The following is a 60,985-nucleotide window of genomic DNA, read 5'->3' as shown; positions in this document are numbered from 1 at the left end:
GAAAACGACGTTAATCGCTGTTCGCAGGTAATATTCAGAGAGAGGAGAGAGATGAGAGAGAGAGAGAGAGAGAGAGAGAGAGAGAGAGAGAGAGAGAGAAGAGAGAGAGAGAGGGGTCATTCTAGCCTGTGTTGTGGTAGGTGAGAAAAGGACATGAGAGAGAGAGAGAGAGAGAGTGAGAGAGAGAGAGGATGAGAGAGAGAGAGAGAGGAGAGAGAGAGAGAGAGAGAGAGATGAGGTAAACAAACACACAAACACACAAAAAGACAATATTCCAATGAGCTTAATAACCTCATAATTCTCTCTCTCCTCTCTCTCTCTCTCTCTCTCTCTCTCTCTCTCTCTCTCCTCTCTCTCTCTCTCTCTCTCTCTCTCTCGCCGTTACCGATCAATATATGTTTCCTTACTGTGACAACTACACACACACACACACACACACACACACACACACACACACACACACACACACACACACACACACACACAGTCAATATTTTTCCGGACAGGTGGTGTGGTACAGGTAAACCTTGTAATTAGTTAAGGGGGGGAGAGAGGGAGAGGTAGAGGGAGAGGGAGGGAGAGGAAAGAGAGAGGGAGGGAGAGCGAAAGAGAGAGGGAGGGAAAGAGGGAAATGAGAGAGGAAAGAAGACTGAAAATTTCCGGCTTAATGTAACGGCAGAGAGAGAGAGAGAGAGAGAGAGAGAGAGAGAGACGAGACGAGAGAGAGAGAGAGAGAGAGAGAGAGTTATCGCACACACACACACACACAATATATATTATAGTTCTCTCTCCTCTTCCTTTCACTTCCTTCTCCCCTTCCCTCTCTCTCTCTCTTCCTCTCCCTCTCCCCCCCCCCCTTTCCTCCCACATATTCCAACGGTGTGCGGATGTTGTACTTCCGGTAGGTGAAAAAAACGTACACCAACACACACACACACACACACACACACACACACACACACACACACACACACACACACACACACACACACACACACACACACACATAGACACATATATGAAACTCTTCAAGTGTACGTGTGAAATTTAATACAGACGCTCTCGCGCGCTCGCACACATCCACACCCACACACACACACACACACACACACACACACACACACACACACACAAGGTACAGGTAATTACACGCTTCCTAACTCTCTCTCTCTCTCTCTCTCTCTCTCTCTCTCTCTCTCTCTCTCTCTCTCTCTCTCTCTCTCTCAAAGATTAGCACGTGGAAATATAACGAATAATAATAATATAATATAATAATAATAATAATAATAATAATAATAATAATAATAATATAAGAAGAAGAAGAAGAAGAAGAAGAAGAAGAAGAAGAAGAAGAAGAAGAAGAGGAGGAGGAGGAGGAGGAGGAGGAGGAGGAGCAGATGTAGTAGAAAGAAGAGGAGAACAAAATAAATAAGAAAAAGAAGAAGAGAAAGAAGACAGAAGAAAACGAAAACACAACAACAACAACAACAAGAACAACAACAACAACAACAACAACAACACTCCCCCTTTAAACTTAAGTAATACAATACATTAAACCTTCTTCCCCTCTCCCCCCCTTCACTGCCTCCCCTTTCCCCCCCTTCACTGCTTCTTCCCCTCTTTTCCCTCTTGAGTAATGCACACCGCCCTCACCTGTGTGTGTGTGTGTGTGTGTGTGTGTGTGTGTGTGTGTGTGTGTGTGTGTGTGTGTGTGTGTGTGTGTATGCAAGGCAAGAAAATATGATATGATTGTTGTTGGCGGTGGTGATGGTGGTGGTGGTAGTAGTAGTAGTAGTAGTAGTAGTAGTAGTAGTAGTAGTAGTAGTAGTAGTAGTAGTAGTAGTATTTTTATTAACATTATCATAACCATAATTTCTATTGATGTATTTTTTTTATAATGATTTAGTCACGAAATCTAACACACACACACACACACACACACACACACACACACACACACACACACACACACATTATACTTGCTAATTGATGGAAGGTAATGTGCTCACCACCTTGTTCTCTGTACGCCCACAACACTCATCAATACTGAACCAACACGTACATATCCTTGTCAACACACACACACACACATACACACACACACACACACACACACACACACACGTAGTAAGTCATATGCCAAAGTGAATTAACGAAGAATATTAAATGATGATGATAATGACGATAATAAAAACGGGAATAATAATAATAATAATAATAATAATAATAATAATAATAATAAATAGTAGTAGTAGTAGTAGTAGTAAACATCAAACATTATTAATTACACAAATACTGTCATTAGTAATATTACCGCACAACTGTATCATAAACATTACTACTACTACTACTACTACTAATAATAATAATAATAATAATAATGCTGATAATAATAATAATAATGATAATAATAATAATAAAAATAATAACCAAAAAAATAAATAACAATAATCATAACAGCACTCAATAACAAACAAGAAAACCACACAATTTACAACACACATCCTTGACACCACCACACACCAGCCACCACCACAATCACCACCACAGTCACCACCACACATCACAGCACCAGTAGTGAGGTGGCCATGTTTAAATGTCCCATCAAAATATTTCTTAACGTATCACACACAAACGACTTACTTGGCGGTTGTGGCGGCACTGGCGTTGCTAGGGCGAGGTCGCAACCCTGGGCCGCCTCTTACAACCGGTCCCGTGACACATGGCTACCCTGACATGACCTCCGCCATCACCTGACCCCACTGTTAGCAACGTGACACTCCTCGGCGGCAGACACCCTCCTCGTCACGCTGCTGCCTCCACACTGCCGCCGTCAGCCAAGCGTGTCGTACCTCACCAGCCGTCGCATCCTGTCATGACACTGTTTACCTTCCCTCACGGACACGTATTCTGTCCTCCCACGGTGTGTACTCGTCAAGAATCACTCATACTGGGATGGGTTGTCTAGTGAAGGGCTGAAATATCCGTGGAGTTATTGATTTTGTCCCCCGCAGCATCCAGCGAGACGAGATGGATGAGTCATTTTGCGTCTGGCACCGAGCGGAGTATTGCCAAATGGTCGACGGCGCCAAACATTTGCGCACTTGTGATCCTGCGAATACCTGCCGTTTTTTCCCTTTTTATCACTCCCACACTCATCGGGGAACTTCCTCTAGGGCCTCTCCCATGAGAAAATAGATCAGAAAGAGAGAGAGAGAGAGAGAGAGAGAGAGAGAGAGAGAGAGAGAGAGAGAGAGAGAGAGAGAGAGAGAGCAGTATTTATCTCATCCTCAAGCCTGGAGTAGCGTTTTGCAGCCTATTTTCCCTCACTCATCTCCCTCTCACTGTGCACTGTTTCAGACTCTCACAACACCGCCATGAGAGCATAAGGAGAGTAATGGCCTCTTCCGCACCCTCACACGGCAGCCTCATTAAACACAACACTCAGATTTGCTCCCCCTATAATCATTAGCGTGTTCTGAGCGATATTCTCATCCCCATCGCCCCTCCCGCCTGGCATGACGAAAAGCAGAGACACAGCAACGTTGTATTATGGGAAATGAAGGAATGGATCTACTATAGGGGGGAAAAAGACAGTTTCTTTGCTCATGTTTGTTTTTGTTTTGGTATTCATCGTACATGATTCGACATTGTTGTACATGCAAACGTTGTGTTGATGGCAGTACTAGTGGTAATTCTCTCTCTCTCTCTCTCTCTCTCTCTCTCTCTCTCTCTCTCTCTCTCTGATGGTGATGATGACAATGTTGTCGGTGCAATAATGGAAACACAATATAATTATATAGTACTACTACTACTACCGCTACATACTACATATCCTCCCTCCACCTGCCGCGTTCTCGACCTTGGAAGGGACACGAGACGTCGAGAAGGAAACAGATGACTTGGCGCCTATTGATGTGAAAGGGAGGACGAGGAATGCTGTGTGCGCCATGGAATGCTGAGCGCCCCAAGGAATGCTGTGTGCGCTGTGCTTGCAAGAAAAAAGTAATTAAAAACGAGAGGAAATGCAGTCCAACAAAATACTGTCTGTTCCTGTCCTTTCCAGTGTTCCTGTCCTCTCCTGTGTTCCTGTCCATTCCTGAGAACCTATTCTAAAACACTGAGCCAAACCACAACTGCTTCAAAAAGGCTGTAGTTGAAGTGACACTGGTTTTTAAGTGTGTTTTTACGGTTGTAGTGACAAATTAACAAGATTTCTATATTATTAACAGGAGAAACACTCTTGAGAACCCAGTTAATCATCTCTGTGGCCTTGGAAAATAGTCGTGGTGAGAAAGCAAAGCGTTTCTGAAATACGGACCAGAGCGTTTCAGAGTACAGACGCCCTCTGTGAGTGGCACGCAAGTAACACAGGGCAGGGCAAGACCCGAGGCTGAGTTAGATTTCCTGTCACTCCTGATCTGATGCAGGAAGTGGAGGGCGTCCTGCCACACCGCCTCGAGCACCTCGCCACCTCACCCTCACCCTGTCCTACCGACCCCTCGCCCTGCACGTGCCGGGCGAAAGGTGAGGGACCAGCGGGACTCAGGGGCGCTGCTCTCCGCTGGCTGAGGTGGTGGTAGTCAATATGGTCACCACGTCATCCCGCAGCAGTGAGGCCTGTGTGCTGAAACACTTATGTGCCGCACCTCCACAACTCTCAATAGGCTCTACTTAAAGTGATACAGATTCTGAAGGGTGTTTCTGTGATTCTTTGGGCATATTAACATTTCTACATTACTGATAGGAGAAACATTCGTGAGAGCCTGGCTAGTCATCTCTGTGGCCTTTGGAAATGTTAGTGGTAAGACAGCAAAAGCGTTTCTGAATATTGGCCCGCCAGCCATTCCACGCAGGCTGGTGACGCGCTGCTGGTGACTGTCAGTGCTGGTGAGGCGACACGAGCGGCACTCAGCAGGCAGCAGCAGGCAGCAGCAGCCAGCGGGACTGATGGCTTGGCTGCTTCATCATGTCGCCGAGTGACAGACAGACAGGCAAGGCTGCGGCAGGCCCTGGGCGCCAGCCCGGAAGTCACCAGTCAACTTGAGTCAACTTGTGGCTGGTGCGGTGTTGCAGCGTCACAACAAACCCGCAGCAACACCACAGCACACCTGCGGCCAATGCTTCGCCCCGCCACTGGCCCGCCACCACCTACAGCAGGTGCCGCCACTCAGCACAGCACAACGACCTTCCCGCAGCAGGGGGTGGAGGCCGCCGCGCCCCGAGGCCATGACGTACCCAGAAAGTGCCCGGGGCCACGTCACCAGTTCACTGTTGCCACACAGCATTCCAGCCACACTGAGGGCACCCTGAATCCCGCCGCCCCTACACCACTGTCGCCTGACGAGGGGAGTGCTGAGGCGGAGCGGCGGCGTGGAATCGTGCTGTTCTGCAGGTAAAGACAGCGGCAGCAACTCTCCAGTCTCATCCAGCGCTGCGGCTTTGTGACCACCGGCCATTGTGGTGCAGGGGAGAGATTCAAGGGAGGTTATTGATGTGGTGGTGTGGTGCAGGCAGGCGGGGCACCAGTCACCACCAGCCTGCCTCCCACATCACGCTGTTTCAAGCCTCCACACACACACACACACACACACACACACACACACACATGAATCGCATCTTAGCACCATATACCTAAACACTTCTACGCCGCACCTCCACCACATTTCAAAGACTCACTGAAGCTAAAGTGACACGGATTTTTAAGGACTGCTTTCACGCTTTTAGTAACAGATTAACAAGATTTCTACACTGCTAAGAGGAGAAACACCCTTGAGAACCTGGCTAATCATCTCTGCGACCTTTGAAGACAGTTGTGGTGAGGAAGCAGTGCTCCTAAATCTTGTCTTACCGTGAGCATCACCAATTAAGCTGTTAACACACTTTTAACACTCCTGTGACTTCCTGGCAGGCGCAGGGTCCGGGGAGGGGAACATGCAAGGACGAGGACAAGGGGTCGGGGGCGTCGGGCTGTCCCATTGCTGCTGTCGCATCGGAGTGACGGCAAGGTACAGGGTGCAGCTGGCGAAGTAGATAACTGCTGAGGTGATGAAGACATTGCGCCACGCTCCGAGGGTTTGCTGTGGGGGGAGAACGTGATGAAGGAACATAAGAGCATAAGGAAGTAACGAAAGCTGCAGGAATCCATCTATGTCAATATTCAGAAACAGTTCGGCCTGCATTTTCACTGCATCGAAAAAGCTCTAGTTGAAACTACATAGGTTTTTAAGGTTTTTTTTTTTATGGTACTAGTGACAGATTAACAAGACTTCTAGATTATTAACAGGAGAAACACTCTTGAGAGCCCGGCTAATCATCTCTGGCCTTTGAAAATAGTCGTGGTGAGAGAACGAAGTGTCTCTGAAAATAGCCTTCCATGTGGCAGTCCCTATTTGAAGTTACACGAATTTTAAGCGTGTTTTTAATGGTACTAGTGAAAGATTAACGAGATTTTTTCCATTATTAACGGGAGAAACACTCTTGAGAACCCGGCTGATCATCTCTGTGGCCTTGGAAAATAGTCGTGGTGAGAAAGCAAAATGTCTCTGAACACTCGCCCTGTATACACGTGGCAGTCCCTGTATAAAACATGCCTACCTATTTCCACCTATCATCCCCATCCATAAATCTGACTAATCATCTTTTAAGGCTCCGTAATGAAGGAAGATTTGACAGAGTGATGGATTTATGCAGGAGGAAACGAAGGGACACAAATGATCACAATGGAAGAACAAGTAAAGTAGTTTGTAATTCTTTTGTTATACTTTGCTCTATGTAATCAGAAGTGAGAGAGGCAGGAAGGTAAACGTGTAAGACGAGGAGGAAGAGGAGGATGAGCAAGATGTAACGGAAGAGGAAGGAGAGAGAGAGAAAAAAAAAAAGGGAAAACGACAAGGAGGAGGAAATGGGGAAAAAAAAAAAAAACGTAAAAATGAGAAGTTAAAAGAGGAAAAATAGAGAGACAATGTTTAGCTTGCAGGAAAAGGGAGAAAAAAGTGAAATCGAATAACAGTATCTAAGTATCAAGAGGAGGAGGAGGAGGAGGAGGAGAAAGGAAGGAGGGTGAGGTTAAAAGAGGAAGAATAAGAAGGAGAACACGTTTAACTCATGTAAAAAAAAAAAAAAAAAGAAAGAAAATAAGAAAATCATTAAATATAACATCTGAATACATATTTCCCACGTATTTACCTTCCTTCTTTGACTTTCACACGCCCCCCCCCCCCCTTCCCCCTCCCCCACACACACATAATACAAGCTTGATACCAATCTTACACACAGTTTTTTTTTTTTCTTTTTTTTATGTAAGAGAGACACTGGCTTCGGGCAACAGAGAAGAACAAAAACAACAACAACAAAGGCTCATGGAAGTGCAAGTCTCAACAGAAAGATCAAAAAGATGATCAAGATAGGAGGATATTGAAACCCTTCTCCAGAAAGAGTTCAAGTCACAGGAAGGATGCAATTCAGACGCAGGCAGGGAGTTTCAGAGTTTACCAGAGAAAAGGATAGATGATTGAGAGTACTGGTTAACTCTTCCATTAGAGAGATGGATAGAATAGGGGTGAGAGAAAGTAGAAAATTTTGTGCAGCGAGGCCACTGGAAGAGCGGGGGGGAGGGCATGCAGTCATAGTAACATCAGAAGATTTAGCGTCAAAATAGCGGTAGAAGATAGCAAGAGATGCAACATTGCAGTGATGAGAGAGAGAGAGAGAGAGAGAGAGAGAGAGAGAGAGAGAGAGAGAGAGAGAGAGAGAGAGAGAGAGAGAGAGAGAGAGAGAGAGAGAGAGAGGCTGAAGACAGTCAGTTAGAGGAGAGGAGTTAACTCTTGCATTAGAGAGGTGGACAGAATAGAGAGAGGGGGCGTTACCCAGTTAGAGAAGAGGAGTTGATGAGGGGGAAGAGAAAGAGAGGCTGAAGACAGTCAGTTAGAAGAGAGAAGTTGATGAGGGGAAGAGAGAAAGAGAGGCTGAAGACAGTCAGTTAGAGAAGAGGAGTTGATGAGGGGAAGAGAGAAAGAGAAGCTGAAGACAGTCAGTTAGAAGAGAGAAGTTGATGAGGGGGAAGAGAGAAAGAGAAGCTGAAGACAGTCAGTTGAAGGAGAGGAGTCGATAAGGGGAAGAGAGAAAGAGAAGTTGAAGACAGTCAGTTAGAGGAGATGAGTTGATGAGGGGAAGAGAGAAAGAGAAGCTGAAGACAGCCAGAGGAGATGAGTTGATAAGGGGGAAGAGAAAAAGAGGTTGAAGACAGAGGAGATGAGTTGATAAGACGGAAAGCTCTTGATTCCACCCAGTCTAGAAGAACGTCAACATGCAAATAGTGATAGAAGACAAGAGACAAATACAGCCACAACCGCTACATACCGAGTCATTTATCATCAGTCCAGTCACCACGGGGCCGACCATGCCAGTAATCGAGGAGAACATCCCGGTGAAGCCCATGAAGGTGGCGCAGAAGGTTGGGGACAAATCTTGGTAGGTAGTGAAAATTCCGGCGAAATTGCAGGAGTTAGCACACACAGACAGGATGAGCAGCACCACCACCACGTCCTTGCTGCACCCCGCCAGGCAGATTCCTACCATACACAGGGTCGGCACGTAGAACCCTGTGGAGGTGGTGGTGGTGGTGGTGGTGGTGGTGGTAATGGGATGTTGTTAGGGTTTGTGATTTGTTTGTTTGTTTGTTTGTCTGGCTTTTATGTGTGTGTGTGTGTGTGTGTGTGTGTGTGTGTGTGTGTGTGTGTGTGTGTGTGTGTGTGTGTGTGTGTAATGATGTTGGTGTTGTTGGTGTTGTTGTTGTTATTGTTATTGCTATTACTACTACTATCATAATTCGTATTTCATTATCATCTATTACCACTACTACTACTACTACTACTATTACTACTACTACCACTTCTTATACACCCACCCACACACACCCAAATACCCCCCTCCCCCCTCCCCCCCACATACCCACAACTGTCGATAGCTGTTTGATGCGTCGCTTGGTGAGGACGCGAGAGGCAGTGAGGTACCCCACCAGCAGGCCCCAGCACACACTCACGGGGCAGGACAGCAGGTAGGGCAGGGCCGCCACTATTCCGGCCTAGGGGGGGTGGGGGTGGGCATGTGTTAAAGGAAAGTCAGTACGCGTGCTCTGAATGCATGCTGTATTGCTAGTTGTTGCTGCTACTGCTGCTGCTGCTGCTACTACTACAATTACCACAGCTATAACTACTACTACTACTACTACTAATAATAATAATAATAATAATAATACTCTGCTGCTGCTGCTACTACTACTACTTATATTACCACTACTACTACTACTCTACTACTACTACTACTACTACTACTACTATTACTACTACTACTACTACTACTACTACTGCTGCTATTGGTGGTACTGTTGCTACTACTACCAATACTACTACTACTACTACTACTACTGCTACTACTGCTACTGCTACTGCTACTACTACTACTACTACTACTACTACTACTACTACTACTGCTGCTGTTGCTACTGCTGCTGCTGCTACTACTACTACTACTACTACTACTACTACTACTACTACTACTACTACTACTACTACTACTGCTGTTGTTGCTATTGCCACTGCAACAACAACAAGAAGAACAACAACAACAGCAACAACAACAACAACTACTACTACTACTACTACTACTACTACTACTACTACTACTACGATAACAACTACCAACACTACCACCATCACTACTACTACTACTACTACTACGATAACAACTACCAACACTACCACCATCACTACTACTACTACTACAACTACTACTACTCTCAATCACTCACCCAGTCAGGCATTCACTCACATTTCTGAGGTCAAAGTGCTGAATATTAGTGAGGTAGGTGGGCACCATAGTGAGGATGATGTACAGGCTGAACACGTCCCCCATACAAGTGGCCGTTTGCACCCACACTAGCGGGGAGCGGAGGAACTTCGCCCATGGGAACTTCCTCTTCTGCGCACTCCACCAGCGCCAGCAGGAGTGGAAGAAAAATGAGGAATGGATGAGACAGTGAACCGTATTCTAAACCACTCCTGCGCCGCACCTCCTCATGGCTCCAGTTGAAGTTACACGGGTTTTTAAGGGTGTTTTTACGGTTGTGGTGGAAGATTAACAGGATTTTTACGTTATTGTCAGGAGAAACACTCTTGATAATCTGGCTAATCATCTCTGTGGCCTTTGAAAATAGTCGTGGTGAGAGAGCAAAGCGTGTCTGAATGCGGGACTTGCTTTCATCTTGTGTTACTGTGGGAATAAGTGTGAGAGAGAGAGAGAGAGAGAGAGAGAGAGAGAGAGAGAGAGAGACGCATACATACAGAACAGATGATAGACTTATATAAAGACAGACAGATAAACAGATACGAAAAAAAATAGCACACACACACACACACACACACACACACACACACACACACACACACACACACATATCACAAACTTAGCAAAATAACTAGAAACAAAAAAAAATGCAAAAAAAAAAAAGTTCTCTTAAAATACAATAAAATAAAATAAACAAATAAATAAACAAATAAAAAAATGTTCACAAAGAACCTCAAGAAAAAAAAAATCACAATCATTTAGTAACAGAAAACGGAGAAAATGACATGGGTAACTTAAACACACTCACTAGTCAAAGAAAACGAAAAACATTGTAAGGGTAACTTCAACAAAAACACGACCAGAGTAGCCGCTAACACAGACACACACATATGCACAAACCTGGTCTTCTTTGGCCCTCCTCCCGCCTCCTAATATATAAAGCATCTCTTCCTTGGATATCCGCGGGTGTACCTCGGGCGTCTGGTAAATGAGGGCGTGCCACAGGACACTCCACAGCAACCCAGCGGCTCCCACCACGTAGAAGGGCGCCGGCCACCCTCCCAGCCACTCTAATTCGCACAGCCACCCCGCCAATACCATGGACGTTACTGTTCCTACATTCAATCCTGTAGGTGCGAGAGTGTGTGTTTGGGTTTGTGTTAGTACTGGGTAGTAGTGGTGGTGGTGGTGGTGGTGGTGGTGGTGGAGTACAAGAAGAAGAGGAAGAAGAAGAAGAAGAAGAGGAAGAAGAAAAAGAAAAAGAAAAAGAAGAAGAAAAAGAAAAAAAGAAAAAGAAGGAGAAGAAGGAAAGAAGAGGAAATTAAAGAAAAGAGGAGTAAGAAGAGGAGGACGAAGGAAGGAAGGAGTCGGAGGAGAAGGATGAGGGGAGGAGAAGAAGAAGAAGGAGAGAAGAAGAAGAAGAAAGAAAAAAGAAGACGAAGAAGAAGAAAAGGAAGGTAAAGGAAATGAAAGAAAGAAAAAAAAACATTATCATCATCATCATCATCATCATCACCATCATCAAGAAATATAGGCGCTACAAATTGTGACACATCTAGGCAAGTATGCACAATTTAGACTGAGCGTGGGCGAGACTCACCTGTAAGAATTATGGCGAAGAATTTGGCTCTTTCTTCAGGAGGGAACCATGCTACGATGACTGTGTTGAGTGCTGGCAGTACACCCACCTAGAGAGAGAGAAAGAGAGAGAGTCCACCAATCCTCTGTTAGTATTCTCGTATCCAGCGACTCATTTACGTTAGCAAAAATTCTCAAGGTCAGTAATCAGGACAGAACAAGAAATAATGAGTTTAAGCTTGAAAAAAGTTAGATTAAAGAAAGAGATAGAAAGGAATTGGTTCTCAAATGAAATGGTAGATGACGGAAGGGACTCAGTAATCAGGTTGTTAGTGCTGAGTCATTAGGGAGCTTTTAAAAGAAGGTTAGACAAATTTATGGATGGGGGTGATAGGTGGAAAAAGACAGGCGTGTTTAATTCAGGGACTGCCACGTGTAGGCCTGATGGCTTCCTGCATCAACCCTCATTTTCTTATGTTCTTATTAAGTATAAGAGGAAAATGAAAAGAAAAGAATAGGAAACAAAAGAAAAGACAAAGAAGAAGAAGAAGAAGAAGAAGAAGAAGAAAAAGACACTTATTTTCTTATGTTCTTATTAAGTACAAGACGGAAAAAAGAAAAGAATAGGAAACAAAAGAAAAGACAAAGAAGAAGAAGAAGAAGAAGAAGAAAAAGAAGAAAAACTGAAAAAAATCTAGAAAAAAGACAAACAACAACAACAGTAAGCAGCAGCAGCAACAGTAGTAGTAGTAGTAGTAGTAGTAGTAGTAGTAGTAGTAGTAGTAGTAGTAGTAGTAGTAGTAGGAAAAGGAAAGAAAAGAAGAGAAAAGACACGAAAGAGCTCCCCATCTACTCACCACTCACTCACCAGACACACGCCCTGCAGCACCCTGAGGCCGATGAGTACCCAGATGGACATGCGGGCCGCGACGGGGGACAGCAGGGACATCACACTAGCGCAGGCCAGCATCACGCCTAACATTCGCTTCCCACCGTACACCTCCACAATGCGACCATTGGGCAGCGACATGATGGCACACCCAAAGTTCATGGCGCCCTGGAGCAACCCCTGCATCTTCTCGTCCCAGTCAAACTCCCCAGGCTGACGGTGAGGGGCGGAAGGAGTTCATGGGCAGTCAGTTGGTTAGGTTAGATCAATGTTTCTCATACTGAGCGCCACATACAGTGCTTAGGGGTGCCACAGACAGTGTCCAGGGGTGCCACAGACAGTGTCCAGGGGTGCCACAGACAGTGTCCAGGGGTGCCACAGACAGTGTCCATGGCTGCCACAGACAGTGTCCAGGGGTGCCACAGACAGTGTCCAGGGGTGCCACAGACAGTGTCCAGGGGTGCCACAGACAGTGTCCAGGGGTGCCACAGACAGTGTCCAGGGGTGCCACAGACAGTGTCCAGGGGTGCCACAGACAGTGTCCAGGGGTGCCACAGACAGTGTCCAGGGGTGCCACATACAATGTCCAGTTCAGGGATACCACAATATTATTATGAATTTAGTCTTCGCTACATTGTTTTAAAATACACTTATAAAAGAGCGTGTGCATAAGTTAACCTATAATTAATTATCATTGTAAGAAGCACAAGCCACACTTCCTGAGTCGTCTCCCTTGCCCTTAGCCGCCTTACGCCTTACCTCCATGACCTCAGTGGTGTTCTGGCCGTCGGGGAGGGGACACGCATCCTCCGTCTCCTGCTGACTCACACCGCGCCGCCCCACCATGGCCACGATCGTCACTGACAGTATCGTCTGCATCATGAAGTCCAGAATGACACAACACAGTGCCAGGAAGGCCACGCTGTGTCTGGCACCCCAACATTTTCTTCTCAGTGCGCGTGGATCTGCTTTCTTCTCTTCTTATGAGAGAGAGAGAGAGAGAGAGAGAGAGAGAGAGAGAGAGAGAGAGAGAGAGAGAGAGAGAGAGAGAGAGAGAGAGAGAAGGTTCAGTACAGGGTGCAACATGAGTTTCTGCGGATACTGCCAGAGGTGAGAGCACAGGCTCTCCTAAGTGGGAAAATATTCTAAGCACACATGCATTTAGAGGCATTGATTAGCAGTGGTATGAAATTCAAGTGTGGCCAGGTGACAGATACAACGGCCGGGCACCTCTATTTGCATTCAAAGGGCGATCCCTTGAGGCAGGGGTTGTTGCCTGGAGGTCCACGGGTCCCCCAGGGTTGCGCAGGTGTGTCTCAGTGACCGTGAAGGTCAGCTGGCAAATTAACATTTATATTCACAAAATTTTTGTATGAAGTTGTTATATTTTGTTAATATATAACGTTATGTAATGTTTTGTATTTTGGTTATTGAGGAAAAGCAATAAATCTGCAGGGCGGCGCGGGATGCCGCTGTGGTAAAAGAAAGTTGTCATCGTCGCCAGTTTTGACTTCTGGAGTGCTTCCCCACTGGAGGAAATGAAAGGCAACACATCCTGCCGCTCTGCCGCCGCCGCCTGCAAGCGTCGCTGCAGTACAGCCGACATCGTGTGCCACCCCACGCTGTGCTCACCCCTTCCCTCTCTACATCTACGGCGCATCACTGATCAGGAATATTTCCATATACTTGCCGACAAAGACTGCCTCGGTGATAAAGACCTTACCAAAGATGACCTCAAAGAAAATGTTATGAAATGAATGAAACTCGAAGAGCCGTGAAGAAATGTGGTGAAGAAATGTGGCGTCGTGCGTTGACACGCCTGGCCTCGCGTGGTGAAGCGTGATGGTGGTGCTGTGGCAATGTGTGCTGGCGGTGTTGTGGCAATGTGTGCTGGTGCACGCCTTGGTGAGTCCGGGAATTTCCATCAAAGCGAAGAGTCAGTTGTGAGCGGTGTGCAGGATGGCGCGCGTGTCGCCTCGTCAAAAGCCACGACCCAATTTATTTTTTTATGAAATCCGAACAACTTTCTCATTGAAATAAACTTGTTAGCATTTTTTTTTATACAAGACGATTGTAATTAATTTTGACATGGAATGAACACAAATCTGTACATGAAAAAAAGTGAGGATTTTCTTGGTGTACTTTATCCATACGTGCATTTCTGACGCTGCATGAGTCATTATTCTTTTAATAAAATAAAGAACATTCATTGCATGCAACGTTGTGTGCACTCCTTGGGAGTGCAGGCCTGGTGACTTCTTGCAGCTTGCCTTATGTCTCCACCACTGTGTTCATAACTTCCATCAGATTCTCAAAGCGGTCCGTGGGGTGAAGAACTACATTAAGAGCCTCATTTGGTGTATCTCCACGATCCTGACATTAATGGCTGTCTGCACACACCCCTCATCCCTCACTCCTCACGCCAGAGCTGGGATGCCTGCTGCGGGATGCCAGTATCTAAGTGATCGAGGCCACAAGTCACTAAATCCGCCACTCTCGCTTCCTCTGTGCCTCGTGCCTCCCCGTCATCACGAGTCCTCTGTTGGAGTGATGACGTCTTCTCCCGAACCTCACAACAGGTGGACTCTCAGCACATCACACGCAATGTTTAAGGAGATTTAACAGTGGGTGTAATAACCGAAAAAAAGAGGAAAATAAATAAACTGGTGGACTCTCAGGACATAAGACGCAATATTTAAGGAGGATATTTGACAGTGGATATAATAACAGAAAAGAAAAGGAAAAATAAATAAACATGGTGAAGGTGAAGGTACCAATTTCAATGTTTTTTTTTTTTCTTTCTTTTTTTCCTTAGACAATCTCAGCTGTGTGCAATGTCCTTATTTTGGTACCACAAGCCACACAAGTTCAAGGTCCCATCACAAAAATAAATAGAAATAAACAAATAAATAAATAAATAAATGAGAACTACCATTTCCAGAGGTCACAGAGGCAACTGATTCGGTTCGGTTGTTTTTCCCAACTGGTAATACAGAATACTAGTTAATCTATCATCAGAACCATGGAAACACCTTGAAAACCCTCTGTAACTTCCATTACAGCTTGGCAAAACTGCTTGAGACAAGACGCCAAAAGTGTTTCAGAAGAGTACCATTTTAAAACGATATTCTAAAACGCTCCTGCTCTCTAGCTGAAGCTGCAGTGGTTTTCAAAGGCTTTTTTGCAGTTTTAGTGAGAGATTAATAAGATTTCCACAGTATGAACAGGAGAAACACTCGTGAGAACCTGGCTAATCATCTCTTTGGCCTTTGAAAATACTCGTGGTGAGGGAGCCATTATGTATTCTGAAACACTTCTGTGCCGCACCTCCACCACTTCTCAAAACCTAACCAAACCTAACCTAACCTAACCAAACCTAACCTAATCTAACCTAACCAAACCTAACCTATCCTAACCTAACCTAACCTAACCAAACCTAACCTAACCTAACCAAACCTAACCTAACCTAACATAACCAAACCTAACCTAACCTAACATAACCAAACCTAACCTAACCTAACATAACCAAACCTAACCTAACCAAACCAAACCAAACCTAACCTAACCAAACCTAAGAAGAAGTTACACAGGATTTTAAGAGTGTTTTTTTATGGTTCTAGTAACAGATAGTAATAGAAGCCTTGTTGACTTCTACACTATAAACAGGAGAAACAGCCCTGAGAACCCTGCTGATCATATCTGTGGCCTTTGAAAATAGTCGTGGTGAGAGAGCAAAGCGTTCACTAACACCATTGCCTTGACTAAGAACTTCCTGCAACAACAACAACAACAGGGGCAATCCACCAGAATACGGGCCTTTTTAATAATAAATTCAAGAGAACCTGGTGGTGGACTTACCCGGCGGCTGCTTGTGGTTGACGTCCGGGGTGAGGAGAGAGGCAGGGAGTGTAGCAGGGACTGAGACTGTGTTATCCGCGACTATCATCAGGGCGTCACAAGCAGACACTGGAGAGAGAGGCAAGATTCAAGTTTAATAGGGAACTGCTTTTGCATTTTTTTAGTTTCTACGTCCGTTTTCCTTTGTTTTATTATGGCCAGAACGGTGCCAACTAACGAAAGACTGAATGGACGCCCTTCCTCCACATCGGACCGTGGGCACAAAGGATTCGAACCCGTGCGCATGAAGACCCCTCGATCCCCAAAGTAAGCGCCGTTCCAGTGCACCACGGCGGCACTTCATAACGAGGACAATAAGTGCTCATGTCATCCTTCTCTTCCTTCTCCTCCTCCTCCTGCTGCTCTCTAGTTCAAGTTGCAGTGGTTTTCAGAGGTGTTTTTACGGTTCTAGTGACAGATTAATAAGATTTCTACAATATGAACAGGAGAAACACACGTGAGAACCTGGCTGATCATCTCTGTGGGCGCATCTCCACTACTAAGAGCGTTTTTTTTTTTATGGTTCTAGTTGGACAGTTGGACTTCTACACTATAGACAGCTACACTAAAAACACTGCCTCCCTTCCCACAATCTCATCATATTTCCCCCAACAGAGTAAATCAGAGGCAGTTTGGTCAGAGCATTAGTAGGGAGAGCAACACAGCACCGGTAGTTCACGTATTCAGACACGCTTCTCTCTCACCACGACTGTTTACAAAGGCCGCGGAGATGATTAAAGTGTTTCTCCTCTCGATAGTGTAGAAATCCTGTTAATTTACCACTAGAACCATAAAAAAAATACCTTAAAAATTAGTGTAACTTCTACTAAAGCCTCTGGAAGCAGTGGAGGCGCAGCGCAGGTGTTTCAGAATGCGGTTGTGTCAAAGTTTCGACATCTGCAGGGTTGGACAGATCGAAGTGATGAAATGCGGAAGGAAGAGGAGGAGGAGGAGGAGGAGGAGGAGGAGGAGGAGGAGAAGAAGAGGAAGAGGAAGAAGGAGAAGAAGAAGAAGAAGAAGAAGAAGAAGAAGAAGAAGAAGAAGAAGAAGAAGAAGAAGAAGAAGAAGAAGAAGACAACAACAACAACAACAACAACAACAATAACAACAACAAAAAGGAGGAGGAGGAGGAGGATACGAAGACGAGGAAGACGGATAAAAAAAAAAAAGAAAAGTATAATTCAACTAACTTTCTTCCTTCTCGTTTCAATAATTTCTCACACCAGACTTTTTATTTATTTATTCATGTATTTATTTATTGATTTACTTATTTATTTATATTACGGTTAATTTAAGTTTCGTAGCCACACAGAAGGTTCCGAGGCACGAGACACACTAGGCTAGTCTGTAATATGCTGTAACCTCATTGACCCTCTAAAATACAGAACTTAAGCAGAAATTCATCTTTTTAATACATTTTCTCCATTGCGTCCTCTCATTATCTGGAATGTTACGTTATGTATCACTGTAATCATGTGTGTGTGTGTGTGTGTGTGTGTGTTTGTGTGTGTGTGTCTAAGCAAGTCGTACCATCATTATATTTGCAGTCATCTTTATATTTTTTCTTTCCTTTTCTTTTTTTTTTACATCTAATAAAAAAGGTGTTCTAATATTTACTCCTACCATTAATCTTATCAATCTCCATCTTCCATTTTATTTCTTCCGCTTTTCATTTCTTTTCCTCTTAATTTCTTATCGCGTTTTCTTTCACGCTCTTCTTCTTTTTTCGCTTGTAGTTTTGTCAGCCTCCTTTTCACCTCTGTTACCATCTGTGTAGCATTTAGCCAGTAATACAGTTTTTTTATGAAGTATTTTAAATCTTTCTACTTTTCTTTTTCATCTACCTTCCTGCTAATTTCTACACACGTAAGTAGGCATCATATTTTACTAGTCACTAAAATTCCTTGTAAACTAATGCGTGATTTAATTTTTCACTCATAACTACAGTGCAATCCTTTAAGAGTTTTTTTTTTTTTTTTTTAGTTATCTTGCTACCTTGTCTCCTGTTGTTCTTCCGTTTTTACCTGATAATGAGTGAGTGAGTGAGGGCGTCAGTGAGTGAATGAGTGTGTGAGTGAGTCAGAGTGAATGAACAAGTAGGTGAGTGCGTGAATGAGGGAATGAGTGAGTCAGTGAGTCGGTGAATAAAAGTAAGGTTCATTGTATTAATCCATTTCATTATATAACAAGATGCAAAACACACACACACACACACACACACACACACACACACACACACACACACACACACACACACACACACACACACACACACACACACACACACACACACACACACACCATCAAGACACAACCTTTACGGAATAAACATTTCTCTCACATTTTATCAAGTCAATCTTTCTAAAAGCAAAATTCAGTTTTTTTACATAGTCTAATACAAATTACAAGTGTTTTCAGGTGCATTTACATGATTCAGTGATAGTTTACACTGGATTCTTTCCATAGTGGGTGAGGAAAACATTTGTGGTAGAGTAATATCTCAGTGGCTTTTAAAAACATTCCTTGTGAGAGAGACTACTAGCCTCTAAAAATACTGGTCCATATTTCACGGCGCTGCAAAAATTAATCCCGCGACGCTCAAGTCTGCCCACCAAGGAAAAGTTACTGAGAGGTGGAGAGTTATGACGGACTGTTTAGAATGTTAACTTTATGTAGCAGTTCGGGAAGTTTAGGTCGGTTAAGAAGAGACATATTTGTTAAGAAGAGATATTTGTGGTTTTCAAGGTATTTCTAGTATCCAAGGTATTTCTAGTTTATATATATATATATATATATATATATATATATATATATATATATATATATATATATATATATATATATATATATATATATATATATATATATATATATATATATATATATATATATATATATATATATATATATATATATATATATATATATATATATATATATATATATATATATATATATATATATATATATATATATATATATATATATATATATATATATATATATATATATATATATATACGAGTATATATATATATATATATATATATATATATATATATATATATATATATATATATATATATATACAGTATTAAATATATAGGTATTAAAGGAATAGGTTTTGCAATTTCTAGCCGGTTTATTAAAGATTGGCGGTGGCTGTAGAACAAGTAAAGGTGTCTCAGAGTGATTAGTTATTAAGGAAAGGCGTACCAAATAGCAGTCAAACGGTTAAGAAAGAAAGGAGAAAGAATAATAAAGGGAAGTGAGGAATAAGAAGGAAAAGGAAAATAATGACGATGAGGAAGCAAGAGAAAAGGAGAAGGCTATTAAAGTGATATGTTACCCGAGTATTAACCTTGATCATGACTGTGAGTTTTGCCTACAGTAAGCAAACACAAGCTTCTCCTTTCCTGCAACACAAACGGAAACGGTGACAGAAAACGCGAAACCTTGAGTGAGGTAAGAGGAGATTTAACTTATTTATTTATTGATTTTTTTTTATTTATTCCTTTGCTTATCAACGAAATGACGTGTTTTACTTCCTGGTGTATAATTTAAAACGCTTCTCCCATCACACACACATTTTAACTCGAGAAGCCACACAGCTATTTAGGGTGAAATGTATAATTATTAAAACCATCAAGTAAGAAATGTTGATTGGTGGGAACACTACAAATGATCGAAAGTGTATATTTTTTTTCCTTGCTCCCTTCCTTCTTTCCTTCTTCTCAACTTGGGCAGAAGAAAAAATAAATCAATAAAACTAAAAGCGAGTCTTAGCTAACTGTGTAACTATTGATTAAGAGGAAGACTTTCACTGCAGCTGCTCTATCGAAACGTGTCCGTAATTATCAACCTCATAATTTTGACCGGTGAAAGCAACTGTAAATAATTTTATCGTGATTCATATATATATTTTTTTTTTTCCTTCCTTCTATCCGTTCTTCCTAACTTGATTTCTTTCACCTTCTCAACTCCGATAAGAATATTTTTGTGCACGTTTTCTTTTATCGAGCATGTGATGAAGTGTGGTGATAGTGTAGCGAAGGTGAGGTGATGATGATGGTGATAGTGATGGTGATGATAGTGGTGATAGTGGTGATAATGATGATGATAGTGGTGATAGTGGTGATAGTAGTCATGTGTGGTCATTGTGGCGATAGTGGTGATGAAGGAGATGGTGGTAACACTGGTGATAGTGATGATGTGCAGTAATAGTGGTGAGAGTGATGATGATGGTAATGTGTGGTGATAGTGATGATGATGGTGACGGAGTGGTGTTCGTGGTGATAATGGTGATATGTGATGACAGTGGTGATAGTGATGATGACGGTGACGGAGCGATGTTCGTAGTGATAATGGTGATAGTGGTGATAGTGAAGATGGAGTGTTGATAGTGGTGATGTGTGGTGATGCGTAGAATAGCGATGGAGTGGTGTTCGTGGTGATGATGTTGATAGTGGTGATGGTGGTGATGCGTGGTGATAGAGGTGATGTGTGATGGTGCGTGGAGATGGAGGTGATAGCGGTGATGTGTGACGTGGTGATAGTGACGATGGGTGGTGATAAGTGACGGACAATGTGTGATAAAGACACTATTGAATCACAGTAAGAAGAGTGTAAGAGTGTAAGAGTGTAAGAGAGTCACCCACAACAAAGGCATCACAAGACAAGTAACAGTCACTAACACCCGCGGCTGTCCCCACTCACCCACCAAGACAACTAACAGGCGGCAGTGGTCAAAACGAGGCGGTGTAGTGATGCTAGGTGGGCAGCTAGAGTGAGCTAAGTGGGGGTTGCTGGCTGTCCCCACTCACCCACCAAGACAACTAACAGGCGGCAGTGGTCAAAACGAGGCGGTGCAGTGATGCTAGGTGGGCAGCTAGTGTGAGCTAAGTGGGGGTTGCTGGGTGTGTTCAGTGTGCTAACTCTTGTGTGGGGGTATGACGTAACTGTGATCACGTGCAGGGTCTGGCAAGGCAAGTGTTCGTATTCCCAAATGTTTCGACGTTTTTATTTTGACTGCTTTGAACAGCTGTAGTGGAAATTATTAGGATTTTCTCGAGGTTGAGTTCATGGTTCAGGTAAAAGATCACCACGAATTTTACACCAACATTAAAGTAAAAACTAACTGTCTATGCGTTCTTGGAAAATTCTCCTTATGAAAGCTCTACACGTTTCAAAATGTATGTCAAGGAACACTCACTCCCGCCACGCCCACTCCAAGGAGAAATTTCGACAACTGCCAACAAGATCATTTACCCTCATAAAAAAAAAAAAAAAAAAAAAAAAAAAAAAAAAAAAAAAAAAACTAGTTCAAACTGACTTTCCCTGGACTAGCAACTTCAGCGGGCTTTCTCTCTTTCATGCCTTTTGAGTGGAGCCCCCCATACATGTGAAGCATAAGAACATAAGAACATAAGAAAATAAAGGCTGGTGCAGGAAGCCATCAGGACTACACGTGGCAGTCCCTGTCTGAAACATATCTATCTATTTCCACCTATTATCCTCATCCATATATTTGTCTAACCTTTTAAAGCTCCCTAATGACTCACCACTAGCAACCTGATTACTGAGTCCATTCCATTCATCCATCACTATTTGAGAACCAATTTCTTCCTATCTCGTTTTTCAGCCTATATTTTTCAAGCTTGAACCCGTTTATTCTAATTATTAATGCTAAAAATTTGCTTACGCCCCCTTGTTATAACCCCTATACTACCTAAAGACTTCTATCAGGTCCCCTCTTAACCTACGTCTCTCTAATAAGTGTAAATTTAAATAACTTCAGTCTCGTTGAATTTACATTCCTTAGAGACACGTATGTTGAGAGAGGACCTGATAGAAGCCTTTAAGTGGTATAGCGGTTATAAAGCATACTTCATACAAGGACAGATAAGGTCCCTGTACAGAAGTAGCAGTTAGGACGGGGTGAGAAAAACTGGTGGAGAACGCTTAACTTCATGAAAGCTGTTTTAGCTATTGATGAGATGTGAAGTATCCAGTTTAGATTATAAGTAAAGGACAGACCGAGGATGTTCAGCGTAGAAGAAGGGGACAGTTGAATGCCATTGAAGAAGAGGGAAAAGTTATCTGGAAGGTTGTGTCGAGGTAACAGATGGAGGAACTGAGTTTTTGAGGCACTGAACAATACTAAGTTTGTTTTGCCCTAATCATAAATTTTTAGAGAGATCAGACGTCTGTGGCTTCCCTGCATGAGCTGTTTACTTCCTGAAGGGATGGACGTCTATTGAAATAACACTGTAAACTTTAGAATGCTATCATCAACGTAGGAGTGGATAGGAAAAAAAGTTTGGTTTAGAAGATCAGTAATGTGTATTAAGAAGAGAGTGGGTGACAGGACAAAACCCTGAGGAACACCAGTGTGCATGTGTGGTCATCTCTTATCTCTTGCGTGTCTTGATCTCTTTACAACACAGAAAAAAAGAAAAAAATCCACGTTTCCTACAATCAACACAATCAAGATAATGACTTTGCAGAGTGGAAGATTATGAGCCTGGACATGCGTGGGGCTGCCGGCTCATCACGCATTCATAAAGGTTCTGGTTAAAGTGCTACAGGTTTATAAGGGTGTTCTTATGATTTCAATGGCAAATAAACAAGGCTTCTTCATTATCAACAGAAGAAATACTCTTGAGAATCTAACTAATTATCTCTGCGGCCTTGGAAGATTGTCGTGGTGAGAGCAGAGCGTTTCTGAATGCGTACCATGCTCCCGTGCCGCACCGTCCTAAATCATGTTTCTGTGAACCAGCACACTAACTATAACAACAACAATGACCTGGTTTTTATAGCAGGAAACTTATACTTGTGTGCACTAGTACCACTGCTATCATAACATAAGCACACACACACACACACACACACAGTCACACGCACGCACGCAAGCAGGGGCTCCCGTCATCTCCTCTCTCTACAACCATGAAGCACATAAGCAAAGGAAGAGAACCAGTTGCATTCACACATGGAAACTAAAACTCACGGTTACCCTTCAGAGTACAGTGTTTGAATATGAATGACAGAAAGCACCACCTCCACCACCACCACCACCACCACCACCACAACAACAATAATATCAGTAACAACAAGGTTCTTACTGCACTAAACAGGATCTCTTGAAATCTTATGAGTCTCTCTGGCAAAATTAGGAGCATGCCAGAGTATCAGAGAGCACTTGTGTATTGCAATGAACCTTCTCTATGCTTTACTCGAACCATAAAATTCATATCAGCCAATCAATCTATCAATAAGTTGTTCCTTGGTTTCTCATCTTACTTTTCGTGTTTTCATTCTACTCACCGTTTCGCTCATCCATGTCCCTCCTCTAACGATTCTTATAAGTTCTTTGTCTTTCACCAGTACGTGACCCTTCATCTCATGTTGTTCTTTTATTTTTTCCATATATTTATTACAGTATTCATTTTATTTTTTCTCTGTTGCTATCCGTTGTCCGCTTGTGGTCGACTATTCTTGTTTTCATCGGTTTTGGCTCCCGGACCGTGATTCACCAAACATACTGAACCGGCTATACACTATTACGACCTGCGGGCTGCCTGGGTCGTGTTTCAGAATGCTTTGGGTCACCATCAGCGCTGTTATCAAAGCATACAAAGATTATTATGTGCATGGGTTTTCGTGTTTCGTTTTTTTTTTTTTTTTTCATTGATAACGTAGAATCTTTGATAAACTGTTATGACATCCATGAAAACAAAATGAACGAAAAAAAATGCTTTGGGTTAAAATCAGCGCTATTATTAGAATACGTAGTTTCTCTTTTTTTTTTTTATCTCTCTCGATGTTGATTATTTCAGTGATAACCCAGAGTTCTAGATAAACTTACGACACACATGAAAAAAATAAAAATAAAATGTCTTTTTTTTCAGTGATAACGCAGAATGCTTGATAAACTTGACATACATGAAAACAAAAAAGTAAGTCATGTTTTTTTTCAGTGATAACGAAGAATGCTTGATAAACTTATGACATACATGAAAACAAAAAAAGTAAGTCATGTTTTTTTTAGTGATAACGCAGAATGCTTGATAAATTTGCCACTCAAAACAACAAAACAAACAAACAAACAAACAAACAAAACAAAAAACAAAATAAACGAAAAAAAAGACATAAAAGTCCACTGAGGTGCCACTCCCTAAAGAAAGGTCAAAAGGATGATAAAAAAAAATAAAATAAAATAAAATAAATAAATAAAACTGAGGTTAAACTATATTGAAAACTACAATATCTTCCACTAGATCCTGTGTAAACATGAAAAGCGGCTGGGATGAGACGCCGAAACGATTCAGAATGTATAGAATTTCCTACCCGCCAGTCCGTAACTTCAAAGCGCACCACGAAAAAAAAAAAAAAAAAAGAATAAATAAATAAATAAATAAATAAATAAATAATAATAAATAAATAAATAAATAAATAAATAAATAATTAAACACTTGAAGCAATTAGCATACCTTCATTGGCCTTCCATTTCCCCCCCGCATTCTAAAACGTTTCAAAGCAGATGGGAAAATAAAAACACTCACTCCACAAATTCGTGTCTAAATGCTGCAGTTTATCACACAACCTGACTCTCTAGGAAATTACTCGTTCCAGACCCTTACGACCTTACAGCACCCAAATTCCACTACATTCAAAAGGCTCTAGTTAAAGTGACACGAGTCTTTAAGGACATTTTTACGGTTCTAGTGGCAGATTAACAATATTTCTACATTACAAGCGGGAGAAACAGTTTGGTAAATAGTCTTGGCGAGAGAACAAAGCCTTTCTGAATACGGGCCTGAAGTTTCCTTGGTTCACACTTACTGGTGACGGGAGCAGTTTGCGGTGAGGAATGTTGATCAGTTGTAGCGACTTGCCATGACGCGACCCCCTGCAAGACAGATACAAGACCACTGACTGAGCAACAACAAGGGAAGCAATCTGATAACACGTTAGACCATTAGTTGCTTATCACAAATGACCAGAAAGGAAGGCAAAAGAAACATAGATGAATACAAGCCAAGATAAAAACAAATGAACAGAAAGGAAGGCAAAAAAAAAAAAAAAAAACTCAAAAGGAGACAGGAAAAACAGCTTTATATATATATATATATAGAGAGAGAGAGAGAGAGAGAGAGAGAGAGAGAGAGAGAGAGAGAGAGAGAGAGAGAGAGAGAGAGAGAGAGAGAGAGAGAATTGTTGGGATGATGATAAAGAAAAAAAAAATAATAATAATAAAAACAATAATAATAATAATAATAATAATAATAATAATAATAATAATAATAACAATAAATATAATAACAATAATAGATAATAACGATAATAATGATAAAACCTAACGAATTATTTTCTTTTATTCATAAATGTGGTTTAATTTCTCTCTCTCTCTCTCTCTCTCTCTCTCTCTCTCTCTCTCTCTCTCTCTCTCTCTCTCTCTCTCTCTCTCTCTCTCTCTCTCTCTCTTCTTCCAGCATGTGCTATCTGCCCTGCAACACTTGGTGCGTGTGTTGCAGGACAACAACAGGTTTGTGTGAATTTCTTTTAAGATAAAACACTAAACGTACTTCTGCAGGTTGTTTGCAGTGACATAAATGTCTCCTCTTGATTTTTTTTTTTTTTTAGGGCGTTACATGTCATTCCTTTTGCTTCCTGCAACGCCCGTACAGATTTTCCCTGGTTTGTTTGTTTGTCTTTTTATCTGTTTGTATGCTACAGTAACTATACCCAAAAACTCCTTCATTAATAGAAAGCGTCAAAATCTTTCAAGATCTAACTCCCCTCGTGACTTCTGGCATCTAGCCAAAAACATCTTTTCCTCCTTTATTTCAACCTGATGGCACCACTGCCATCTCATCTATTTCTAAAGCTGAACTCTTCGCTCAAACCTTTGCTAAAACCTCTAACTTGGATGATTCAGGACTTGTTCCTCCCTCTCCTCCACCCTCTTACTACTTCATGCTACCCATTAAAATCCTTCACAGTGATGTTTTCCATGCCCTCGCTGGCCTAAACCCTCGTAAGGCTTATGGACCTGATGGGGTCCCACCTATTGTTCTCCGAAACTGTGCCTCCGTGCTCCCACCTTGCCTCCTTCAACTCTGTCTATTAACATCTACCTTTCCTGTTAGGTCTAGTTGCTATTATTATTATTATTATTATTATTATTATTATTATTATTATTATTATTATTATTACTATTGTTATCATTATTATTAGTATTATTATTACTATTATTGTATTAGATTTTTCCTTTTTCTCTTTGCCTGGCCTGTGCCCGCTGTCAGGTGGATGTGGATGCTAGGTAAGTTTATTTGATATTCATATCTGGAGGATGTAGAGGAGGATATATGAATAGGAGAAATTGTACGTATTTTTTTTTTTTTTTTCATTATCCATGTATTATTATCATTACTTTTATTGTAGCCTTTCTTCTAAAAAAATAAACTTGTTATTTGATAACATGTCAATTTTAGCTGCCCGCGGTGCCAGTGGCAGTGGGTGCTGGCAAAAGGGTGTTGTACGTGGCTTGCCCGTGATTGGCCGGGAGGCAGCCTTGCTTTTGTGTGTAAATCTTGTAAATACATAGAAACTCGAGTGACCTGGTGTTTCCACATCCCTGCTAATTCTTAATGAACTAAGCAATTTCTAAACAGAACCAGAGAGAGAGAGAGATTGCCACACCGATTCACCATAACATTCCCTCTTGCTGGTTTGCCTACATTCAGCCTGTTACTGAAAAGAGTGACCGTTCTAATCCCTTAAACTACCATCCTATTGCTTTAATTTCCAGCCTATCTAAAGTTTTTGAATCTATCCTCAACAAGAAGATTCTTAAACTTCTATCACTTCACAACCTTCAATCTGATAACTAGTATGGGTTCCGTCAAGGCTACTCTACTGGTGATCTGGCTTTCCTTACTAAGTCTTGGTCATCCTCTTTTAGGGATTTTGGTGAAACTTTTGCTGTTGCCTTGGACATATCAAAAGCTTTTGATAGAGTCTGGCACAAAGCTTTCATTTCCAAACTACCCTCATACGGCTTCTATCCTTCTCTCTGTAAATTCATCTCAAGTTTTCTTTCTGACCGTTCTATTGCTGATATGGTAGATGGTCACTGTTCTCCTAAATCTATTAACAGTGGTGTTCCTCAGGGTTCTGTCCTGTCACCCACTTTCTTTCTATAATTCATCAATAATCTTCTAAACCAAACTTCTTGTCCTATCCACTCCTACTCCTGCACTTTTCCACGTCTTTTCCTAGACGTCCAACCCTTCAGGAAGTAAACAATTCATGCATGTAAGCCACAGAACGCCTGACTTCTTATCTTTTCAAAATTTTTGATTGGGGCAGACTGGTGGGGCGGAGAATGATCCTTTTTGGGGTAGCGTACACACACACACACACACACACACACACACACACACACACACACACACACACACACACACACACACATTTATTCACCAGTCATGCAACCACTTGATGAACAAACGTAACATTTAAATATTTAATTTCCTTACGCTGCGCACTGGAAACAAAATGATGATCTTTATAGCATGCATGTAGATCCTGTTCCATTTGGAGTGGGTGGGACGGTCACGAAAAAGCGAGACAAAAAAAAAAAAAAAGCCAGACATTTTTCTTCATATAAGTTAGAGAAGCATTAAAAAAAAAAAAAAAAAAAAAAAGCGAGACTCGCATTACATATGGTGCTAAAATTTGGCAGTAGATATTAAAAGGCACTAAAACTCTGGATGACACTGCACTTCCACTCGCTTCACTGTCCTGTGTGTGTGTGTGTGTGTGTGTGTGTGTGTGTGTGTAACTGCCCTGTGCGAGTGCATGTGTGACTGTCTGCGGCTCACTACTCCAAGACACGTCACCTTACCCCCTTCCCTCCCTGCCAGACTGTTTGAGATGCCAACTGGTTCCAAAGACGACTTTGCGTATTGGAAGAAAACAAAGTTGTAAATATTACTCATTGATTACAGCAAAGCCTACGACAGAGTGCCCAGTGATGAGCTATATAGTTCAGGTGCTATGGGATATCTATTGATCTAGGCGTGCTCCGCTACGCCACCATCAAGGCCACTGCGAGTGTGCACCAAGAGGGACCGCCTAGCCGCTTGTACGCATTATATGGACAATGCAATGATGATGTTGGAAAGGAATGTCGGTGCTGAGTGGCTTTTAGGGCATTTACATGTATTGCTACTGGCCACGTCCAAAGAAACTGTCTGGTGTTAAACGAGAAGAAAACCAAGTTCCTATATAACTTTTTTATAATGATCCATGGAGAGGCAGAGGTCACTGGTGCTAGTTCGTATAATAATAACTGTCTGTACCTGAGGGTGTGGTTCAGCGACGACGCAACAATGAATACTGTACCGAGATTATATGAACCATCTAACGAATCTCAATACTGCCAAGGACACTGGGGTGGCTGCCCCGTGTGGCCTGTACGCGTTGCCAAGTGTACCGGAAGATATGCAGTGTCGTTGTTTCATCATCAAAGTGAAAGGCATTAGGAAAAAAAAAAAAAGAAAAAAAAAAAAAGACAGCTGACTCCCTTTCTCTGCCCAGGTTACCCTAGTTCATTATTTGAAGCAAAGTCTAACAGTTACTAAGGCACCATTTCTATTTACCTCCTCACCTAGTATCCCTATATGGTCATTCGTATCTCCCATGACAGTCACCAGTTCTTGTCATTTGGTATTGTCCTCCTATCAAGAGTCGCGACTTAGGAAGATGAATAAAACTGGCTATGTAGCTATACCCCCCCAAAAAAAAAAATAAATAAATAAATAAATAAATAAATAAATAAATAATAAATAAATAAATAAATAAATAAAAATAAAAATAAATGTTAAATGAATAAATAAATAAATAAATAAATAAATAATAAAATAAATAGATAAACAACGTAAAAGACGGAACATGCTAATACATACATACACACATAAACACACACACACACACACACACACGGCAACAGACAGTTTGCACTACCCACAGTACACTCATTTTGGCGAGTCGTATTCTCATCACTTACGAACCCATATTCTTGTCATAGAGCGTAATTGTATCCTTGTCCTAAACGTACCCAGAATCCTTACTCCATGTCCACTACCCACTTCTCACACGTGCCATCAAATACGTAGTCATGTTGCTAAGTTAGTAGTTTCTAGCTTATCGAGCATTAGTAATATGATAACTGCTATACCAATGCCATATATTGATGACCACATAAGAACTACAGTATAAGAAGACCATCTTTACCATTCTGCCGCTACTGTTGTGCTGGTATGCGTTGCCGGCAGCCTTGATTTACCTCGCGCATCATCACTCGGCGGGAAAATCCATCCGTTCGGACTCTAGTTTCGACTTCGGATTATAATTAAACAACAACTATGCTATGTGCACGTCAATCTTATATTAAATTGGTGTTAGTTAAATGTCTGTTGCCTTAATTTGCATCAGCATGAATATTTTTTAACACTAATATTTTTCTTTACCAGTATGTTACCATTTTTTTTTTACCCCACTGCTTTTCGTAATAATAATAATAGCGGCAATTAAATATTTATGCCTCTGAATTTGAAGCAACTACTAACAATTAAAATTTCCCCAACAATACTGTGGTCAGGGTGGAAGGAGTGGGGAGGAAAGGGTGGAAGGAGTGGAGGTATGGAAGAGTGCTAAGGATGAGTGGGAAGGGCAAGGATGATGTGGAAAAGTGCTGGGGAGGGCAGGGAGAGAAGGATGGAAGGGGTGGATGAGCGGATGAGTGGTAGGAAGGGCAGGGTGGCAGAAGTAGGGATGTGTCTACAATTGTAAGTGTTGCTCGAATGTGATCTAAAGCAATACGTATATATAGTCATTGTATCTAAACCATCTCTTTGTTGACACTATACTCGTAGCAAGAGAGGGAGAGAGAGAGAGAGAGAGAGAGAATGTGACAACCACTCTCTCTCTCGTAAACAGTCACTAACTCCGTCGGAAAGGAAATGAAAAAAAATATTCTTTATATGTTTATTCTTCTACTCATCACAATCCATTCACTGTCATTCATCTATTCACTCACCACAATCTCATCAATGCACTGCTAACTGGTTCATCCACACCCACTCCTTCACAAATAAATACAAAGCCTCACAATTGGTAAATAAACTTAAACTGGCACAAAATAATAGGAATTACGAAGGAATTGGTTCTGAAATAGAGTGGCAGATGAATGGAATGGACTCAATAATCAGGTTGTTGGTGCTGAGTCACTAGGGAGCTTTAAAGGAAGATTAGACAAATTTATGGATGGGGATGACAGGTGGAAATAGGTAGACATGTTTCTTTCAGGGACTGCCACGTATGGGCCTGATGGCTTCCTGCACCAACCCTTATTTTCTTGTGTAATAATAATAATAATAATAATAATAATAATAATAATAATAATAATAATAATAATAATAATAATAATAATAATAATAATCTATCTATATACCTGGCCAACACCCATCTTCACAGGATAATTGGGCCAAGGTGAACACATCACTGCTTCATCATAGGAATAAAGGCATTGATCAAGGAGGAGGTTCCTGTTCCCCTCACTTCCTGCCTCTTGGTCGTCTCTCATGAACACACTGGGAGTACAATGGCAGTGTTCTCCCAACCTGGCCAGGGAATGCTTGGCCAAGCTGTCCCCCACCCAAGGCATGATAATGATGATGATAATAATGGTGAGCAGCACACAATTTGCCCTCAACATATACTAGGTGGTTACCAAGACAGAAGCATAACTAGAAATTAAGAAAATGAGATGAAAATATAAAAGAGGTTTTCTTATTCTTGGTTGTATGAGGAAGATAGATATAGTGGTAGCTCTCTCTCTCTCTCTCTCTCTCTCTCTCTCTCTCTCTCTCTCTCTCTCTCTCTTCCTGTTACTTTCGGTTGTCTTTCACACCACACATAAAAGACTGAATGACAAATAATAATAATAATAATAATAATAATAATAATAATAATAATAATAATAATAATAATAATAATAATAATAATAATAATAATAATAATAATGGAGGAGGTGAGAACAAACAGAGGTGTTGGGAGGTGAGTTCATAACTGAATAATCTTGTGTGAAGCTAGTCCAGAATAAACACACCTCCCAACACTTGTGTTTCTTCTCACCTCCTCCTCCAACTTGTATGAATGACTGAATAATAACAACAACAAAAATAATAATAATAATAATAATGATAATAATAATAATAATAATAATAATAATAATAATAATAATAATAATAATAATAATAATAATAATAATAATGTGTGAAATACATAACTATTTTCTTTGTAGGTATCTGAAGGCTTAGTTTTATGTGTATATATGAGTTGTACATGATCTTAAACTAGCCCTTGCTGATCTGTCTCACTTCAGGTTGTAAATCCAAATCAAACCTGAATTCACTGCCTTGTTTCTTTGAGTCTTTCACTTTGGTGCTTCTTCCAGCCATGGCAAAGACCAAAGGCATCAAGACCATCAAGCCAGGCTCTTTGAAGACCAAGGAGACCTCTCCTCTGCAAGCCAATAAGATCACCACTCACAGGACCAAAAAAGCTGCTTCACCTGCTGCTAAAAGGACCACTGCCGCAAAGTTCCTTGCCCTTCAGAGGACTGGTGATGGAGAGTTCTGTGAGAGGACACTGCAGAAGACACAAGCCCTCAAGCAGAGCACTAAAGACGATGACATGAGAGCCGTCATTGTGCAGTCCAATATTCCCCACGGCTCGTTCAAGGGACAGATCAGCCATTACTTCAGGCAGTTTGGAGTACTGGAGAATGTCAAGCCTGGATGCAGCAAGAGGACTGGCCAGAGCTATGGGTATGCATACATGGTGTTCCAACACTACGAGGTGGCAAAGATCATGGCTGAGGATATGAATGGATACCTCACCTTTGCCAAGATCGTGAAATGCAGCCATTCTTCCTAACATGGTGATCTGTTCAAAGGCAAGAATATCTGGCCACACAATTGCCCCGAATTGAACAAGTGGAAAGGAGCCGTTAAGAAACTGAACAACCAATGCACAGAGAAGTAAATCAAGAGGAGGGAATTCAGACTGAAGTTGACCTACACCAAGGGGATCAAGAAGCTGAAGGAGCCAGGTGTTGATGTCCCCCAGCAGGCTCTTCTTACCACTCTTTCCAAAGTAAATTTCAAACTGGATAATAATGTATGCTTTTTAACAACCAAGTGTATCTTGTAATAATAATAATAATAATAATAATAATAATAATAATAATAATAATAATAATAATAATAATAATAATAATAATAAAAATAAAAATAAAAATAAAAATAAAAATAATAATAATAATAATAATAATCAATAGAGTACAATATTCATACAGTTCTCGACAGCCATGCCTCACCACATCATGCTACCCTTTACACTCACCCACACTACAGGAACAATAAATACTGAAATCAACACATCTATATGCATGTACACACTGATATCACACTTCTATAATGTATATACGTGGTCAATAATCTGTACGCACACCACTCATAGGTATACAGTATAATGAATCTATACATATACATAAATGGTGACACACAAGTTTTATATATGCACAGGAGAGGTACTTGTCCTTCACTTCACTCTGTGTATCTGCAGGATTTTCAAGTATTCTTACCTTCATTTGGCCTAAGTAAATTCCATCTCTTTATTCCGCTGAGTAAAGTTTTCACCAATCACTTCACAGATACATGTGTGTGTGTGTGTGTGTGTGTGTGTGTGTGTGTGTGTGTGTGTGTGTGTGTGTGTGTGTGTGTGTGTGTGTGTGTGTGTGTGTGTGTGTGTGTGTGTGTGTGTGTGTGTGTGTGTGTGTGTGTGTGTAATAAGTTTCACTGCCCTCCAGCACACATTTAATGCTTTCAAAACACACTTGTCAGCATTACTATCTGCTTGCTTTACATTTATCAATCAAACTCTTTCACCACCTCTACACCACCACCACTACCACCACCACTACTCCTCACCTTCCTACCTACTACAATTTGCTTTTATTTATTTCACCATCACACACTCTTACCATCAGTGCACCACCATCACCACAACCACACCATCACCACCATTACCACCAGCACATTTCAGGTGGCTGACACATCACCTCACTCAGCTCTCCTGCACATTACAACCTGCACCACACCAGTACACAATATACACAGGCACTCTATAAGTTAACATCTATATACACGTGGATTCAAACACCACACATCACCAGGTTAACTTTGTACAATCTTCAACAAACCGGGTGTGTAATCTTGATGCAATCACCTCCACACTCACATGATTAACTTACACACAGCAAAATCAATATAGAATCAATCATATGTTGCTACAGTAACAGAGTAAATACATCACAAGACTTTCTATTCACTCTCCTACTCTCTCATTCCTATTCTGTCCTCTTCACCAATGCAAGAGTTAAGTTAGCCAGCGTCTTTAGCCTTTCATTCCTTTCATTGGTAAATTGGTACACTCTATGATAATGGAGCAAATACATCACAAGACTTTCTATTCACTCTCATTCTTATTCTATCCACTTCACCAATGCAAGAGTTAACCAGTGGCTTTACTCTTTCACTCCTTTCATTAATAACCTCTAGAATAAAACAACTCAAGTCTTTCTACCCACTCTCATTCCTATTCTGTCCACCTCACCAGTGCAAGAGTTAAAGCAGCACGTTCACTCTTTCACTCCTTACAATGGTACACTGTGAAATGCTGCCCAAGTCTGTTTCTCTCCCCTGCCTCTCACTTCACACCATTTCAAGAGGAGTATAAAGACGCATTTGGAAGTATCAGACAACATCAGTACAACCATTTTCTTTTACTCAATTTTTTTTAGATCAGTAATTGAGTAAACTTTTTTTCCTATTAATTTATGCCTTTGTTTTTACCATAATTAAGCAGATCTTTCTTTTTTAACTGGTAATTAAGCAGGTCTTTCTTTTTTTACCAGTAAGTATGTAGGCCTATTTTTTACAATTAAGCAGGCTTTTTTTTTTACTAATATTTAGCTTTTTTCTATCAGTAATTAACAAGGTCTTTTTTTACACCAGTAACTAATTAAGCAGACCTTTTTGATAAGTAATTAAACAGACCTTTTTCAAGTTATTTGGCAGGTCTTTAACCAACAATTGAGGCCTTTTTACCAGCAATTTAGTAGGCTTTTTTTTTTTACCAATAATTAAGGCCTTTTACTAGTAATTAAATCAGCCATTTTTCCAACAGTAATTAAGGCATTTTTTAGACCATTTATTAATCAGGCCCTTTTGTTAAGTTATTTACAGCCTTTGTCAAGCTTCCTTTGCACACAAAAAACTTCAACACAGTTTACCTACTAGGTCCTAAACTTATCACTAATCCGACTAAGTTCACACATTTCCAGGTCACCTCACTCACACTCACCTCACTCACACTCACCACATGGGTTTAAATGCCTCAAGTTTGTGTCAGTCAAGTTCATAATACTATGGGAGTAAATGCCATACAGCTTAATCAAAACTTACAACCTCACATCCCTCACACAATCAGCTTGGTAAACTTTATTATTTGACACTTTACCTGCAAACACAATTATCTCCCCCAAAACACCCCAGAACCACAATGATTCCTCCCAAAAATACCACAGAACCACAATTATTCCTCCCAAAACACCCCAGAACCACAATGTTTCCTCCCAAAATATCCCAGAACCACAATTATCTCTCCCAAAACACCCCAGAACCAATTATTCTCCCTACAACACCCCAGAACCACAATTTTTCTCCCCGCAGCATCCCATAACCCCAATCTGGTATGGTGTTTCCTAATTGATAACCATTTTGAGGTTTTTTCCTTGCTTCACAGTCACCTCTGAAAATTATACTAGCTAAAAATTGTTAAATCTATTGCTTTAATTCCTTTTTTTTTCTTCTTCTTCTTTTTTTCTCAATGATTATCAAGTTTTTTGTTGCTTCTATTGGTGTGAGGTGTTGCATGTGGCAGTGAGGCAGTTAATTTTGCACATCTCTCAAACTATGCCTAATAATGCTTTGAAACTTTGCTTATTCAGTTTCATAATATTATTCTTAATTATTTAGTCTTTAACCTCCCTCAAAATGTATCTTCTTAAGTCCACAACATTCTTTTACCTCTCTGTGCCTTCAAACTTATTTAATTTTATAATATTATTCTCTCATTTCCCCTGAACATTCCTTCTTCAGCACCGAAGTGGAGTAATATTACACTTTAAGCTTCCTGAAATTGTACCTACTTGACTCCACATTCTTTTACCTCTTGGTGCCTTCAAACTTATTTAATTTTATAATATTATTCTCTCACTTCCCCTTAACATTCCTTCTTCAACACCAAAATAGGGTAATAATATATTCACTTTAACCTCCCTCAAAAGTATACCTGCTTGATTCCACAACATTCTCTTATCTCTTAATGCATTCAAACTTTGCTTATTTAATTTCACAACATTATTCTCTCACTTTGCCTAAACATTCCTTCTTCAGCACCAAAACAGACTATTATTATTCTCTTCATTCCCTCTAACTTTCCTTCAATAACAAAAATATAGTAATACTCTCATTTTTTTTCAAACACTCCTTATTCAACATCAAAACAGTTAATATTATTCTCTCCTTTTCCTCATACCCTTGTTATTTGGCCTTAAAATAGACTTCAATCCCTTTAACACACTTTACATTACTTCACCATCACAGAAAACCTGAACACTACATTATAAGAACCAAAACTAACCTAATACTCACACAAGAATGCCCTAAAACTCTTATTAAACCTTCAATTATAGCTACAAGGTCAAATCACCCCCTATGTATAAGTCCCTGCTTCAAAAAACACTTGTATCATTCACTTCCACTACAAGAACAAGTGATGATAACAATAATAATATCAATGAGGAGTACCTGTGACTCAGCCCTCTTCAAACGGCCAGTCTGTGTGTACTTATCTATATGTAACTTGCTTCATCAAAGACTACCATACCTCATTCATCTCTCCACATAAACACACACATACACACACACACACATGAAAATAAACACTGAAAGGTAAATTGAAGAAGCAATAAATAATTTTTTTCACTACACAACCTAAGCTACACATTTGAAGAATTTACACCACCATCTACCAGAATCAGACTTAAATCACTTCTGTCTCTCTCCACACACACACACACACACACACACACACACACACACACACACAAATAAGCTACAAGCCTCATAAATAACTAGGCAACTTCATCACTATACAAACTCTATCCCTTCAAACTTGTAGTCCCCAACTTTGGTCTCCGGCAGCAGCACCTTCCCGTCCATACTGAAGGCCATGATGTAGGTGGACACTTTCCCCTTCACCTCCTCCGACTTGAGCGCCACCACCAGGTTCTCCTTTGTGCCGGGGATGAACTTGAAGCTGGAGAAGCCGTGAGTGGGCAGCCTCTCCCCGATGTGTTTCACCTTCAGGAGAGACAGAGAGGTGTTAGTAAGGAAATCCAGTGTTAAGTACAGAATGGTATTTTAATAAGTGAAGAGATGAGGATAGGTAGAAATGTAATTAGGGTAGACAGAGGAATAAATTAAATAAGAGAAGAGATAATGATAGGATGAGGAAAAATTCAAAGCTAACCAGACACATCAAGAAATTAAACAAGACAAGAGGAGATAAATGAAAAACAGAAATACAGTTCAAGTAAACAGATGGAGAAACTAAAGAAGAGGAGATAAAATAAAGGATAAACAGAAATACAGTTAAAATAGGCAAAAGGAAGACAAAATCCAACACACACCACATACTCCCATTCTCCTTCTCTCTCCTCAAGAAAAAGACCAAAACCAAAACCCACAAGACTCCACACACACACACACACACACACACACACACACACACACACACACACACACACACACACCACACACACACACACACACACACACACACACACACACACACAAAGATACAGACCTTCACTTCTTCAAAGCCCTCAGAGGCCGTGAGCATGAGATTAGTCCCCTTGTGTTCATCATCCACCTCATTGTAGCGGGCTGTGGAGGCACGACGAGGCAGGAACACCCAACTTTTGATTGTCTCGGCCCAAACACAAGACTCGTGGATCATGTACCCTGTGTGGAGATAAGATGGATGTGGTTAGTGGTGAAGAAAAAGTAGATATTTGAGAAGGACGTGTAGAGGCAGGAGCAGAGGTGTGGAGGAGATAAGAAGGGGTGTGGTTACTGGTGGAGGAAAGTAGATATTTACGTAGTGAGGGATGTGCAGTGGAGACTATACAAGCAACCAGACACACCCAACATGTCACCAGGAAAGTGTACTCGTATGCTGACAGCCTCCTGCAGCTTCTCATAGTTCTCTTGTATAAAAGATAGATAAATAAAAAAAACCTGATAACTAATACACACACAAATAATACAAGTAACCAGACACACCCAGCACATCTCACCAGGAAAGTGTATGCCAACAGCCTCCCTCAGCTTCTCATAGTTTTTGGTCCAGTCAAAGTGCTCAACATTCCCTCTGGTGGTGACTGTCTTGACCCACTGTGGATTGTGGTTCACCAGCTCCCCTGTACTAGTGGTCCATTCCTTGCCTAGGCCGCCCACAATCAGTGTTTCGTCCTTTACTGTAGCCCACTCACTCTTGAAACCTGAAGGAGAATGAAAATGAAAGAATGTCTGTCTAATATTCATTCATCTTTACTGTGGTCTTGCTCTTGAAACTTGGAGAATGGGAGATAGTGTGAGGTCATATGAAGGTCTGTCCTATTCACTTCTTGCCCAGGCCACTCACAAACAGTCTCACCTTTAACTGTGGCCCATTTTATCTTGAACCTGGAGGAGATATGGTGAAGATGGAGATCTGTACTATTTGTTCCTTTATCTTACTTTACTTACTTACTTATTTACTTTTAAGTCTGGCATCTCAATTAGTTTATTTTTCCCTCTTGTTGCCCTTAGCTAATGTGAATACATGAATGTCAAGAATAAGTAGAATAAAAACTATGATACTACAATATTTTCTATCCTTCTTATTCCCAACACCTTTTCTTTCTTCACCTTTTATCTTCCTGTCACTAATACTACAATAACATTTTCTACCCAACCTAACCTAGCCTAACCTTTCCTCTTCCTATTGTTAAAACTACAATAACATTTCCTACCCAACCTAACTTAACCTTTCCTCACCTTTCCTCTCCCTGTCACTAATACTACAAAAACATTTCCTACCCAACCTAACCTAACCTTTCCTCACCTTTCTTCTCCCTGCCACTTCCATCAGTCAGGATAACCCATGGAATGACGCGGCTGCCCTGCAAGTCCACCTCATAGAATCACCCCTGTCCGGTCATCCACAGCATACAGCCGCCCATTGAACACAACCAGCTCTGATAACTCCATGCCACGCCCGCCATACGCCATGCCAGATGTAAGGGTGACCACATCCTTGTCCCACTCCACGCTGACCTCCTGACTCTCCACATTGACGGTTGAGGTGACCCTGTGGTGGAAGAGGTCAGGGAGGTCATGAGGGTGCGTGTGTTATTTGGAATGTAAAGAGAATGAAGAAAGTGTTATGATATTGTTGGGTTTGTTAGGTATTGAACTACTACTACTACTACTACTACTACTACAACTATTACTACTAATTGGAAGATTTAATTTGGTTTAAAAATCATGGAACTTGAAAAAAAAAAAATTTACTGTTAGGAATGTAAAGGAAAAAAGTATCATGATATTATTGGATCTGTATTAAGTTACCTATAAAACTACTACTACTACTACTACTACTACTACTACTACTACTATTACTCCTTGGCAAGATCTAATTTCATATAAAAATCATGAAATACAAGTTAGTGCTTAAGTTAATGAAATATTAAATTAGGATTTCTTTAATTAAGAACACATTCTATACTCAAAAATAGACTAAATAACTGACTAATTACTACTACAACAATTACCACTAGTATTACAATCACTTCTACTACAGATGATCTAAGTAGGATGAGGAACATACAAAAAACCTTAAACTAACTCACCAATACCACCACCATTTACTGTACACCACATCCTCCTGCTTCTCACACCTCACATGACTTACCTTCTTCAAGTAACTGAGCCAAGTGTTCTTCTCAGTGGGATGTTTGGAGTCTGTGTCAAGATCACTCACAACAGCAATGCGATACTTGATGTAGCCACGATCGCTGTACACTGGGGTGCTCAGGGGGTAGGTACTGAAGAGAGAGAGAGAGAGAGAGAGAGAGAGAGAGAGAGAGAGGAGAGAGAGAGAGGAGAGAGAGAGAGAGAGAGAGAGAGAGGAGAGAGAGAGAGAGAGAGAGAGAGAGAGAGAGAGAGAGAGAGAGAGAGAGAGAGAGAGAGAGAGAGAGAAGAGAGGAGAGAGAGAGAGAGAGAGAGAGAGAGAGAGAGAGAGAGAGAGAGAGAGAGAGAGGAGAGAGAGAGAGAGAGAGAGAGAGAGAGAAGAGAGAGAGAGAGAGAGAGAGAGAGAGAGAGAGAGAGAGAGAGAGAGAGAGAGAGAGAGAGAGAGAGAGAGAGAGAGAAGAGAGAGAGAGAGAGGAGAGAGAGAGAGAGAGAGAGAGAGAGAGAGAGAGAGGAGAGAGTGAGAGAGAGAGAGGGTGATATCAGTGGTTTGTTTGGGTGAGCGTCTTTTTGAGTAGTGACAGTTTTTCCTTCATGTAAATTGATTTTTGGCATTTTGAGTCAGTCTAGTAAGCAAATTCAGGATCATTTCCTCAAGAGTGTTTGTTACCCTTGCCCAGTGCCCCACATACATAAAAAAAGAAATTATAACAAAAATGTAGATTTTAAACTTTTACATAAGTTAATTTTTCAGTTAACTGTTTAAGATCCTTTTTTTTTCTTCTTCTTCTAAAACTGTAGAATGAAAATAAGATTTTTTAATTTTTCCTTTTTTCCCCCCTTCATTTTTGGTTAACCATCTCAGATATTTTCTTCCTGTAAGCACAAATTCTGCATTCACAAAAAAAAAAAAAAAACACTTTTATTTTGAACTTATAAAAAAAAAAAGACAAGCACACATTCACAAACTAATACTCACCAGGACACACACACACACACACACACACACACACACACACACACACTCACACACACACACACACACACACACACACACACACACACACACACACACACACACACACACACAAGTACCAAATATGACAAGTCTAATCGGTAACAGCAATCACTTATACTTGCTCCAGTTATCAGTGTTCCTACTTTCAATGACCAACTGTCTCTTCACCCCCTTCACCTTCAGCCATCAGTCACACTCCAGCTTGTCACTATCAGTTGTGCCTGACATTATCTGCAGCTGCTCCCAATGTGTCACAATGCATACCAGATAAGGCCACAGAAAAGAGGATTATGCACTTCCTGTCTACATCTTTCTATCTTTGCCTCTTTCATTCTTTTTTTTCTTATGCGTTTCCTATCTAAACCTTTCTATCTCCTTTTTCACTCTTTCACTTTTTTTTTCTAATGCATTTTCTCTTTCGCTTTTCTATCTCTTTGTTGTTCACTCTTGTTCTCTTTTCCTTTTATTTTCTCGATTTCCAAACTTTTCCATTTCTTCTTTGTTCACTCTCTTTTTTTTTATATGGTAATTTCCTCCTTTTCCAAACTTTCCATCTCTTTCACTTTTTTTTCTTTTTCTTCTTTCATTTCTTTTGTCTGCTAATTTCCTTCATTCCCTTTCCATGTCCTTTTCTTTCCCTCTTTCACTCTTCTTCTTTCATTTCTTTGATTTGTTATTTTTCCTCCATTCCCAAACTTTTCCATCTCCTCTTTCTTTTTCTTTTTTTTCTTTCCTTTCACTTATCTACCACTTTCCTCCTTTCTCAAACTTTTCCATCACCCCTTTCTCTATTCTTTCATTTTCCTTATTTACTATTCCATCACTATCAATTTCTGTTCCCTTTTTATCACACTCACTTCTATTCAATCATTCTCAAACACTTCCATCTCCTCCAATCTTATTTTTTTCAACTTATCACTCATTTATCTTTTTTTTTTTTTGCATTTACTACCTACTATCCTATACCCAAGAAACTTAATTCCTTTCTGCATCACATCACACATCCATTTTATCCCAATCAAAACTAATATACTTTCCTCTATTTTCTCTTCTTTCATCCACTATCACAGCCCTAACTAGAACATCATCTACTTTCTCTTTCTTTTCCTTTCATTTCTCTTCTCTCAACCACCATCACAACCCCAATCAACCTCCATTCCTCTGTATCAAGTCAACTTTCCCTCTAAACTTACTCTTTTCATCTGCCTTTCACATTACTCACCAATTACAGAACCACTCTTTTGCATTACATTACCTTCTACGCCAACCTTACCCTTTGCATCTCCTGCCTTATCACCTATTATAAAACCACTCCTTTGCATTACATTAACTGCTACAACAACCTTACCCTTTGCATTTACCTTCCCCACACCTCACCTGTTATAGAAGCCTGTGTACCAAGGGCGATGGCGATGGCTGTGGTCCTCGCCGTGGCCCAGAAGGTCACTAGTCAGGTTGCTGGAGCCAAAACGCGAGGCCGGCATCACCAGGAACAGAACAAGCAGGGCAATGAGACCCACAGCAGACACTAGCATCACAAACCTGGTCTGAGGAGAGAATGAGAGAGGTGGTGATTCATCTAGTGTTTGGTTGTGTTTTTGTCTGTGTGGCTTGGAAAGTGTGTGCATGTGTGTATGTGTTTACCTAGTTGTGGTTTATGGAAGGGGAGTAATCTCATAGTATCCCATCTCTATATCTATCCAGTTTGGTCTTAAAAGCATTGACAGTTACGGCATTGACAACGTCTTCACTGAGTTCATTCCATTTGCTCACACTTCTATGAGGAAAACTATACTTCTTGGTGTCTCTTCTACAGTTAACTTTTTTTTTCAGCTTCTTACTGTGTGTGTGTGTGTGTGTGTGTAAGGAGGAATAAGAACAGTAGAGGTAGTGTTTCATTAAAGTTTTTATGCATATGATTATGTTTTTCTTTGCTGATTAGATTGTGAATGTGTATATGTGTGTGTGTGTGTGTGTGTGTGTGTGTGTGTGTGTGTGTGTGTGTGTGTGTGTGTGTGTGTGTGTGTGTGTGTGTGTGTGTGTGTGTGTGTGTGTGTGTGTGTGTGTGTGTGTGTGTGTGTGTGTGTGTGTGTGTGTGTGTGTGTGTGTGTGTGTGTGTGTGTGTGTGTGTGTGTGTGTGTGTGTGTGTGTGTGTGTGTGTGTGTGTGTGTGTGTGTGTATGGTCTGTCAATCAGTTTGTAAAGACTATCAAAAAAAAAGAAAAAAAAGTAAGGGAGAACAAGACAAAAAATAAAAGATATAACTAAGAAACAAGGAAGAAAAACAGGCTGAAAACAAATTGACATACAATAAGAAATGAAGCAGAATAAGATGAAAACATACTGACACACAATAAAAACAAACCAGAACAAGAAACAAACAAGAAAAAACAGCTCAAAACCCACTGAAACAAGTCATAAAGTAAGCAAATAGACGAGAGACACATACCTGTACATGGAGAGTTGAGTTGCCAACCCTATAGGAGAGCGGAGCGCGGCTGAACACTGCCTGCCTCATGTCTAGCACCTTACTGTTCTCGATCATGTTTTCTAGCAGTGGGTCAGACATCAAGCCTAGCGAGTCGTCTCAATGCAGTACACAAGAGGAGATGTGGGAGGTGTCTCAGTGATCTATCCTGGGAAGAAACACAGGAATTTTTAGAAAGATATCTTTAGCCCAAATTTTACCCACATAATATTTTTTTTATTTGTATTTCCACTGCAGCTGATTATAAAAAAAAAACAATATGATACTATAAAAAGAAAACATGTAATTGCACACTGATATCAATATGAGCCTCAGAATAATAAGTATTTATCTGTACATCTTTACTATTCATGCACTGCTCGCCAATGCACAGTGACTTATTATAATAGAAATTAAATCAAGACCTAAGATTGCATGATGAGTCACCACACTCTCTTTGTGGAGGCACTGCTAGGGAAGGCTGTTTGGTTATTATTCATAGTACTTATATTTCTTATACAACACTACATAATTACTGTCACATTCCCTTTTGTGTTTTAATGAGCCACTTAACTGTTTGTACATATTTTCCTAAAAGTTTATATAACAAGAATGGCTGACTCATCAATGTTAATTCCAAGAACGACAACAGATGCTACCATTTCCTAATTAGAGAGGGAGAGCTACAGATCGCACTACCACCACCACCACCACCATCACCACCACCAGTCACCTCACCAGCCCATCACTGCCACTCCACCAAAACTGAATAAAAATCTACAGAATAACCAAACTTATTCTGAAGCAGTGAATACCTGAGATTTGTCATAAACCATGATAATCCCACACACACGTGATCCTCTCTCTATCTCTTTTTTCCTTCATCTTCCTTATCTAATATTCCATTACTATCAAATTCCATTCCTTTCTATCACATTCACTTCTATTCAAACACATTCCAACATTTTCAACTGCTTTAATCCTCTTCTTCACTTTTCATCTCTTTATCTTCCATCCAGAGCAAGTGCCAGTATGCTGCAGGCACAGGTGTTAAGCTTCAAATTTGTGATGATATATATGTACATTTGTTTACATGAAGTTGTTAGACTAGCTCATTTGTTACTAAGATGCTAAAAGAAATTAGAACATTTTTATCTACTTATTTATTTATTTTTATTCTTTTTTTTTTTTTTTTATGTAGGAGGGGCATCAGCCAAGGGCAACAAAAATGTAGAAATAAATAAATAAAGGCCCATTGAGGTGCCAGTCCCCAAAAGGAAGTCAGAGACAATCATTGAATACTGAAGGATAAGTGTCTTGAAAAGATGAGGTAAAGTGCAGGGTGGTATCATCAATGTAGGAGTGGAGAGGACAAGTTTGGTTTAGAAGATCATTGATTAATAATAGGAAGAGTGTAGGTGACAGGACAGAACTCTGAGGAACCCTCTGTTAATAGACTTAGGAGAAGAACAGTGACTGCCTACCACAGCAGCAATAGAATGGTCAGAAAGGAAACTTAAGATGAAATTACAAAGAGAAGGATAGAAGCTGTAGGCAACAGCAGAAGTTTTACCAAAATTCCTAAAAGAGGATGACCAGGACTCAGACTCAGTAAGGAAAGCCAGATCACCAGTAGAGTGGCCTCAACAGAACTCATACTGGAGATCAGATAGGAGGTTGTAAAGTAACAGATGTTTAAGAATATTCCTGTTGAGGAAAAATTCAAAAACTTTAGAGAGGCAGGAAATAAAAGCAATTGGATGGATGTAGTTTGAGGGATTACAGCAATCAAAATTAGGTTTGGGAGCACATATTTTAATTACATTTGCTCCACCAGCCCCACAAAAAATGTGAAGAGTTAGTTTTCCCAAGGATTTTCTTGAAGGCCAAATTTCACTCATTTTTACATCCCTCAACAAAAACCCCAGCTTTCTAACCAGGTCCAAGTTTGTTGGGGCTGGGGAGGGACAAGAAAAGAATATATAAGGTAAGATAATTGGTAAGATTTACTGTAAAGCCACCCCTTGATCAGGTAAGGATAGGTTACATTAGGTTTGGTTTGGTTAGTGTCCTCGGGGAGTTACTTTCACTCAAAGTTACTATTTTCCTTAACCTGGAATCTAATATTCACAAGCACCAATCAAGTCACTGTCAATGCTTCACATCTGCCTTATCCACATTTTTTTTCACATGCATCTGTGAAAACGCAAAACACATCCCTTGCACCAGAATAAGAACACGTACTTAAGATATCAAATGTGAAAATAAAAACTGTCCACAGGTGTTAAGTACCGTAAGTGTGACAGAAGTTAATTGAGACACGTGTACAGCGCAGCCAGCCAGTGGTAAGTCCCCCCCCACCTGACACTTGGGAAGCAGCACTGACCACCACCACTACCACCACTAGCACTTCCTCATACACCAATCGACCTTGACGAGAACTTTTGCTTCCGAGTCTCCCCCCTCCCCCTTTCTCCGTTGCTTGTGTGGCTCACCTTGCCCGGAAGGCGTGGATCATGACCTGATGGGGCTGTAGGGGTGTATGGAGGCTGGAGGAACACAGCTGCACATTGTGACAAGTGTGTAAGTGCGTGGTCACAACAGCGGCGGGGCGGGACGTGGCATGTTTGACACTCTGCCACGGGTTCACTTTTCCGCGCCGCTCCGCAGGAAAGCCCAGCACTTATTGCAACATCCTTATCTAGAAAGTAATGGTGACTTAGTTAACCCATTAATTGCTATTTAACACATTTTTCCTTAATCACTAACCACTCAGGAATATTTTTTTTTTATCGTTCTACAGCTATCTTTAAATATCATACTGGCTAGAAATTGCAAAATATATTCATGTTTATGTGAGAGTTCAATCAATGCGAAAGATGAAGAATACTTCTGCAAAGAAATGGACAGTATACGCTGTGTGGAAACGAAGTGATAACATAACACCAGTGTGATAAGTCCCCGCTAAAAATAAAATAAATGAATTAATAAATAAAAAAAAAATACGCGCTTTGTTAAAGAATTTATAGTATTATTATTTTTCATTCCACCTCTTAACACTTATTTCCTTCAGTTAGTGGTATCATCACAGAGGATTAGATGGAAAATACCAAAAATGTGTGCATTTTTACTTGCATTATCTCCCTGTTACATAATAGATAAGTTTTGCTGACGTCGACAAATCTTTCAACAGTAGTTAGGACAGAACTGCACCGCTGCCAGCCTGCCATGAACACCATCGCTGCCAAGACCCGCGCCATCCCAACACTTGCCTCGCTCATACATTTTATTGTGTATTGAATAGAAAACATTTGCGTTGTAAAATGTAATAAAAATCATAATCAACTTAATACAATTGCACCTTTGATTCAACCCGTCTTTACGAGAACTGTCACGTCTAGGCCTGATGACTTCTTGCAGCTTCCCATATTTTCTTATGGTCTTATCACTTCGGCTTATTTGATGTTATCTGCCATTGCTCCAGTCCTTGGTTATCTCCTACCTACATCACGAGCAAGAACACATGAATAAGTCAGGAATGAGTTATTATTATCATGGATATCAAGGATTTCACTACATGGACACTCAGAAAGAGCTATGACATAACTTTCAAAATCAACGCTTTCTTGCCTTACCTGGATGCACACATCTCGCCACCACGATTACAATGAGTCCATGACCAGCCTAGCACACCACCACCACCACCATTACCATTTCCCTGAGCGAGTCATGTGTGGTCACGAGGTTAAAGAAAAACAAATGTCCAAGGAGTTATGAAATTAAATAAACATACAACGGAAAAAAGAAATCCAAGGAAAATCTAGTAGTAGTAAGTTAATGAATGAACTTGGAAGAATAAAAAGAAAAAAAAATTCTAATGTGTGGACTGGAAGATCTAATAATAATTAATTAATTAATGAACTAGAAAGAATATACAGGAAAGATCTATTAATGTGTGGAATATGAAGTCCTAAATAAGTAAATTCATGAACTGTAAAAGAACTGATATAAAAGACTTATTAATTTGAGAACTGAGACTTAATACTCGGAAAAAAAAAAAAACTGAAATGGGAAAATGCTTCAATGTTTAAAATACTGTAATCTCCCTTTTATACACTGCAAGAGCATGGATGAAGTGGCGACACAGACAAGAAGTGCACATCAACCAAGGGAAAAGTTGTCAGTGTTGCTAAGGCTGTGAATACTATTAGGTAAATGCAGGAAAATGACCAACACACCAGCATAAGTGCCCACCAACCACCCTGATGTTTTTCACTTCCCACACAAGCACTCATAATAAATAAAAAAAAAAAAAAAAAAAAAAAAAAAAAAAAAAAAATGGATAAAGCTCATTGCAAAAAATAAATAAATAAATAAATAAAATAAAGTGTTCTTAGTAAAAACAAAACTTGCAAAACAAGGACTGGAGAGGCATCACAAATATCCACTGAAAAATCTACAAAAAGGTAAAAAAGAAAAAAAAATGCAAAAAAAAAATGAAAATGTACTTCATAAAAACTGTACAGAAAAATCTATTGCATACAACAAAAAAAAAAAGTGACTATAAAGTATAAAATCTCCACATGAAAATGACATAAAACAATAAATAACAGCTTCATATCATCTCCAGTTGGCTTCCTGAGAATATTAAATAATCTGTAAGACACAGAAACCAACAATACTTCTTACATGACACAAATTTTCCTATCAAGTAACATTCTGAGAGTCCTGTGTTGCAATATAACTCAAACTTTCACACTCTTACTTACACACACACACACACACATTACTTTAATTTCACAAGCATGCCAAGAAAAAAAAAATCAGTACACGGGAAATCCAGCACAGTAAGAAGAAAAAAAAGATTACAACAAAGAGAAATCAGTGCCACTATTCCTTGGGAGACATAAGGCTAATAGTGCTGTGGGAGATGATGAGGAGCTGCAGAGTCTAAACAGGGTCAGTATAACCCAGCACCTGTATTACTTCTTGGCTCCTAGTTCCTTCGAGCGTAATGTTGATGCCTCCACTGCTGACATGAGGCTGTTCCTGTGTGGGAGAAGGAACTACATCATTAAACACTGCTGCACTAGGGTCAGGAAGGTGATGTGCAGAATGACTTATCTACAGTATTACTCATTCATACATTAGCCACTGAATCATCTATTTGGCTCTTCATATATAGTTTGTTTCAAGGCTCTCCTGTCTGTTGATGCGATAATGGAAATACTTTGGGAAGTGATGAATGTTTATGGGAAGAAAAGAAGGTAAGGAGAAAAAAAAGTGAAAGAATGTAGAGAATAAAGAGTCTGAGGAATGGGAGTTGGAAGAATACCAAGCTAAATAAAAGAAAACTAAAGAAGATAAAGAGGAGAGAAGTGAGAGAAGGATGAGAGAATACAGAAGGGAGAGCAGAAGCTGAGAATGAGAGCAAGTGAATGTGTTACCAATACTGCAGGAAAAAATACAAGCTAAATAGAACACAAGAACAGACCTGAAAAGAAAAGGTAAAGAGAAGGAAAGGAGAGTGAGAGGTGGATGAGGCAGTACAGAAGGAAGAGCTGAGAATGAAAGCAAGAGAATGTGTTACCAATACTGCTGGAGGAATGCAAGTTAAACAGAAGAGAAGGACAAACCTAAAAAGGAAAGAAGGACAGAAGTGAGAGATGGATGAGACAATACAGAAGGAAGAGAAGGAGCAGAAAACGAGGGCAAGAGAATGTGCTCCCAATTCTGCTGGAGAAGTGTCAAGCTAAACAGAAGAGGACTTACCTAAAGGCATTCTTCTCCAGGGCATGGACGGCAGCAATGGTCGTGCCACCTGGGGAACACACCTCGTCCTTCAACTGGCCAGGGTGCTTGCCTGTCTCCAGCACCATGGTGGCCGCCCCCTTCACCTGCACACCACAACACACCATCACCATCCCAGGTCTTCATATCCCACTACAGCCTTCCTGATACTCCATGATCCTAATACTCATCCTGATATTCTTTTTTTTATATACATATGGGAAAATCCAGTGCTAAGAGAACATGGCATGAAACTTGACTAGAGAAGAGATAGGGATGTGGTGAAATAGTTCTTTAGTGTACCAACCAATAGGTCAGTGGAGGGCACTTTGAGATGAAGTGGTGTGTGCAAACAGTATATATAAATTCAAAGAAAAATATGATGAGATATGATAATCCTGCATCAAAAACAGGACATTATGAATTCAATACACTCCAGTAAATTAAATAAGTAAAACAAACTGTATCACTGCCTGCTTCAAATAAGACTGGACTTCACTCCCATCCTGGCAGTTTCTCAAGATATCATTAAACATAAAATTAAAAGAAAATGTGGTGATCTGATATTAAAAACAGGACATTATGAGCTCAGTACAATCCAGTATATAAAATAAGTAAGACATTGTATTTTTGCCTGCTTTAAATAAGGCTGGACTGCACTCCCACCCTAGCAGTTTATCAAAATACCATTAAACATAAAATTAAAAGAAATATATCTTGATCTGGTATTAAAAACAGGATATTATGAACTTAATGCAATCCAGTAAAAAGAATAAGTATCTTTGCCTGCTTCAAATAAGACTGGACTTCACTCCCACCCTGGCAGTGTGTCAAGATATCACCCTGCTTGTTAATACCCAAACATGTCCACACCCACACACACAGGTAGGCCAAGACTCACCGTCTGGGCCGCCAGTGTCTGTGCCAAGGGTCGGGGGAGGCCCATCTTCACACCACCGTCTGCCAGTGCCTCAATGGCCATGTAAATCTGAAACACAAGCAGTTTATTAATGGTTTTGTGTTACAGGATATTACCAGGAGGAAAAGGTGTAAATGCTACAGAAAGACTTTATAAGAATGAGATGTATAAGATGTGAATTAATTGTGAAACTTACTGAAAAGAAAACTGTCTTCATTTGAAAGACAAAATTTTACATGCCCTGAGCAGAAAATAAAAGCAAAAGCATTGTTATATTGATTCTTACAGCAATAAGAAACAAAAGACATGAATAACTTATGTAAATTAATTGTGAAATGAAAAAAATAACAAAATAAATAAATGCAATAAGTAGGAAAAGTGAAAGCAGTTTTACATTAACCATTTACAGCAACAAAATACAAAAAAACATGAATAGAAAACCTACAAGCAAAAACAAAATCACCTTCATGGACAGCAGAATCATAAATGCCTTAACGAGTAACAGAACAATAACAGCCACTCACATAGGCAGGCCCTGAACCAGCCAGGCCACAGGCAGCATCTATCTGGTACTCCGGGATCTCAGCAGACATTCCCACAGCACTCAGCAGGGAACTGGTGGCCTCAGCGTCTGATGCAGTGGTTTGGGTACCTCTTGCATACACTGCCAGGGAAGGAGAACTGGGTAAACAGGGGTTAACAGTGTCAGATGCAATGGTTTGGTTCCTGCATACACAACCAGGGGAAGATTCAAGTTTGAAAAGTTAGATTTAACTAAGAGAATATGAAGGAATTGGTTCTTAAGTAGAGTGATAGATGAATGGAATGGACTCAGTAATCAGGTTGTCAGTGTTGAGTCATTAGGGAGCTTTAAAAGAAGATTAGACAAATTTATGGATGTGGATGACAGATGAAAATAGGTAGTGTTTCATACAGTGACTGCCATGTGTAGGACTGATGGCTTCTTGCAGCTTTCCTTATGCTCTTATACTGTTATATACTCACAGCAGCACCCCTGCCCCACAGCAGAGGGAGTGTTGGGCATGCAGCGCACCACACGTGGGTTGTCCACCACGCTGCTCAGCATCTGTGGACCAACAGGCTGGATCAGAACAGCTCACCACACCCTACCCAATGATTCTTCTCTACCACATCCACCTTGCATTCCCTACCAATATAAACACACCTTTATTATCTATTTAGTGTTATGTAAGAGGGGCACTAGCCAAGGGCAACAAAATAGTGAAAAAAAAAAAAAAAAAAAAAAACTGAAGTGCCACTCACAAAAGAAAGGTCAAAAGAGTCATCCAGAATTTCAGGATAAGTGTCTTGAAACCTTCCTCTTGAAAGAGTTCAAGTCATAGAAAGGAGGAAATACAGAAGCAGGCAGGAAAGTTCCAAGTTTACCAGAAAGAGATGAATGATTGAAAATTCTGGAGAGGTGGACAGAATAGGGGAGAGAGAAGTAGATAGTCTTGTGCAGTGAGGCCATGGGAGGTATGCAGTTAGCAAGATCGGAAGAGCAGTTGGTGTGAAAATAGCAGTAGAAGATAGCAAGAGGTGCATCACTGCGGTGATGAGAGAAAGGCTGAAGACAATAAGTTAGAGAAAACGAAAAGCTTTTGATTCCACCCTGTTTAAGAGCATGTAAGCACACAGGGACACACCTCCTCCAGGTCAGACAGAGACACGCCCGTCACTACAGAGACAAAGAGAGGGCTGTGGTTGTTCTCGAGGGGCAGGAGGTCAGCCAGCACAGGACTCAGCAGGTGGGGCTTCACACACAAGAACACCAAGTCACTGGTGCGTGCCACCTCATCTGTTGGTGCAGCAAGGGTCAGTACTGCGCTGATGTCTGGCTATTGAAGCATTGCCTATGAATCCTATAAATGTGAATGAGCTATATAAGAAAATAAGCAAGCATGCACCTAACCTTTATCTTGAGTACAATGGCTGCTTTGTATGGACCACTCTCTCCCTTAGTAATCTGCCGCTAGTAATCTGCCGCAATTTTATACTGTTTCTTAGTAAGCCATATTGATTTGTATGTAGAGTACTGTCACAAAAGCAGCTTTAAGGTTATCACCCACCTTAACACTATCTAGGTCACTCCTGTGTATTACTATTATCTCTGGATGGAACAGGCAGCAAGAGTTAGTACTGTAATATCTCTGGTAAACTCTGGCACTCCCTGCCTGCTTATGTATTTCCTCCTTCCTATAACTTGAACTCTTTCAAGAGGGAGGTTTCAAGACACTTACCCTTTAATTTCTTATGACCACTTTTAACTCTATTTAGGGATTGGCACCTCAGTGGGCCTTTTTTTATTATTATTTTGTTGCTCTTGACTGGTGCCCATCCTACATAAAAAAATGAGATGCTGTAATACTAAGCACAGTGAGTACCTTGATAAAATGCCAGTAACTCAACACAAGGCATATGATTCAAGAGATACACCATACACTCAACTGCTGCCTTGCCTCAAACACTGGACTCTACATTTCCAAAGGCGGGGGGAGCGACTCACTGTTGTCATGCGTGGTCCTCACCCCCAGCGCCCGCACCTTGGTCAGGTTACGCTCTGACGGGGCGCTGGCAATGGTAAGGTGAGGGTCAACCAAGCCTGCAAGGTGACAAAATGTGATGAGTTAACCTTATCGCTGCAACAAAATGTGATGAGTTAACCTTATTGCTGCAACAAAATGTGATGAGTTAACCTTATCACTGCAACAAAATGTGATGAGTTAACCTTATTGCTGCAACAAAATGTGATGAGTTAACCTTATTGCTGCAACAAAATGTGATGAGTTAACCTTATCGCTGCAACAAAATGTGATGAGTTAACCTTATTGCTGCAACAAAATGTGATGAGTTAACCTTATTGCTGCAACAAAATGTGATGAGTTAACCTTATCGCTGCAACAAAATGTGATGAGTTAACCTTATTGCTGCAACAAAATGTGATGAGTTAACCTTATTACTGCAACAAAATGTGATGAGTTAACCTTATTGCTGCAACAAAATGTGATGAGTTAACCTTATTGCTGCAACAAAATGAGATGAGTTAACCTTATTACTGCAGCAAAATGTGCAATTTAAATTAAGTGTTTACTATCATCATTATCATTGCTATCACACACCTTTCTTGAGGAAGGCTGACAGCATTGCCTGGGCCATGTTGCCACAGCCAATGAAGCCCAAACTAGCCGGGTTCATCACCTCTGCCACACCACCTGCTCTCCCTCCAGCCTGCAGCCCGGTGTCCATCTCATCCTTCATAGCTGGGGGAACAGACTGCATCAGGTTAAGTTATTCCCTGTTTGTTGACTTTTTTTTTTTTTTTTAAGTATTTCCCTGAAAATGGTGTAGTTCTTAGACTTTTGATGTTTCCCAAATTTGGCAACTCTACCCTAACATCCCGCCTTCCCATCAAGACCCCACGCTGGCTTGTCCTGGAGAGGGGCGGCAGTACAATACATACGAAGCTGCTATTGGTAAGGCTTATCAAGTGAATAACACTGCCTTAACGTTCACCTTCAGGCCACGGTGGGACAGAGTGAGCGAGTGACAGGTGAGTGTGCTGCCATTACCTTACTGTGTTGTCCCCTCCACGGGCTACGGCAGCGGCCTGAGTGCAGCGTTACGAGATTGTTTTGGCCATATTATCGTACTACACAGGTTGAAATTATTGTACTTCTGGTAAAATTATCGTACATATGTAATTATTCCAAATATTATGCAAAACTGCCACTTTCCAAATACAGATTTTAGTTTATATATATATATATACACACACACACACACACACACACATATATATATATATATATATATATATATATATATATATATATATATATATATATATATATATATATAGAGAGAGAGAGAGAGAGAGAGAGAGAGAGAGAGAGAGAGAGAGAGAGAGAGAGAGAGAGAGAGAGAGAGAGAGAGAGAGAGAGAGAGAGTGTGTGTGTGTGTGTGTGTGTGTGCGCACACCCCCTAAACACCTCCCGACACACTCCAACACCCCCTAAACACACCAAATACACTGAAAGCACTGTCACGGAAGACAAATACTACAAAGACAGATAGGGCAGCAGAAAAAATTAACCTAAATATTGTTTTCTTAGCATTTTCCTGTTTTATCACCTCCTCCATTCCTTCTCCCTTCCTCTTCCTCCTCTATTTCTCTTATTTTCTTACTCATTCTACTCTTATCTACACGTCTGAGTTTAGAAACACGTAGAAACAGCAGGAAAACACTGAAAAGTACGATAAATATTACCGAGGAGACAGCGGAGCCGATCAAAGTCCCGTGTCCATGATGGCGGCAGTGCGTCACGGCTATTTTACGTACCGTAACGGATTTCATTTTGAAATTGACCCCTCGAAAAAATGGAGCTAGGCTCGAATGCCTTATATATTCTGACTTGACAAATACTTTAACTAATATTCACAATATTATAACAGCTCCAACCTGAGTAGTATTTAAAAAATATCCAAATGAATTACGGAAAAAATGTTGAAATATTCGGCACCATTTAAATCATTGAAAAGTCCACAACATTTGAATTTTCAGGAACGTAAAAAAATTTAAAAAATCTGAACTATCATCTTACACCATCAAAAGTTACCTGGAACAAGAAGTAAACAAATAAAACCGAAATTGTGTAAAACAAAAGTGATAGAACCTAAACACGATTAAAAACCACTGAAAAGTCCACCATTTTGACTCAACAACAAGATAAAACACTTTAAAACATACGAACTATTTTTTCAAGCAATGAAAAGTTAGTTACAAGCTGAAATAGAGAGACAATAACACAAAAAGTGTTATAATCACGACTTTTAACAGGACCATAAACCATTTTTAAAGTCCACTTATTTCTCTCAACAGGAACGAAAAAACACTTTAAAAATCATAAGCGATTTTTAGAAACACAAAAGAAGTAATTAGAGCGTGAAATAAAAAAACAAGTTTGCCAAAATACTGCCAAAGAAAACACCCCACATTTTCGTAAAGCAACACAAAATTGAAAACAACTAAACACAAGCAATGAAAACACTTCTTAAGCAAATAATTATTTTTATAAACCATAAAAACATGCTATACGAGCAGAATAAAGAAGTTAAGAAAATTACCAAAAAATATTGGAACCAACAGCTTGAAACAGATAGCCAGCCGTCATGGCGGCCCTTAGCAGTGGAGAGAACGGCCGCTATTTTACCTGTTATTCTTCCATCGTAACTAAATGAGGCAATGGCAGATATATCTAGCTAGCGGATATGAAAGCCTAGTCATGTGGCTCCACTTTGTGACGTGTTAGGCTTACAATAAATAAGAGATGAAGCAGATAAAAGCTCATAATAAGGACGCCCTACCTCTATGTTTGTTTACATAGATCTCCCTTCAATATTTAGCTAAATTTTCAGACTCAGATGCGAGGAAACCCTAAATAAATAATAAATAACCTCAAAAACACCCAAATAACGAATAGACTGACAGGAAGTTCGCGGGAGGAGTGTGTTACGGTGAGGGCGGTAAGGCTGACAGGAGGAGGCTGCCAACACTGTACTCACCTTAAGTAGCTGTCTTTCTGGTGCTGCTCTATGGAGGAAGAAGCTGCCGGGAATATGCAAACACTGATCGCTATTAGGAGAGTGTGTGGCAAGACTGGCCAGTGCTGACTAAAACAATGTAACATTGTTCCCTCCTTCCCCAGCGCCCCTGCTAAAACAATGTAATCACTTCACCACCACCGCCAGGAATATGCACTGATCACTATTAGGAGAGTGTGTGGCAAGACTGACCAGTGCCCACCAAAGCAATGTAACACCAATCCCTGCCTCCCCACCGTCACCACCACCACCACCAACGCCCCCTGCCCTCACAGCACTATTCCTTATTTCCTTTGCCCGTGAGTGACCAGCGTTGCCAGATTGTTTTGGCCATGTTTTCGTACTAAACAGGTTGAAATTATTGTACTTCTGGTAAAATTGTCGTACATATGTAATTATTCTAAATATTATGCAAAACTGCCACTTTCCAAATACAGCAGAATTTATTATATATATATATATATATATATATATATATATATATATATATATATATATATATATATATATATATATATATAGAGAGAGAGAGAGAGAGAGAGAGAGAGAGAGAGAGAGAGAGAGAGAGAGAGAGAGAGAGAGAGAGAGAGAGAGAGAGAGAGAGAGAGAGAGAGAGAGAGTATGATGAAAAAAAAAACAATGCCCTTAACAAACAAAACACTTACCTAAATACATATCATTAATAATTGGAATGAACTAGTGCATGTACTCAATGAAGTGTTCACTGACCGAATGCTTTCCGTTGGTCCCTCCGACCCGTCCTCGCGACGAAGCCCGGTCTGGTCCTCGCGACGAAGCGAAGCCTCGTATTAACTCTCCTCAGACTATTCACACCACAGCACAGGACTCCCGCGTGAACCCGCGGCCGGCGGCACAGGGACACGTGCAATTTCTCTTGAAAGAAATCAATTAGTGAGCAATCCCAAGCGAACGCCTCGGAGGATATTTTTCAATTAACAGCCAGCCAGTCGGTGTCGTTGGTAACACAGCCTCTTCTTTTCCTTACAGCCAGTCAACAAGTCGTAGATAGTGAAGATCACCCCTTCCCCCGCAATGAGAAAGAGCGAAATGGTAGTGAGGGTAAGACAAGCAGCGTCTATGCACTGTCAGCTTGTTGGCCTCAGCATGCTCTCCTCTGGCTGACTCACAAAGCTTTCGTGCGTTTGTTTGTTCTTCACCACCAGAAAGAGACTGTTTTTCACTATTATAACACTGTCACTGTTATATGTAACAATTGTTGTTCACTGATTTTAAAAGTACGTACGTGCAACTGCTTGACACCATTTTATAGTGAATCAGTGAGGGAGAGGCAGGCGAGTGTGAAGTTGGCACCGCCGTACTCACAATAAGTAGACCTCTCTCTCTCTCTCTCTCTCTGGTTCTGTTTTGTGGTGGACAGTTCACTAACCAGTTGCGGGGATGTTCAAGCACCAGGTGATAATAAAATTTCTGTGTATTGACAAGACAAATTTATACGGGGAAGTGTACCGCTCTGACTACCATCTCGCGCCTCGAGCGTCTCCCGAGTCTCTGCCGTGCCCGCCGCAGCGGCCGCACCCTCCCCCTGGCGACGGACGAGACAAAGATTGGCACAAGTTAATTCAAAAGGAAATGAAACAATTAGAGTAACAGTAATACTACAAGGATAATGAATAATTTATGTACAATCTCTCCTATAAATATCCCTCTGTATATCCTCCAGATATGAATATTAAATAAACCTATCTGACACCCACAGTACGTAGCCTGACCTCAGCATGGACAACCAGCGCTGAGAGGAAGAAAAGAGAAGAAAATTCTAATACAACAACAGCAACAACAACAACAACAGCAATAATGATGATGATGTTAATAATGATAATAATAATAATAATGATAATAATAATAATAATAATAATAATAATAGTAATAATAATAATAATAATAATAATAATACTTTACCCTAGGAAGACAGTGAAAGGAGGTGAAGGGAGAAGAGGAGAAGGATTTAAAAAAATAAGGAAAAGAGAGAGAAAAAAGATATACACATGCCATGAACAACCTACAATTATATAAGGAAGGAGAATAGATGAGAAAAAGGAAAGGAATAAGATGAAGATAAAGGAGAACAGGAGAATGAGGAGGGAAAGAGAGAAGAATGAGGATAAGGAGATGGTGAAAATAAAGGACTGTGAAAGGAGAATAGGGAAGAAGAGGAGGAGGAGGATTAGAAAATATACCAAAAATAACGACCTATTATATAACGAAGGATAATTAAGGAAAAAGAGGAGGAGGATAAGAAAGATAAAGAAAAGGAGGGAAAAAGAAAAGCCAAACACATGCAATAAATAACCAACAATTAATTACAGATCATGTATCAGACAAAACTCTCACTATACACACACAAAAAAAAAAAAAAGTAAAAATATAATCGTAAGAGTAAAACAATGAAACTATGAAGCCATTTATGTTTATATTATTTGCAAGTAATCACGTGACTTCATCCCTACACTTTTATATTCTCTTCAATTCTTACCTATGAACCATATTGAAAGACACTTCCGCGCCGCATCTCCACTACATTCCAAAGGCTCTACTTGAAGCGACACGGATTTTTAAGGGTGTTTTTATAGTTCCAGTGACAAATCAACAAGTTTCCTACGTTCTTGACAGGGGAAACACTCTTGAAAACTTGGCCAAACATCTCTATAATCTTTCAAAATAGTCGTGGTGAGAAAGCAAAGAGTTTTTATCACTACACCAGCCTGCTCTGTCATGTAACCTGCCGCCCTGAGAAGTGAGGAGACAAATTGGTGTCGCTTCATGTTCGTGCTGAGACTGAAAACTTTCCCTCTTTATTGCACAGTCACTTTTTCTACTCCCCATTCTCCCTGTCTCTCGCTCTCTCACTCCCTCTCTCTCTCTCTCTTTTTTTATATTCATAATTTTATTAACGTACATTTTCTTGCTCTTGGCTAGTACCTTTCTTCCATAAAAAATAAAGTACAACTGGATGAAACCCCGTCTTTTATTTATTTTTTCCTTTGATCTTGCAGGTTACCTCGTGTTGGTGAATGACAAACGTACTCTTTCCTTGGTTCAGTGGCAAGGAAGCTGCATCTCTTCAGGTCAGTGGTAAGGTCACTACTGTAACCTGCCCACCACGCCTACCTGGCTTGACCTTTTAAAAGATGATGTCAGGATAGATTCTAATTCTTCGCTACACAAGGACAGGAAGCTTATAATTGATTTGAATATTTTAGAGGTGGGTTACGATGTTATAATAGCAAATAACATGCCTTTGTCGAATACCTCATGATTTTTATTGTTCTGTTTTATCTGTAGTTGAAGTGACACGGTTTTTTTTTTAAGCGTGTTTTTACAGTTTCAGTGACATATTGACAAGATTTCTATATTATTAACAGGAGAAATACTCTTGAGAACCCAGCTAATCATTTATGTGGCTTTTGAAAATAATGGTGAGAGACCAGAGCGCTCCTGAATTCTGAAACACTTCTGCGCCGCACCTCCACCACTTTCAAAAGGCTCTATGTAGTTGAGGTTACATTTTTTTTTTTTTTTTAGGGTGGTTTTGCTGTTCTAGAGGCAGATTAATAAGATTTCTACATTATTAACAGGAGAAACGGCCTTGAGAATCCTACTAATCATCTGTGTGGCCTTTGAAAACAGTCGTGGTGAGAGACCAAAGCATTTCTAAGTACGGGATCATATTCTGGAACAGCCGCACCGCACGTCCACCACGTTCAAAAGTCTCTAGCTAAAGTTACTCGTGTTTTTAAGGATGGTTTTACGTTTCTAGTGACAGTTTAACAAGATTTCTATAATATTAACAGGAGAAACACTCTTGAGAACCCGGCTAGTCATCTCTGTGGCTTTTGAAAATAGTTGTGGTGAGAGAGCTTAGCGTTTCTAAATACTAGCCATATAACGCACAGGGAAGGAATAAGTTATACGCTAGCCTCTTTCTTCATCAGGCGTCAGAAGGTGGTAACACACACACACACACACACACACACACACACACACACACTTATGTAAGAGGAAGAGAATAATGTCTGTCACTGCGCGGTGAGACATATTATGTTAGATGTTCCGTGTGTGTGTGTGTGTGTGTGTGTGTGTGTGTGTGGACCTGTATTCAGAGACGCTTTTGTTCTCTCACGACGATTACTTTTAAAAGCCACAGAGATGAATAGCCGGGTTTTCAAGAATGTTTCTCCTTTTGATAATACAGAATCTTGTCAATATGTCACTAAAACCGAAAAAAAAAGCTTAAAAAACACGTATCACTTCATCTTTACAGAGCCTTTTGAAAGTAGTGAAGGTGCGGTGCGGAAGTGTTTCAGAAGGTCCTGTGTGTGTGTCTGTCTGTGTGTGTCTGTGTGTGTGTGTGTCTGTCTGTGTGTGTGTGTGTGTGTGTGTGTGTGTGTGTGTGTGTGTGTTCCCTCTCCCGTCTCTCTTACCTGATGCTTTCCCAACATCTGTCGCTTATTTGGCTGCCCATTATCGCCGCCCGCACGCCCACAGTCCGTCACGCCGCCAAGGAGCAAGCGTGTTACCTGAACATCTCATTACCTGCTCCGCCACGCCGCCGCCACACACCTGAGGGAGAAATACCTTACCTGTATACTCGTATGTTATTGTGGTTCACCTTTATCTGTACGTATACTGAATGGGGACACTACTACTACTACTACTACTACTACTACTACTACTACTACTACTTGAATAATTATGACAGTAATAACAGTAGTGTCAATATAGTAGTAGTAGTAGTAGTAGTAGTAGTAGTAGTAGTAGTAGTAGTAGTAGTAGTAGTAGTAGTTGTTGTTGTTGTTGTTGTTGTTGTTGTTGTTGCTGTAGTAGTAGTAGTAGTAATAATAATAGCAGTAATAGTAGTAACAGCGAGAACCCCAATCACCACCACCACCACCACCACCACCACCACGCGCATCACACCTCACCGCCACCAGCTAACCCTGAACGCCATGCTGTACACGACGCTAAACAAAAGACAGGCGGTGCTGGTGCCGGCGTCCCCCCAAGGAAACTTTCACCTCCCTATGACGAAACAGTTTCACGAGACTGCAAGAAATGCCCACAATATAAAACACGCCAGCTTGAGGCCTTTAATTATGACGGTGATGATGGTGATGATGATGATAATGATGATGATGATGGTGGTGGTGATGGTGGTGGTGGTAGCGTGTACGTGTGACTTTCTTTCCATGTGCTGGGATCGTGGTTATAATGAAAGGAAAGTAAGTACAGTACGTGATTTTTAAGTGCGAGGTACGAGGAGGTGCGGTAATTATCGTACTTGTTAGATCCGGTCACGTTACTTAGTCATAAATGAAGTTGTGATTAAAATGCGAAGTTTAGAAATTTTACTGGGAATTAATGTTGCTGCTGCCTGTTATTATTATTATTATTATTATTATTATTATTATTATTATTATTATTATTATTATTTTTATCATCATCACTACTGCTACTACTACTACTACTACTACTACTACTACTACTACTACTACTAAACGTATATTACTCCTTACTAATGTTATCGTCTATCACAATATAGTATTCTTACTTTGGAGAACAGGTAGAATAAACAATAACAAAGAGAACAACAATAACAAAAAAGCGTCCTTGATATAATTATAACATTAGTATTAGGAAGACAGACAGTGTTCAATTCATTTCAAAGGTACGATAATTCAAACAATATTCAATTCAATCCAAAGGTA

General features: G+C 40.5%; 4 protein-coding genes across 16 annotated transcripts in view; 1 reads left to right on the top strand and 3 right to left on the bottom strand.

Annotated features, from left to right (window-relative positions):
• Positions 1-4,636: 4,636 nt before the first annotated feature.
• LOC135092263 (putative inorganic phosphate cotransporter) lies at positions 4,637-27,859 on the bottom strand. Of its 8 annotated transcripts, none has more exons than XM_063990689.1 (11): positions 27,754-27,859; positions 25,055-25,121; positions 16,172-16,279; positions 13,073-13,293; positions 12,293-12,526; positions 11,447-11,534; positions 10,747-10,973; positions 9,832-9,981; positions 8,953-9,085; positions 8,362-8,603; positions 4,637-6,080 (listed from the first exon to the last, which is right to left on the bottom strand). In XM_063990689.1, exons 1-11 carry the CDS (start codon positions 27,793-27,795, stop codon positions 5,886-5,888), a joined length of 1,707 nt encoding a protein of 568 aa, XP_063846759.1. In that variant the 5' UTR covers positions 27,796-27,859; the 3' UTR covers positions 4,637-5,885. The 8 variants fall into 8 exon arrangements, with proteins under 8 accessions (XP_063846759.1, XP_063846760.1, XP_063846761.1 ...); XM_063990690.1 differs by having other exon boundaries at positions 13,073-13,290; XM_063990691.1 differs by lacking the exon at positions 27,754-27,859 and having other exon boundaries at positions 25,055-25,241.
• A 2,392-nt stretch (positions 27,860-30,251) lies between these two features.
• LOC135092261 (soluble calcium-activated nucleotidase 1-like) lies at positions 30,252-45,581 on the bottom strand. The gene is given in 9 exon segments (XM_063990686.1): positions 30,252-36,771; positions 37,277-37,434; positions 37,770-37,973; positions 38,579-38,654; positions 38,656-38,824; positions 39,414-39,560; positions 41,819-41,988; positions 42,890-43,076; positions 45,403-45,581. Coding segments are annotated over 8 exon segments (1,257 nt in total). The 5' UTR covers positions 43,010-43,076; positions 45,403-45,581; the 3' UTR covers positions 30,252-36,558.
• LOC135092320 (MKI67 FHA domain-interacting nucleolar phosphoprotein-like) lies at positions 31,739-32,218 on the top strand. Its single transcript, XM_063990774.1, has one exon. It carries the CDS (start codon positions 31,739-31,741, stop codon positions 32,216-32,218), a length of 480 nt encoding a protein of 159 aa, XP_063846844.1.
• Positions 45,582-47,395: 1,814 nt separating the features above from the next.
• Positions 47,396-60,985, bottom strand: part of LOC135092259 (pyrroline-5-carboxylate reductase 3-like) — a 20,064-nt gene continuing 6,474 nt past the window's right edge. Inside the window, exons 2-11 of one of the 6 annotated variants that reach the window (XM_063990678.1) lie at positions 59,702-59,840; positions 55,968-56,130; positions 52,757-52,897; positions 52,144-52,239; positions 51,284-51,435; positions 50,622-50,703; positions 50,141-50,280; positions 49,599-49,685; positions 48,680-48,804; positions 47,396-47,956 (exon numbers count right to left, since the gene is read on the bottom strand). In XM_063990678.1, the coding sequence (XP_063846748.1) occupies positions 47,890-47,956; positions 48,680-48,804; positions 49,599-49,685; positions 50,141-50,280; positions 50,622-50,703; positions 51,284-51,435; positions 52,144-52,239; positions 52,757-52,897; positions 55,968-56,130; positions 59,702-59,719 (1,071 nt within the window). In that variant the 5' untranslated portion in view covers positions 59,720-59,840 and the 3' untranslated portion in view covers positions 47,396-47,889. Of the gene's footprint in view, positions 47,957-48,679; positions 48,805-49,598; positions 49,686-50,140; positions 50,281-50,621; positions 50,704-51,283; positions 51,436-52,143; positions 52,240-52,756; positions 52,898-53,150; positions 53,289-53,904; positions 54,046-55,199; positions 55,483-55,903; positions 55,929-55,967; positions 56,131-59,701; positions 59,841-60,985 lie in introns of those variants that run through there. The other 5 variants (XM_063990679.1, XM_063990681.1, XM_063990684.1 and 2 more) reach the window with 5 other exon arrangements.

The sequence above is a fragment of the Scylla paramamosain genome, chromosome 39 (genome assembly GCF_035594125.1).
Source record: "Scylla paramamosain isolate STU-SP2022 chromosome 39, ASM3559412v1, whole genome shotgun sequence".
Taxonomy (NCBI): Eukaryota; Metazoa; Arthropoda; class Malacostraca; order Decapoda; family Portunidae; genus Scylla; species Scylla paramamosain.
The sequence above is the reverse complement of the archived record's forward strand: the minus strand, read 5'-3'. Positions and strand labels throughout refer to the sequence as shown.

Bases quoted from the DNA above. Each gene is read 5' to 3' on its own strand.
- LOC135092263 (XM_063990689.1), bottom strand. From the start codon at position 27,795: ATGCATGCTATAAAGATCATCATTTTGTTTCCAGTGCGCAGC. The intron at 25,122-27,753 runs GTAAGGAAATTA...TCTGTCTTGCAG, and splicing joins TTTTGTTTCCAGTGCGCAGC to GGGGTCGCGTCATGGCAAGT. The intron at 8,604-8,952 runs GTATGTGGGGGG...CCACCTCCACAG, and splicing joins ACAGCTATCGACAGTTGTGG to GGTTCTACGTGCCGACCCTG.
- LOC135092320 (XM_063990774.1), top strand. From the start codon at position 31,739: ATGGCAAAGACCAAAGGCATCAAGACCATCAAGCCAGGCTCTTTGAAG.